Source organism: Zootoca vivipara, chromosome 8 (assembly GCF_963506605.1).
Source record: "Zootoca vivipara chromosome 8, rZooViv1.1, whole genome shotgun sequence".
Lineage (NCBI taxonomy): Eukaryota > Metazoa > Chordata > Lepidosauria > Squamata > Lacertidae > Zootoca > Zootoca vivipara.
In genome coordinates this window covers 66,232,538-66,304,626 of record NC_083283.1, presented here as the reverse complement: position 1 = coordinate 66,304,626, position 72,089 = coordinate 66,232,538, and the positions used below count along the sequence as shown (strand labels likewise).

General features: G+C 43.5%; 3 protein-coding genes across 3 annotated transcripts in view; all 3 read left to right on the top strand.

Annotated features, from left to right (window-relative positions):
* Positions 1-8,596, top strand: part of LOC118090368 (leukocyte elastase inhibitor) — a 12,350-nt gene extending 3,754 nt beyond the window's left edge. Inside the window, exons 4-8 of the mRNA XM_035126023.2 lie at positions 847-966; positions 2,596-2,713; positions 4,488-4,630; positions 5,269-5,424; positions 8,022-8,596. Of these exons, the coding sequence (XP_034981914.2) occupies positions 847-966; positions 2,596-2,713; positions 4,488-4,630; positions 5,269-5,424; positions 8,022-8,426 (942 nt within the window). The 3' untranslated portion in view covers positions 8,427-8,596. The remainder of the gene's footprint in view (positions 1-846; positions 967-2,595; positions 2,714-4,487; positions 4,631-5,268; positions 5,425-8,021) is intronic.
* Positions 8,597-42,920: 34,324 nt separating this feature from the next.
* Positions 42,921-60,012, top strand: LOC118090130 (leukocyte elastase inhibitor-like). Its single transcript, XM_060278242.1, has 7 exons — positions 42,921-42,993; positions 49,193-49,377; positions 54,714-54,857; positions 55,052-55,169; positions 56,375-56,493; positions 58,439-58,633; positions 59,620-60,012. Exons 1-7 carry the CDS (start codon positions 42,921-42,923, stop codon positions 60,010-60,012), a joined length of 1,227 nt encoding a protein of 408 aa, XP_060134225.1.
* A 5,258-nt stretch (positions 60,013-65,270) lies between these two features.
* On the top strand, positions 65,271-70,122 carry LOC118090132 (uncharacterized). The gene is made up of 3 exons (XM_035125494.1): positions 65,271-65,438; positions 68,824-68,839; positions 69,599-70,122. The coding sequence occupies exons 1-3, from the start codon at positions 65,271-65,273 to the stop codon at positions 70,120-70,122; spliced, it is 708 nt and encodes a 235-aa protein (XP_034981385.1).
* The last annotated feature ends 1,967 nt before the right edge of the window (positions 70,123-72,089 follow it).

Sequence of the window (72,089 nt, the reverse complement as noted above, 5' to 3'; positions counted from 1 at the left end):
AGCAATCACACCCATAAGCTCCATGTCACTCACTTTAGGAGGGAGTCAATTACAGTCGTACCTTTGACTTCCAAAATGTTTGGACACCAAAGCATGGCTTCCGATTGGCAGGAAGCCGTGGAAGCTGTGCCGGACGTTTGGCTTCCAAAAATCTTTTGAAAATTGGAACACTCACTTCCAGGTTTCGATTGTTCAGGAGCCGATTTGTTTGGGAGCCAAGGCGTTCGGGATTCAAGGTACGACTGTAATTCACAATGACAATGACACCCTCCCCAACACAAATCCCTTGAACCACACATGCGATGTTGCTACAGCTTCCCCACTCCATCAGCCCCAGTGGCACTTTCAGCAGTGTCCCCTGAACTGGAAGCCCTCAAGCATCCTTCTGAACAGATTCTCTTATGTTCCTTTCAAGCACTGTTTTGGAGCACAACACACAACAGAATTGGGGGGGGGGCATATACAGCAAAGCATGCACATAGCTCTCTAGGCAGGAAGTCTTTAGAGTTTATGTATATACAGCAATCCTGTGACAAGTGTTGAAGACCCACTGGGGGAGGGAGAGGCCCTTTGGCCAAGCATCCAAATGGAGGGGCTGATACATGCAACAAGGGAAGCCATACACTGACTGCAGCAACCTCCAGAGGCTCACTGAAGGTGGGCAATCTCAATTTTAGAAGCTTTGGGATACCTGATTGGTAAGTTGTTGCTGATGATTTTTCATTGCAAGCCCTTAAAAATAATAGATAGCAATGAGCTCTTGCTGCCAAACATTTCTACATCCATTCATCTACTTGGGTTCCCCCCCCCCCCATTTGAAATCTTTTTTTTTAATACTGTGGCTAGGAAGAAGGAATCTTTCCAGAGATCAAGAAACTTCTGTTTCAGCTGAATAATCTCAGTAACGACTATGAGCTGAACGTGGCCAACAATCTGTTCATGCAGAAGGGATATGAATTTTTCAAGGTAAGTGATCTCTCACTGTGGAAGGAAAGCCGTAGCTCAGTTGCAGAGGTGCCCATATGCATGCAAAAGGTCTCTTATACCCGTCAACAGTCCCGATATGAGCAGGACATCCGAGAATTATAATAATGATAATATTTAAAAAATATTATTTATACTCTGCCTATCCGGCTGGGTTTCCCCAGCCACTCTGGGTGGCTCCCAACAGAATATTAAAAAACACGATAAAACATTGAACATTAAAAACTTCCCTAAACAGGACTGCCTTCAGATGTCTTCTGAAAGTCAGGTAGTTGTTTATTTCCTTGACATCTGATGGGAGGGTGTTCCACATGGCGGGCGCCACTACTGAGAATGCCCTGTGCCTGGTTCCCTGTACCTTCTCTTCTCACAGTGAGGGAACCACCAGAAGGCCCTCGGAGCTGGACCTCAATGGCTGGGCTGAACAGCGGGGGTGGAGATATACCTCCACTGGGCCAAGGCCATCCTGGCTTCTGGTTGGATCCCAGAATGTACATAAATGGGAAATTGTGGCTTAGTAAAAAAGAAAATGAAAGTGGACATTTTCACAGTCCTCTTGTGCATGAAGGAGGAGGAGGAGAGGGGAAGTGGAATGCCACAAAGCCTTGTTGCCAATAATTTTAAATGGTTTAAATGATAGTCTTCTGAACCCAGGCTACATTCATCATTGCCTTAAATCAAGGGTAGGAAACCTGTAGCCTTCCAAACGTTGTTGGACTCCAGCTTCCTTCATTAGTAACAAATGTCCATACCAGTTGACAGTGATGGGAGTTGAGAGGCAAGCATCATATGGAAGGCCAAAGGTGCCCCCTTAGATCCAAAAAAAGCTGTTGTGACCACAAAGGAGGGGTGTTGTCAGGGACTGGGCAGAGGAGGAATGGTGGAGGCCTCCCCATCCTGACCCTCCCAGGGAGGAGGAAGAGGAAGACAGTACAGAATAATAACAGGAGTTTGAGGGAGGTCACAGCTCAGAGGCAGATGAGGGGGAAAGTTGGGAAATCATGGAGGAGCTAGAACAGCTGACTGACACGTTGTCATTAGAAAGCATTTCAGACCCACCATCTCCCAGAACCCGGTGAGCCTTAAAAGTAGGAGAGCAAAGAGCTTGAAGGCAGAGGGTACTCAGTGGCACCCGTAAAGGAGGTGATGATGATGATGATGACAAATGAGGAAGTGGGAGAGAAGGGGGTGGAGATTTACTCGGGACAATGCCATTATCCAAGCGGATGGGTTCTATAGCCTCTCTCTGTAAAGTTTGAAATAAAAAAGGCCTGTAAGAAACTTTTCCTTGTCTTTATACTTTCCTGGGCAACCAGCCGGGAGCTGCTGACAGCATCCTGACAGGTGTATAACTAGAAATACCTTTGACTATTTTTAATGGTTGGCTAAATTTTCTGTGCACTTTAAAAGGCCGACTTTGCATGAGTGCTGAGTGTTTAGCTGTCTCTCACTTTTGTGGCCAAATGCACACTGCATATCAAGTGGGAAGGTCTCATGGATAACCCAGCAAGGCACTAGATAAGAGGTGATCAGTACCTGTATACCATCATCTATAAATGGCTCGCCTAGGGAATTCACAATATTTCTCATTCATTTTTAAAAACTCCACAGCAATATCTCACACGCACGAAGGAAATCTTTGGAGCTACGCTGCAAACGGTCGACTTTCAAAATGCTACCGAAAAAGCAAGGCAGGAGATTAACCTTGAAGTTTCCAGGCAGACAAAGGGTAAGGCAGCTGAAGGTCACTTCCCGATGACGTGTTTATTGAGCATCCGTTCTACTTTGATTGTGGGGATGTTGCATCATCAAGTATTATTCCACACTTCCCAGTGAATTTACCCATCATCCCACTCAGGAATAGCAACAGCCTGGAAGCACTCAGTGTTGCAGGAATCATTGATTTGTAGCACAAAACCAAGATCACCACCTTATTTTTCTTGCAGTACCCCAGGCCTGCCTGCCTGCCTGCCTGCCTGCCTCCTCCTCCTCCTCCTCCTCCTCCTCCTCCTCCTCCTCCTCCTCCTCCTCCTCCTCCTCCTCCTCCTTTTGACAAAGTAATAATCATAAATAAAAAAGAATATAAATGTACACCCCACCACTGAGACCATTCCATTGTAACTATCCAACCTCCCAAAATTTCAACACCTCTTGTGATGGTTTAACCCCTTTTCATTTTAACAGAACAAATTCTACAAATACCTTCCAAGGAGATAAACACCTTTATCTCATTGAAATAATTTATCCTGCATATTCCCTGTCTATCTTTAATGGCACATGTTAATTTTTCATTAATAGCTATATCCCACATTTCTTTATACCACTCTTCCGTTTTATATTCTGCTTGCCCCTTCCACTTCCTAGCTATCATAATTCATGCAGCTGTCAATACATTTGTGAGCAAGTCCTTCCATGGGCCTTTAACAGCATTTTGCACAGCAAGCTAAATTTTATCCAGTGAAGTTTCTCCTCTTGTGGCTCCCTAGCGCTGGGACCCTCTTCCTCTGGAGGTGCAAATGGGAGAAAACCCTACTGGAATTTCTCCATCAAGTTCTTTCAGGTGCTAGAGGTTCCTTGGGTGTCTTTTTTTAAATAATGCGTTCATGATTATGTGTACTCATGACGCTATCAAGGTGGTTTTACACAATCCCAATTTTCAATACTGTTTGCACCTGCAAAGGTTTTGGGGTAGCCATACTGGGTGGTGTTCAGCGCTAGTCCTTCCCCTAAGGGAAGGCCCACTGAATTTGTTAAACATTACTAAACATAGGGTGGAATTCAAGCTCATGCTATTACAAATGCACCAATATGTCTGTTTGCCAGGCCGAATAATCCTCGTTCCCTTGCATGATGTTCTGGGGATTCTACAGGAATCCCACCTTTCAGTTCATTCATCTCAATGGTTCTACTATGAGTTAGACTTGGTTGAATGCAACACACGGCTTCATTCCCAATCATATATATATATATCCAGTTTTTTGCGCAATAGTGTAAGACATCCCAATGGACAGCAATAATGGGGTAACATTGAGGAACCATTGCAGAGCTACTAAAAAAGTGAAATGATGCGCAGACCGTCCAGTATAAATCCACCACTAATGCATTATTACTGCATCAATGACATGTTGCAGAATACACTTGTAATGTCCTGCTGCCCCAACCTAAAGGAGCTCAAAATGAGAGTTGCCACTGTTATTGGAGCTTTATGCTGCTGTGCTAATCATTCAGTTCTTATTGTCAGTTGTATTTATTTTTATATGCTGGTAACTGACCTGGGATAACCTCAATGGGATGGAGAGTAGTCTATAAATAAATAAAAACAAAACAGTAATTGAGGGGTTGGGGGAAGTGTGATAAGCACAGTTCCTTGGTTCTGTGAATAGAAAACAATTCAGTTGCTTTTACTATGTATGAAAGGCAGTGAGGATATATATATATATATATATATATATATATATATATATATATATATCCCACATTAATTCAAATTTCTTTTCTCTAAGGAAACATCAAGGACCTTTTCCCTCTGGGAATTATTCAGCCAGACACTGTGTTGGTGCTGGCAAATGCTGTCTACTTTAAAGCAACTTGGGAACACCAGTTTGATTCAAAGCTTACGACAGAAAGAGAATTTAGGCTGAATGAGGTATCGTGGCACAAATGAATCTATCGTTTTAGAATCGTGTGAATGTTCAATGCTGATTCAAGTATGTTACAAAATGGTGGCCCAATGGCACTCTACCAGCCTTTTCAGCTGAGTAGTAGAACAGGTCAAGGACTTGGCTGGCTGGCTGGCTCAAGCCATGGATCTTGCACTTCCTTTGGCAAGAGGCCATAACTCATGCAAAAGGTCTAAGCTTCAGTCCTCAACATCTCCACATGTGTCTAGGAAAGACTTCTACCTGAAGCTCTAGAGAACGCCTGCCAGTCTGTGTAAATGCTGCTGAGCTAGATATATCTGTCAGTTTGCATTTCTTAGTGCAGAAAGTATTGATCCGATGTGCAGAGAACTTTCCTATTCTAATTAATTCAAGAGGGTTCTGGAAGCTTCTCTGTGTGAAAGAAACAAGCAAAAGCTCCCATTCTTAGCCAGTCCTGTCCCCTGCGAACTACAACCATCTGAAGAATTGGCTTGGGCAATGCTGTCAAACAGTTGTTCAGCATTTGTGCATTTGGCTGACCAAAGAAGTGAACAGCATGCCATCTTCTTGCCATATTTATTGACAACCAGTGTGTGTGTGTTTCTGCTAAACCTATGTCTTTCTCTGTTACCTTTCCAAACAGAATGAAAGTAAACGTGTACAGATGATGCACCAGAAAGGTCGATTTAAGCTGGGATACACGATGGAGAGGAATGCACAGATCCTTTGCCTCCCATACCATGGCAAAGTGTTGTCCATGATCATTATATTGCCAGACGACATCAGCAATTTGAAACAGGTAAGTCACAAACAAGTCACCATGTCTGAAACATAAATCACAGATTTGCAGAATAATGTTCTGATTTTGACATACGTATCTCAGTTTATCTGAACCTTGTTCATGCCACCCCTTTCCCCTTTCTGATCCTTGCACACCATGATTGGAGACTTCCTGGTTTAATTAACCATTGTTTTCCATTAAGGCCAAACCCAGGAGATTATGCTTACTGGGACTGGGGCAAGGAAGGATCACTGTGAGGATCAACCCAAGCCAGCGGCGGAGCTAGCCGCTCGGGCACCCAGAACGGCACACATACCGTGCACCCAAGGGCAGGGCTATCCGTCCACAGGGGCGGAGTGATCCACTCACTCGCTCCGTCGCTCAGGTCCTTCCCCACCCAGCCCTCTTTTGTCACGGGGAGCTTCTTGCTGTTTCCCCGCCGCTGCCACCCCGCCCCGCAGCATAGAAGGGCCAGGAAGGCTAAGCAACGGACGCAGCGCCCATCCTGGCTCTGCAATGCTTTCCGCCCTAGCAACTCATGGCCGGCTCCCGCACGTGCACACACGCCGCTCCCCCCCTTGGTAGATACACTGAAGCTTCCTGCTGGGCGGAGCCGTGGAGGCCCTGGCCCGCCCCTCGCCTCCGCGGCTCCTCCCAGCAGCCGGAAGGAAGAAGAAGCAAAGCAAGCCAGCTGCCGCCATGCCGAGGCTGAACAAGGCTTTCTATTGGGCGCTGCTGCGGCGGGGCTGGCTTGGGAGTCGTGGGGGTCATGGGGGTGTGCCGAATGTGACCTCCATCCAGAGTGGCACCCGGGGCAGCCCGCCCCCTTGCTACACCCTCTGACCCAAGTAAGAATCTGGATCACCTTAAAATCTGGATTAGTGATGGCTCCGACCTGGTGGAATGCTCTGTCCCATGAGACTAGGGTGCTACAGGATTTAAGCTCCTTCCGCCAGGCCTGTAAGACAGCTATTCTGCCTGGCCTTTAATTTGAACTCAGCCTGATCTTTTATTTCCCTTCTCTTCCCGCTCTGGGACCCCACAGCTAATTCTCCCTGGCCTCCTCTCTGGCCCAAGTAGGACTAATTTAGCCAGCTAGCCCTGGTGACTATCTAATGCTTATTGGATGGATTTCCCCCAAATTGATTTTTGAATTTTATTGTTATTCATGCTTTTATACTGTATTTTATGCTGCTTTTATGTTGTATTACAATTAAGTGTTTTAAATTTGTGGTTAGCCGCCCTGAACCTGGGTTTCTGAACCGGGAAGGGTGGGGTATAAATAAAAAATTATTATTATATTATTATAATAAAATGAGTCTCAATGTGATCCGCAAGTGTAGGGCACCTCTCATTTTCAAGCCCTGGTCTTTCAAAAAATCCCTACATTTTAAAACAAACTCAACTGTTTTGAGCTTCCTTGGTATAATTCCCCCCGCCATAACTTACAGTGAATCATGGTTTTTTTTTGTAAATAATATTTATTAATTTTCAATTACTTAAATCCAATATAAACCACATTTTATCAATCTCAAAATACAATTCAAATCCAAATAGATATCAATTATAAAGCCAATTATACATTTTGTGTGGCCTCCCACGTGCTAGATTTCAAGGTGGGATAATTTTATTTCGTCCTGCTTCTGAAGTCTTAATTAGTCCTATTACATTCAGTCTTGATCTTGATCCCTTATCAGCAGCTACAGAGTTGTTTTTTTTTTTTACTTTCAGTAGTATTGACACATTTAATAAATTTTATTTCTGCAAGAGGAGTTCTGTATCCCATATATTTCCTGTGTGTGGTGTTCAGTGCTCGATTTATGTATAAGCTAAACAAGCTATAGCTTAGGGCCCCGCTCTCTTGGGGGGCCCAAAAAAATGTAAAGGAAAAAATAACTGGATGTACATTTCCAAAATATAAGATAAAATTAAATTTTAAAAAACCTACATACAGCAACAGTGTTTTATGTTGTGTAGGCTCCTAGGATGTAAGTAATGGGCCCCGCCTGCTAGCCTGCTCCCTAAAATATCACTGGTTTGCTCATTTCTATATATAGAATGCCTACATTCTGCATCGACTGGTTGCATGGCAACATGTACAAATGGCTTTAGATACATATTAGGTCCATAAACTACCATATAGCACAGGGGTCAGCAATTTTTTTCAGACAGTCCACTGTCCCTCAGACCTTGTGGGGGACCGGTTTTTTTGGGGGGGGGGAAATGAATGATTTCCTGTGTCCCACAAATAACCCAGAGATGCATTTTAAATAAACACACATTCTACTCATGTAAAAACACGTATGGAGTGTGCATGTGCAGCATTCTGTATGGAGTGCGCCCGTGCGGCAGCCCGTACAGTCACCGTGCAAGAGGCAGCCTGTACGGACTCCCGTGTGGAGGGTGCGGGAGAGCGGCAGCCTGTATGGACGCCGTGAGATCGGTGCCCATACTGATTGTGTGTGCCCTCGGCCGCTCTACAGCTGGGGGGGAGGCAGGGGCCATCTTGTAACCCCCCCTTGGCACCCGGGGCGGCCCTGCCCCTCCACCCCCCACTTCGTATGCCCCTGGCTATGTTGTTTCTTCATTCATTCTTTCTTTCTTTTGCCATACAGGTTGAAAACGCCATGACCAGTGACAATTTAGCACTCTGGACTGCCTCAGAAAACTTGACAGAGGAGGATGTTGAGGTGTACCTCCCCCGGTTCAAGCTTGAAGAGTCGTTCGACCTCAACTCGCCTTTGCAAGCCCTGGGGATGATTGACGTGTTTGACGGATCCAGAGCTGACCTTTCTGGGATGGCTGCCTCGGATCGACTATACTTATCCAAAGTGTTTCACAAAGCCTTTGTGGACGTTGACGAAGTGGGGACAAAAGCAGCCGCTGCCACAGGCGCTGTAGTTACCACCAGATCCCTGCCGTCCTATAAACTGTTTGAGGCTAATCACCCGTTCCTCTTCTGCATCCAGCACAATCCTAGCAATGCCATCCTTTTCCTTGGCAAACTCTGCTCCCCTTAAAGCACAAGTCAGATTCCTTCAGCTTATTAAAAAGGGCTGAAAACAAAGTCCCTTGTCTGTTTTTTTATTTCTTTTGCAATAGGTGACCACTTATACCAGGGATGGGAATCTTTCGGCCTGGGAGTTGCATGTGACCCTTGATGCCTCTCTATTTTATTTTATTTTGATAATATTTTTTATTAGTTTTGAATTACAATCCAATAATAGCCTCATTATAACAATACCAATTTATAATGCAATTATTAATACCAATGGTTCAAATGCCAAATTGCATAATTTAGATAAAGTGGGCCCCTCGTGTGTTAGATTTGATGGTTTGATTATTTGCTTTATTTCTGCGTTCCAAAATCTTACTAATTTCAGAATATCACTTGTACTTTAATGGTGAATTTCAGATACAACGGAGAGATAAAAGATTTGGATTATTATAAAAGATACAGGAGGAAATGATTAACAGTAGGACCCACAATGGGGAGAAGGGAAGTCCAATAGATTCACTGGAATCTTGTTTTTATGTTGTTTGTTGGATATGTGACTGTAGATTTTAAAGCTGAAAAACCAAATAAAATAATTTCAATAAAATAAAATAAAATAAAATAAAATCTTACTAATTTCCATTACATTCTGGTCTTAATAATAATCCCTTATACAACAACTGCAATATTAATAACTTCTATTCGTGTTGACACATTAAATGATTTACAAAACTACAAGTGAGGAACTCAAACTATATCATTGTGTGTGGCAATTATTCTGTCCGTGGTGTTTCTTCCTGTCCTTGTAAGGTATGCATTTCTTTCGCCTAGTTGTTGCTGTTGTCCATCATGACTTGGGCAGATGGATGCCTCTCTAAATAAACATTTGTTGCTCCATGTGCCTTTGTGCCTGGCTCCAACCACCACCATCAAGTGGGCCCCTGAAAGTTTCCTAGCAAGGGACACAGCCCTGAAAAATGCTCCCCACACCTGCCTTCTACCAAGGTTGATGTTGGCTGCCATGTTTTCAGCTAGTGCAGAGCCCCCAACAGATGAAACATGTACAAATGGTTTTGCCATTTTTTCTTCTCTTCTTTCTTCCACCACCCCTTATTTTTATTCATTGCCCCCCATTGCACCTGAAGCGACTACAGCTCCCCTGGACTGTTCCAATGTCCCCGAAGGGGCGGTATCGCACACTTTTGGGAAACACTGAGCTACTATTTTACCAGCACTAAACATGTCAAGAGATTTCTCTGCTATAATGGAAAGCAGCAGCAGAGCAAGTTAGGAAGCAGACTTGCTGCAGGGTTGGGAGAGACGGAAGATGCTACATTAAAACTGAAAGACCACCCGGTACAGTCAGTAGTAAAAAGCTGCTAGGGGAGGATTGTAGCTCATCTGTCTCACATCTAACAGGTCCTAGGTCGGTTCAGTCCAGGTAGGGCTGGGAAGGTCTTCTGTCTGAAACCCTGGGGAGGCGCTTCCACTCAGAGTAGACAATACTGAGATAGATACACCAACAAGAAGGCAGCTTCTTACGCTCTTAATACTGGAAAAATAAAGGGAAGGTAGGAGTGCTCCCAAACATGAAAGAGTGCAAGTTAGCAATGATCACCAGGGGGAGCACTTTACACACAGAACATAAAGATCCGAGCCCTACCTTTGGCCTCGGCAAACAGGCAGCTAGAAATTTTAATGCACAATTTGTCTTTCAGCCCCTCAAATGAGGCTTGGCAGGCATGGATTGTGGCTCGCTAGTCTGAGGCATGTTGGGCTTCCTGTTGATCTGTCATTTAGGGGTAGTGGCAGGATCCCACCCCACCCCCCAGCCAGAACTTACCAGAACCCAGTCCCGGCACCTCTCAGGTGGGTGCCATTGCCATTCTAAGAGAACAAGGGAGGCATTCGTAGTGAGTTCCTGCGCCTCTTTTTCTCGAAAAATAGCACTGCTTAAGGCCAGTCTTCTACTGACATTTAAACTAGCATTTTATAAGAGCCAGTGTGGTGTAGTGGTTAAGAGCGGTAGACTCGTAATGTGGGGAACCGGGTTCTTGTCTCCGCTCCTCCACATGCAGCTGCTGGGTGACCTTGGGCTAGTCACACTTCTCTGAAGTCTCTCAGCCCCACTCACCTCACAGAGTGTCTGTTGTGGGGGAGGAGGGGAAAGGAGATTGTTAGCCGCTTTGAGACTCCTTCGGGTAGTGATAAAGCGGGATATAAAATCCAAACTCTTCTTCTTCTTCTTCTTCTTCTTCTTCTTCTTCTTCTTCTTCTTCTTCTTCTTCTTCTTCTTCTTCTTCTTCTTCATTTGGTGTATCACAAGTAACTGAGTAGGGGTGCTTGCAAATAAACATCTTATGCTGTCCTACCCTGCCACCCTGAATAAGCTCCCCCTATATCGGAGAAAGGAGGACAACTGAGTCCCCATGAGTAGACTGATTGAATCTGGAATCTGCCCCCCTTGCCACTTTGAGAGGTTCTGATGTTTGACTGAGTCAACCAAGGGCCCCAATTAATTTTCCACCCGAGCAGCTTTTTGCTTGCTCACGCCTCGCCCCCATGCAAAACAGAGCATCATTGCAGTGAGATAAGGGCTGGAAACCGAAGTTAGCACAAATGGTAATTGGAATAAGATGCATATTTTAAAGGTATTTTGAAACTGGCTGGATTAGCATCTCGTTTTAGCTGAAGGTGGAAATAAAAGCATGCTGAAGTGACAAGGTCATAAGATGATCTGTGATTCTTCTTTTTACAGCATGTATTGGAGAACACAGGTGAAACTTGGAAAATTAGAATATCGCCGAAAAGTACATTTATTTCAGTAACACAACTTAAAAGGTGAAAGCAATATATGAGATAGATGCGTGACATGCAAAGCATGATATGTCAAGCCTTTATTTGTTGTAATTGTAATTATTTGTCATTAGGCGGGTCAATTATAAATGGAATGTAATTAATGAAATGTAATAGCAATGTTTATTTTTGTATCATTGTAACTATTTGTTTTATAGTATTACTGTGGAATTTCCAAAGGAAAGCATTTGTAAAAATTAAAATAAAAATAAAAAAATAAAAAGTTGCATTACTGAAATAAATGCACTTTTCGACGATATTCTAATTTTCTGAGTTTCACCTGTAATTGTTCCCTTTACAATTAAGGACAATTTTTAATATCAGGAGACACAGGGGTCTCGTTTTGCTGCCTGAGGTGAAATGGGAATGTGTTACCATGTTGCTGTGCCACTACCTCCCTTACCTGGGATGTGTGGTGGTGTCTGTGAAGCAGCAATGGCAGCTTGTGACAACGTTTTGCATTGATTCAAGTACAAGCTGATGCACCTCATTCGCCATTATTCCCTTTATCACTGGTGCTAAAAGTCTGCTACTCCACATCCTACAAGGGAGGAAAAGGAGAATAGCTCTTTTGTATCGCATGAGAACATTAGACCTGAAAATCAAGCACGGTGAGAGACAGGCCCATAAGGAGGTATGGTTCAAGGGTTCTTGCTTTTCTATAGGAGAGAGAGAGCAGATTGATTGCATGAAAAGAATTGACAGCGAGTAAATGATGCTTTCGAATTATGGTGCTGGAGGAGACTCTTGAGAGTCCCATGGACTGCAAGAAGATCAAACCTATCCATTCTGAAGGAAATCAGCCCTGAGTGCTCACTGGAAGGACAGATCGTGAAGCTGAGGCTCCAATACTTTGGCCACCTCATGAGAAGAGAAGAATCCTTGGAAAAGACCCTGATGTTGGGAAAGATTGAGGGCACTAGGAGAAGGGGACGGCAGAGGACAAGATGGTTGGACAGTGTTCTCGAAGCTACGAACATGAGTTTGACCAAACTGCGGGAGGCAGTGCAAGACAGGAGTGCCTGGCGTGCTATGGTCCATGGGGTCACGAAGAGTCGGACACGACTAAATGACTAAACAACAACAACAAATGAGCTAAAATGTATAAATCTGAACCAGATATTTGCTGGAAATGCAAAGACAAAGAAGGTACATTCTGTCACATGTGGTGGACATGCAAAAGGGTTAAGACTTACCGGGGGATGATATATGATGAATTGAAGAAAAATGTTCTAAAAATCTTTTGTTAAAAGCACACAAGCTTTTCTTTCAGGTATAATAGATGAAAGTGTAATGAAAGATCAGAAATCTCTTTTTATGTATGCATGTACAGCAGCTCAAATAGTATATACCCAGAGGTGGAAGGAGGGTTAGTACCAACAAAGGAAGAATGAAATCGATAGAATATGTAGAAATAGCAAGATTGACAATTAGAATAATAGACCAAAAAGAAAAAATATTTAAAGAAGATTGGAAATGTTTTGTGGGATATTTGGAAAATTATTGTAAGCGTATTAAAAAGTTAATAGTACCGTAATATCCAGCAGTAACAATTATTGAGATACAAAAATGAGAAAACGAAACGATAAGGATCAATTAGAATATGTAGTGGAAAAGGAAATAATGAAGTGAACCATTGAAAGGGTGAGGGGAAGTCAAAATTAAATGTGTTTTTGATATTTGGATGATTATTTACTGTTGTAATTGTAAAATGAAAATGAAAAATAAAATTATACATAAAAAGAATTGAGTCTTCTGTGTGAACCCCTCCCCCCCACTTCTGGCTCACAAGCCAGATGTGACCCTTAACACTATCTCTAGGGCCTAGATTCTGGGCCATGCCCCTTCCCTTCAACCTTGACCTCTAACTGCCCTTGCCCTGCTCTTCCTGTGCTCTGCTGCTTATTTAAAAGGTTGTAGAGCATTTTTGGTTTTTTAAATTGCTTTTTTAAAGGACTGCTCAGAATGTCCTGTGGTTATCTGACCAGCCTCCCAGCTATCCACACTGGAGAATCATAGAATCATAGAACTGTAGAGTTGGAAGAAAATAATAATAATCATTGGCTAGGCTCCCTAATGCAGCCTCCTAGTCACTACATTTCCTGGAATTCCTGGAAAGAAAAAAATAAACCCGTCAAACCATCAATGGATTCTTAAATTTGCAAACACTCCTCAAAAGTATGCTAACTTGGCAATAAATCCTAATGAACTCAGTGGTACTTCTGAGTATATGCAAGATACAAATGTATGATAAAAGGCTCGGATTCTAGCATTTAAACTAGACTTTGGTATGTTTATGAAGTGTGCCTGTAATCCAAAATTGACCATTCCCCCAATAGTTATTCTCTAGTTTGGATTGCAACCCAAGAAAGAAAATAACTCTGTAATCCAAGCCAAAGAATAACAGGGAACGTATCTCCTTTTTTGTGGAGGCAACAATGATGGCAGCAGGGAGAGAGAAAGGGAAAGTGGTATCCCTCCCTTTCTCCCTGCAGGGGCTTTGTAGGCAGGCACCTGAAAGAGGAAGGTGCAGAAAAAATAAATAAAAGGACAATGGGGAGGAAGTATCTGTTTGCGTGGCAAGGTCACAAACCCTCCCGGGATGTTGGACTAAAGACACATGAAACAGTATTTTGGGTTAATGGGTGAAAAAGGCCACAACTTTATTGGTTGCAGAATGTGAGTAGTATTGGCTTAGGCACTGGAAACCACATGACTATATCTGACTCCTGCTTGTCCGCAGGAAGTCTTGGAAGGTTTAACCACCAGTAGGAGGAGTGAGCAGGAAGAAAAGGGGGCGCGTCCTCGGCCGTGGGCAGTTTAAATAGCCCACGCCACACCCCGGACCGCCCGGATTGGTCGGCCAGGGATGACACGGCCGAGGACCCCCCAGTGGCACAGAGGCTATCCTGCCCCGTGTGTGTGGGTAGGGCTTGCTCCCAGCCCGCGACGTCATTTCCCCAGGATCGTGAAATGGCTTTCTGTCACACGTGCTACAGCGACAGCCAGATAAGAGAGTTTGAGCCCTCATGATTGAGAAGAGTGGAGTTATCTGGACCTTTAGTACATCTATGATGCCATTGGATCTGTAAGGGAATCAGAACTGGATACAGAATTACTAAGCTATTTTTTTTATTTGTTTTGAATTCTGAATCAATCCAAGGATATGCGTGAGAGGGATATTTGCCCTTCACTTTTTTTTTTTAAAAATAGAAGTTATTGCATCCTCCTGCATTAGGTACAGCTGGAAAATGTGCTGTGTTACCTGAGCTCCTTTGAAATTTGTGTAATCAAAGGATGAATTGCAGCATCACCAGCAGTTGCATGTGGCCATGGGTTACTTAAAATACATTCATAAGCATCATTATCATGGACTGATTTGATCCTGTCTGCAGCTGCATGAACATTAAGTATGTCTAAACTGACTCTTAGATGCAATCTTTATTACCTATTATAATGATCTTGTTTTCAAGGAGAGGTGACTTATCTGGTTATCTTACCAGCTGAAAATGTCTGAAGTATGCATTTATTTTTTAAATAATAATAATAATAATTTATTATTTATACCCCGCCCATCTGGCTGGGTTTCCCCAGCCACTTTGGGTGGCTTCCAACCGAATATTAAAACCAATACAGCATCAAACATTAAAAACTTCCCTAAACAGGGCCGCCTTCAGTTGTCTTTTAATTTTCTTGCTGCTTTTTTGGGGTTGGGGAGGGAAATAAAGCAACGTTTCAAGGTAAGATTCTTGCAGACATGACTCAGGAGTTGCGAAGAATCAGATGAGGGTGGTGACTGGATTTAAACCTCCCCAAAGCACAGACTGGTTTAATCCCCACAGGGAAGACATTTCTATAAACACACTTCTTGCTGCCATTTCTAGTGATACGTGCCAACAAGGCAGGCACTGAAGAGACGGGTGCTGTGCTAATCTCCATTAATGATAGCTTAGGGATCATGAAGCAATTAGCTTTCATTAATTTTCAGGGTTACTCTGAGTCATCCGAAGTGTCAATCTCATATGAGGAATATACAGTACTGGCAATTGATAACTTTTCCAGACATAGAACACCCAGTGCTACAGAATCATGGCTCTGTCCCTTCTAAGCTACAAGCAGAATTGCAGTGAGCTTTCTGCATAGCCAGAGATGTTGCATTTTTCCAGAGTGCACATCTGGCTTATTTCTTCTTCTTCTTCTTCTTCTTCTTCTTCTTCTTCTTCTTCTTCTTCTTCTTCTTCTTCTTCTTCTTCTTCTTCTTCTTCCTCCTCCTCCTCCTCCTCCTCCTCCTCCTCCTCCTCCTCCTCCTCTTCTTCTTCTTCTTCTTCTTCTTCTTCTTCTTCTTCTTCTTCTTCTTCTTCTTCTTCTTCTTCTTCTTCTTCCTCCTCCTCCTCCTCCTCCTCCTCCTCCTCCTCTTCTTCTTCTTCTTCTTCTTCTTCTTCTTCTTCTTCTTCTTCTTCTTCTTCTTCTCCTCCTCCTCCTCCTCCTCCTCCTCCTCCTCCTCACACAATTACATGCCACTTATTCAAACTTAAGACCTCCAAGTGCTTTACAAAAGGCACTTTAAACTTTCATTAAAATACTAATAAAAGTAAGCATTATGTACACAAATGTGTACATAAAAACCTAATGTAAAACTAGCAAATTTTAAGACACGTATATTAACTAAAATCACATGTTAAAACTGTATGCTAAAATCACATGCCTGGGTAACGCGATTTTCGCTTTGATTTTTAGCTTAGCAGGAGCTGAAAACAATACTGTGCATATTATGTGCCTGCATAATATTAATGGGAACTTTGGAGCATGACGGCGTCATGACGCACCAGTGTAGGCAAATGGACAATTTGCCCTTATCCTCCCCCTCCCCTTCAAGGGACTAATAAAAAAAAAGTGTGATGCTTGGGAGACAACTGCCACCTTTTCATCTGTTTGTGTCAAGCAAACACATACATGCTCTTGGAAAAACACTGTGGTGGAGAAGCTATGACAAGAGCGTTGGCGGCTGATCTTTCTTCCAACAACCCTAATGAAATGAAGCGAGTCAGCAGCTGCATACATGGGCAGTCATGTTATGTAACCATTAGGTCAAGCCTTCTCATTCATTTTATTGTCTTTCATCTTGTCTACATTGTGAATTACGGTAGGTGGCAATTCTGTCTGGGTAAACCACCTACAAAGCTGGGAAGAAGGTTGCTGTTGCTTGTGTTCCTTGGAGACAGGATGGATTTTCTTTGGTCCTTTAATTTTCCTCCTGGTCATCAGAGGTTCAGGGGGAAGCAGCTAAGAGGGAAAGAATGTTGATGTTGTGCAAAGTGTGGTGTTGCAACCTCTTACTCTGCAAAAAAGAAATATGTTGCAGGAAGATCAAAGCAGACAGACTTGTGCTCCTTGAGAATCTGCAACATTGTCATCCAGTTGCACACATGTAATTTTCTGGATGCGACTGCATTTTGAAGTTTGAGATTCAAATAGTTATAAGGCAGGGCTCAAAGTCTAGCTGTGCATTGACTGCATTTATTTGTATTCTCTTGCTAGTATTACAAAGTTGTGGGGTTTTTTTGCCTTTTGTACAGTCACATTGGATAACTTTTTGAAACAAGCTTTGTAAAAAAAAATAAGTTCATGGACCAAATGGAAGGTGAAACTTGAGTGCAGTTGCTAAGAAATGAATTAGGAACATAAGAAGAGCTTGCTGGATCAGGCCACTGGCCCATCTAGTCCAGCATCCTGTTCTCACAGTGGGCTACCAGATACTTGTGGGAAACCCGCAAGCAGGATCCGATCCCAAGAGCACTCTCTCCTCTTGTGGATTCCAGCAGGTGGCGTGCAGAAACAGGATTGCCTGCAACTGTGAAGGCAGAGAGTAGCCATCAATAGTCCGCTCCTCCATGTCTAATCCTCTTTTAAGGCCACCCTGGTTGGTGGGCATCACTGCCTCTCGTGGGAGAGAGTTCCACAGCTAAACTATGTGCTGTGTGAGGACGTGTCTTCTTTTATCTGTCCTGAATCTTCCAACATTCCCATACGAAATTTTGCATGTCTTGAAAATCCCCTGCTGTCAGGGACTGGAATGAAGAGGCAGAGGAATGGTGGGGATCTCTCCCCTCCTTCTCCTGGAGCTGACAGGGGAGAGAGAGAGACAGCACTGAATTGCAGCCAAGCTCTGAGACAGATAAGGAGACAGAGACTGGCGAGCAGCCAAGCCATGCAGAGTTAGGGCAGAACACTTCATTAGACAGCGCAAGAAGACCCTCTGGCCCCTAGAATGCAACTATTGTCAAGGGTATGAGAGCAAAGTACGCAGCGGCGATTGTCAACGGGGGGCTTCCGTAGGGGCCGATGCTGTTGAGGGGAGGAGCAGAAGGATGAGCCAGAGTGAGCAACTCCATCATGGAGGCAAGACTGGAATTCTTGGTCTGTTACCGCAGTGACTGAATAAATAATAATAATGAAAAGCCTTCTTGTTTCTCCTGTCTCCTTGAAACCATCAGGAGGGGAGGGAGAGATTCCTCAGGGCCGACACCTGCACTTATACAAAAGGTATCCGCTCATGGCATGTTCTGTTTCTTTGAGTGTCATTTATCAGCTCTATTTATCCAGAAGCCAGCACTCTACTGGGTGACCTTGCTACACTGCCCCCCCAACCTGTTCCAAGCTGCCCAATGGAGTAGCAGTGAGAGTCAGTCCCCATGGCAATAATCCAGCTCCAGGCATTTACAAATGGGATTGGGGGGGGGGATCATTGCTAGTGGAAGAAACTATTCAGCTTGGGTCTAAAAGCTTTGTTCAAAGCAACCTTTGACCCACTGCTGCTCTGCAGCGCCACATCAGATGAGGAAATCGGCTTCTCGCCTTGCATATTCTAGACTGCCGACTGAGTGAGACACAGGAAGTGAGAGGAGTCAATGGCACACATAAGAACTACGGTTTAAGAATTTTATGCCTATTGCACATACATGAATATGCAAAATGCATACACCGAGGTCTATGAATACATAGCATGCATTGTTTCCATGTATGTATGCACATACATAAAAATGAAGCAGGGAAAAATGGTTTCAGCTCCACCCTCTCTCAGACTTTCTGCTCCCATTTCTAACTGATGGGAACCCAGGGCAGATGCAGGGATCCTGGCACAAAGCATGACCTACCAGCATTGACATCTGCACCATGCAGATGCTTGGATCCAGCCTGCCCTGTCACTGCCATTCTTGAGTTTGGGATTACCTAGTGCCAGAGGTGATCATTTTAAGTTAGGGTAGCCATATAGGTTGTCAAAGGGTTGGTTGCCAGAGGACAGACCTCTGTTGGAGACCTGCCCAGTCCAAATCTAGTTGAAAGACAAGGAAGGATAAAAATTAGGACTGTGCAACAGATTTGGCCAACTCCTGAAAGGGTTTGGGTCAGTTCGTGGGAGATTCAAGCTTGGGATGAATTCAGGGAAGGTACCCCACCACAGATCTGCCCAGATCCAGGGAATTCAGGGATCAGAGTGTTAGGTGCAAAGGGTGCAAGGATCCGTTTTGCCAACAAGATCCCTAAAGGCAAGGTGAAGCAGACCCCAGCAAGACTGAATCCTCCTGCTCTCAGTTGGGATGTGTGTGAGGAAGACCCAGTGCCTCCTTCCTCTGTCCCCTGCTGACTATATCTATAATTAAGATTTAAAAAACAAATTTGAACTCAACAAACCCATTCAACAAACCTGGACAGCAGATTGGTCAAGCACAGATGTCACCTGATGTCTTCCCCACCATGGTGCGATGCAGTGTATTTCAATTTAAATTATAGCAATGGTCTCCTAATTTCATACCTATACACTGGTACCTCGGTTTATGAACACAATTGGTTCCGGACGTCTGTTCATAAACTGAAGCATTCATAAACTGAAGTGAACTTTCCCATTGAAAGTAATGGAAAGTGGATTAATCTGTTCCAGACGGTCTGCGGGGTACTTAAACTGAAGCGTTCATAAACTGAAGCGAACTTGGAAGGAATATATATATATATATATATATATATATATATATATATATATACACACAAAGGGAAATCCTAAGTAAGATAAGGACAGGCAAGAAAAAGTATGGCACCGAAAATGGTGGAATCGGAAATAAAACCAAGAAAGAAAACACGAGGAAGTCCAGTTCGAAAGAACAAGTGGAGAAGATGAACGTTATAAGAAAAGTAAAGATAAATACGACACAACTAAAGTTTGATTGTATAAATGTAAGTTTATTTGAGAGGTGCACAGACTTGTATGTTTGCTTTTATTTCTGTATATGTATTAATTTTCATTGCTGTATGTACCTAACTCAGAAATGTCTAAATAAAAAACGATATTAAAAATGAATAAATAAATAAATAAATAAACTGAAGCGAACTTTCCCATTGAAAGTAATGGAAAGTGGATTAATCCGTTCCAGACAGGTCCGCGGAGTACTCACCCTGAAGCGTACTTAACCCGAAGCATGGGTGTAATTGGTTCCGGAAGTCTGTTCATAAACTGAAGCGTTCATAAACTGAAGCGAACTTTCCCATTGAAAGTAATGGAAAGTGAATTAATCCGTTCCAGATTGGTCCGCGGCGTTCGTAAACCGAAAATTCGTAAACCGAGGTGTTCATAAACTGAGGTTCCACTGTACATATATATTACTACATGCAAACATTATGCAGATTGGTGTACTTTTTTGACCTCTTTTCGTGGCGATACAAACCCTCTCCCCATCCCTCCACTGCCTTGGAGCAAAGTTATGTTGGGACATTGTGGGCAATTAAAATGGTGGTGTTGTGGTCATAGCTACCCGAGACAAAGCAGAGCACTGATGCTATCTTTTCCTGCTGGTAACCCCCTGAGGAGCATTGTTGTTGGAAGCAACACACTAGAAGGCAGTTTGCCAGGGACAGCTCTCAGACATGGATCTGTCCCTGATTCTTCCTTCTCCATCTTCTTCTTATGATCGTTTTGAGTTTGAAGGAGGTAAGGAACTGAGAGAATTCACAGTAGTACGCTTTGGTCATCCCTTTTCTGCTTTGCATTCCAGAACACTGATTCTGAAGTGCGGACTTCGGAATCGCCATCTCCATGCTAAAATTGCTAAGTAGCTGGCGCCCAGTGATTGTGCCACAAAAAGGATTAGGCTCTTTGGGTTGAGGTGAAATGCAAATTGAAGATATGAAGAGCCTTTGATGGGTGTTTGCGAGCGCTCCTTAGACTTTGATCCCATGGCTATGCAGCGCTGCAGTGCTTTCAGCCAATGCAGCGACAGAGGCTTGTTTCCCAAACTTGACACCAGGCCAGCTGTTTGTTAGAATGAGGCAGCATGCCTCAGGTGATTTATGGTTTTGGGCTACCGTCAAGGAACAGCAAATTGGCAACGATTTAGTTTATTATTTTGTTTTTATGAGCCGGTGTTGCCGTTTGGATTTTCTGCCTCAGGCAACTTGTGCCATTTGTGACTGAACAAGGTGGGACAGGTTCAACTGGTTAAGCTACTGGTGAGTTGTAATTCTGTTATAAAATGCTGCTACTTACCACAGTTGCTATGTTCCAGCTCCTCTGTTGGTGGCAGTATGCCTCTGGATGTCAGCTGCTGGAAACTGGAGCTGTTGCACTCATGCCCTGTTTGTGGACATCCCATAGGCATCTTGGTTGGCCACTGCAATGACAGGTTGCTGGACTTAGTGTTGAGATATTCCATTCCACCTTAAGAGCAGTCGTGGGACTGTTGCCATGTCTGCGTAACACTCCAGCATTGCATGCTGGAACTTCCGTTATGTGTATAACATTCTGTTTTTTGCTTTGGACACAAAGGAGATCAGACATGTTTCCCTTTTGTCCTGACTTGCGCTTAATAAACTGCTTGTAAATATGCTACCGCAGTCTCTCTCTGGCTATTTCTGTTGCACAGTGGACTCTGCTGATAAGGTGTGCATAGGCTTCTGAAGCCTGCGTCGCTGATTTTGCTGCACCAAGGAGCGGAGATCACCCGGCATGTTCGGCAGGGAGGGATGGAGCCAGCTGGGGGCCTGCCAGTTGCCCCCGTTTCCTTGGTCACATGCCAACACTTAGATGGGCCTTTGGCCTGATCTAGCCTGCTCTTCTTAAGTTGTGTACATATATACCGTAGTTGTCTTTGAGATGCCTTAAATATGATAACCCAGACCTTCCCTTTGTAACATCCTGCCTTTCTCCATCCAGTGATGTGTCATGCTGTAGCCAGTGGCAGAGCTTCATGCTCCGCCATCGGGGGCGGAGAGCAGGTGCGCTGCCCCCACGGACGTGGCGCGTGTTCTGGGGGTGGGATGGGGCGCGTGCAGGGGCGTGATGCGTGTTTTGGGGGTGTGACGTGCCCCGTGCAGGGGCGGGGCGTGCATTTGGGGGGCGTTTGCCCGGGGCGGTGCGCCCTCACCGCCCCCATCTTTCTACGCTACTGGCTGTAGCTTTTTATGACACCATTATTTCACCTGTGATGATTCCTATTTCACATCTGCTATGGCTCAAGTTACTAACGCCCATCCTAAATGGCCACATACCTACTTATTTTAAACTATTATTGTTGTTTATTAAATTTCTAGACCACCTTTCATCTGAAGATCACAGGGTGGCTTACAATATAAAAACACAAAAATTCAGACCAAGTTTCCATGTTATACAATTCTGCTGCTGCTCTTTCAGGAGGAAATGCCATGAAGCTCAATAAGAAACATTCAGCACTGGAACTGAAGTCTTAGAAAACGATACCTGCAAACTTATAAGCTTATAGCTTTCACAGTGGACATTGCCTACATGTGACTTTAAAATGCTGGTTTTGCATTGGAAATTTCACACAACAGCGAAGACTTCCCAGCTTTAAGGAATCCTACTACCTCTTTGACATCTGATGGGAGGGCTTTCCACAGGGCGGGTGCCACTACCAAAAAGGCCCTCAGCCTGGTTCCCTGTAACCTCACTTCTTGTACCGGTAGTGATGGAACTGCCAGAAGGCCCTCAGAGCTGGATTTCAGTGTCTGAGCTGAACGATGGGAGTGCAGACACTGAATACAGTGAATATACACAAAAACAAAAACACTAGGGGATTAGAGTTCAAAGTATGTATAGGGAGATGTTATTATCTTGGCAAACAAGTAGCTGCAGTCTCACATTTGCTGTGATGACAAGGAATTCATGTGGGGAAGACATCTAGGGGGAGGAGGTGCTTAATCTCACTTGCACCTAGAGATAGAGGATAAATCCAGTTCAAATGTGACATACAGTTCACATTTAAAGGTAGAGCAACCTAAACTGCACTTTCTGAAACATTATGTGCACCAAAACAGAGCCATCCTTCTGAAACTGCACTTCTTCTAATTCTATAGCGCCAAGTGTGCATAAAAATGCATTATGTTAGAGAATGGTTTTTGCAAAAATGTATATATTGGGCAAAATGCATATGTGTATACAGTAGTAGGAGAAATTTGCACTAAAATGCCAATGAATTTCTATGAGGACTATGCAGAAAAGGCAGTTAACAGCCCAAATAAGAGACTCTAATGGTGGCTGCTTTGTGGAAGAATGGGAACCCTTTTCAGACTATCTAAGGAAATATTATCGTTTGATGAACTCGCAAGCAGGATTTGAAATATGAGCAACATCAGGAATTAGAGAATACATTGCTGTGTTGGTATAAGAAATAGAAGGTATTGTGCAGCAGATGGGGGAAAATTAAAACGCCATGGAAAATGGGGCAGGAAGCTGAGAAAATTTAAATTTATTATGTATTGAAGTATATATGTTAAACTTCTGAAAATTAAATTAAATTTCTCTTACAGAGAAAGAGAAACAAAAAATGGACAGATACGCCCATCTCTTCTTGTACCTACCAGTTCTCTTCTGCTAGGCTCCTTTCTGTTTTGGGGACATTGCTAAGGGAGGGGATCTTCTTAAATACCATCTGGTGAAAATTTGCAGGAGAGAACTGACCTGCCACCAGAGTGCAAGTGCTCTGGATAACTCACAAATTAATGCCACAAGGGAAAGGTGGGTTTGCGAATCCCATGTTTTCCTTGTAACGTTTCCTTGTGATATAATGGTTAACCTTAATAATAGCCTATTAATTACACAGGTAGAACACCCATGCCTGAAGGCTTCTAAGGTTGACTGCTGTGATGCTTCACTTTGAACCATGACTCTTACAAATGAGTCAGTCACCTAGTCTTTGTAGGTGGGCAAGCGGGGTGGGGGGTGATAATGTGTAATTTCTGTCTCTGATGGAACCAGCTGACCCTGAAAGGGGTATTTAGAATTTACATTTAATCTCATCCTTGGCTCCCTCCTTTTTTTGCAAGGAATAAGCAAATTTGGGGATGTGGTTGGTGTAGGAGGGTTGCTCAATTTATTGTCACATTTTTGGATCGAAACCTATGCCTTTAAGGACACAATATTAAAACTTATGTTTCCTCTTTCATATGTGGTGGACTTTTAAGTTAACTACCGGTATGCACTGAGTGCAAAGAATTTCCCCTTCTCCATTGCCAATCTGCCACCCGGAGATTTCCATGGCGACCCCAAACTCGAGTGTCCTTTGGGAAGGGGGCAAAATCTGCCCCTCTCACAACAGCCTTTCCCATCTTGGTATCCACAAGATGTTGCTATTTGATTCCGTATCTACTGTTTACCATAAGGTCCCAGATTTTAACTTGTCTGAATTAATTTTAAGATGTATTTTAGTTAAATGATGTCTTTTTAATGCATATTGTGTTGTGTTTATGATGTTAGCTCCGGGGAGGGCAGGATACAAATAAAAAAATTATTAATTAATTAATTAATTAATGATGTGGGGTGGCACTTACCTGCCCCCCCCAATATTTTATTCAAGTTGGCCACCCCTACATCTTTGTTCCTTTATTTTCACTGTGTGCCTGCCTTTCTAAATGTTTTTGCTAGGGTTTACCTTTTTGCAACCTCACCCACACCTTTGGGAGGAAGGGCAGGATATACTTGTCATAAATATTCATAATAATAAAATAATAAAATGCTTGCTTCTTGTAAACCACTGGCCTCTAACCCTTTGACAATAAGGACATGGAATCAGGTCACATCAAAGATCCACTATACATGCAGGCTCTGGAGCAACATGGATTTGGTAAGCCTCAAAGGGCAAGGAAAAAATAACAATAATTTTGGAGGGTGAGGCCAACGTAAACCCACAGAGACAGACAATATGTTTTGGCAAGCCACACATCACTACCATTTGTCTCTTCAAACCAGGGACAGGGAGCCTGCGGCTCTCCAAGTATTGTTGGCCAATAACTCCCATCATCCCTCACCAACTACCATGTTGGTTGGGGCTGATGATAATTCAAGTCTAACAACTTCTTGAAGGCCATAGGATCCCCATTCCTGCACAAGACTCATAGGTAGGCCAGCATGTCTGCCAACCTGTCTGGAAATATCTGCCAACTTCCCATGGCACATCTATTTTCCTTTGCCTGACATAACATGGTGGCACCAAAGAGACACAAAAACTGAAGTGCAATATTCACTTGAGGGTGCGTTGCTGAAGCAGGCGCGTAGCAAGGGAGGGGCGTAGGGGGCTGGCCGCCCCTAGCTCCATACCAGTTCCACTCGCGCGGGAGCGTCTCCAGTCCCCGGTCCCCAAAGCGCCTCCCTCTCGCCCTACGGGGTGCCGTGCGCCTCAATTCGGGCATCGGTGGGAAGGGCCGCCCTTCTGACTGCTCTCCATTGGCCATCCGATCCGCTTCTTGACTTGCTACTCTGCAAAGAGCTCAACCTGCTGAGGGGGGGGGCGGCTGTTCTATATAAGCTGTCCCCCTTACACTAGGTTTCCCCACTCCTAGGCCAAAACTGCACCACGCTATCTCTCTGCTTAATATATAGCATACTCTTACAGTTTGTCAAGTCCTGCTCATCTCTATTGCCTGCCATATTCTGGGTGGGCATTAAATGAAGTAGGCTAGGCCCAGACAGAGGTTATGACTCACATGCCGTGTCCTGTGAAGGTTACACCTTAGGATGGAGAGGCTGCTTATTTAGCTGTCTCCGAAATGTGAAGGATGTTTTTCAGAAACACCTCTATTGATTATACAACCTAATATATGAAACAGGGTCAGAGGTAGCCATAGTTATTAGTATTATTATTATTTCCTCTTTATTTTTTTTATAACCCACATTTTTCCCTGACAGGACTCAGCGGCTATGTTGAAGACACACAGGAAGCAGTATTAGAATATTATTTTTTATTATTATTATTATTATTATTATTATTATTATTATTATTATTATGTTTAAGGAACTGTAAGCATATCCCCCCCAAAAAAAGATTTATGAAAAATAATAGGCATCCTAATAGCAAATTAATTATTGATTGAGTGTCAATCCTTCTATATTCAAAAGCATCAACACTCAAGAGGGAGGTATCAGCAAGCTTGGGGGAACCTGGACTGGGAACCCCCAGGTTTGTCAAAGTACAATAAATTTAATGTGGGGAGAACTAAAACAGCCCAATGGGGACTGCATGCTCTGTTGAGGGAAAAACAGAATGGGAGAGGGGGAATGAAATGGAGTAGTTTGTAAGAGGTCATGGCTGGCTTACTGCTTGAACAGGAGAAATCTGCACAAAGCATCTTGCTACAGGTCCCGCTTGTGAGTTGAGGTCCCGCCTCCGCTTGGAGATAAAATAATACACACGGACACAAGTATTTAGGTTAATTGGCTAAAAAACGGCCACAACTTTATTGGTTACAGAATGCGAGTGGTATTGGCTTAGGCATTGGATCAGACAGACTATACTTGACTCCTGTCTGCTCTGCCGGGAGTCACACAAGGGTTAACAACCTGTAGGGGGAGCTTGTTGATGCAAATCAACTGGAAGCTTTCCCCTAGAGTCACCGGGGGTCGTGCCATGGCCCTAGCCACCACCAGGGCATCGGACAGGAACCACGACCGCCGGATTCCTTTAACAGAATACCCTTCAAGGGGAGGAGCAGGTGATGGCCACAACCTCCCCTCCATAGCTGCCAAGTTATCCCTTTTTAAAAGGGAAATTCCATTATGCTGAATAGGCTTCCTCGCGAGAAAAGGGAAAACTTGGCAGCTATGCTCCCCTCCGACACACAATGTGTTTTCCAATGCCTAACCACCACCCAAGCCAAAAGGCTGGACAAAAAGGGAGAGTCTGTGTGCCCACGGTCGTTCAAATGCAGCTAAGCCATGCCCCCACCAAGCTGTATAGGCTGGCTGGTGGGCGTGATGCAGGCACACCAAGCTGTATAGGCTGGCTGGTGGGCGTGATGCAGGCACAGGACTCAGTGACGCTGGGGGCTGAGTTACGCCCCCTGTGAGCGTGGGAAGCGGTTCCCGCTCACAACACCTCCCCGCCTAGCCAGAATTCTCATTGCCCTCGTAAAATCCCAGTGTCAAGCTAAGGGGAGTTACTAGTGGTCTGACACCTTATGTGCCTGACACTTTATGTACATGGAAAATGAACTGAGCTATGATTCCTAGACCTACATTTCTACCTGGTAGTACAAATCCATGTCTAGTTAGGACGGCTGGACTGAGCAAGAACGCGTGCGGCTACCCATCTAGTTGCTAATTTTCAAATGTTGAAGTAGGAGCACGCGATCCATACCCTCCAACATTTCGGGGGAGCAAAGGGGGACACACATACCCTGCACCGTTCTGGCCACCTGCTTTCCGCTCTCCTTCACCCACTCAGCCATCCAATCTCTGCAGACTTTCTCCCACCCAGCTGCTCAATCTCCACTCTCCTTCGCCTGCCCAATCTCCGCTTTCTTTCACCCAACCGCCATGCAAAACTGGGGCTCCCCGTACAAAGGCAGAGCCCAGGGCACCTACAAGGGAACTGGGCCATCCCGCTTAAAACAGGGCGCTTGGCAGGTATTTGAAAAGTTAAAGAAGTCCGCGAGAAGCATGCCATGCAACTGCTTCTCAAGCAGTGATAACTCACAAAGGAGGCAGACGCAGCGATGTTCTGGTGGCAGGACAGTGCTCATTGGCACAGGGTGTGGCAATGGTGAGTTCCACCCTGTGTTTTCCTCCGACCTCACCACTGCCACCTACTCCAAGACTCATCTCAATGAGTGCTGTGGTGCCAACATTGCAGGGGCAGCATTGCCTCTGTCCCCCTCCCTCATGAGCTGAGCACAAGAGGAAATAATGTGCACCTGAACTTCCTACATACTTTAGCTCCACCCTTTATTAAGAACACCCTTAATAAATGTTCAATATGTAACAAAACACCTTCGGGGTTGTTGCCTTCACCACAGAAGGTGGAAACTATCACCTCAGACCAACAAAGCAGCAACATTCCAGCGAGAGAATTATCATCATTATTATTTGTTCTGCCCTTCATTTCCTTTATGGAAATGATACTTAATAAAGCCATCAATGAGCACGACATTTCAAAGCACGTTGAAGCTAGGAAAGGCTCTCTATATAGGCTAGGGTGTCAGAAGCAAGCAGACCTGGCGGATTAGTTCTGAACTTCATTGTAGAAGGAAAGGTAACTATTCCCAGTCATTCATCTGGAAAGGGAATTTGGAGAACATTTATTGGCAGTTCTGTAAATGGGGTGCCAGGCTTAGAGAGGAATAGATCCCTATCTTGTGGTTGCTGCATGTAATCTGAATGACTAGGCTGCTCTTTGCTGGTGATCCATATTGAGTGGGTGTCAGTAGGTTGAGTGAGTGTTTTGCTAGCTCTGAGATGCGCACATTCAGTGTGACCCTTAAGAAAGTTGCAATGGCTCTAATTTGCCCTGAGTACACATTTTAAATGTGTTGAAATTTTCTGGGTTGTGAGCCAAACGTTCCGGCAGATGCATATGATAAAAGCAATAATTTTGGAATGGGCTCCAGATTACTAAAATGTGGTTTCGAGTGGAATAATAAGTTTCGCATAGTGAAACATGATTTCTGTTTCTTTTCCACTAGTTTGCACGCCTGAGTTTGCTATACCACAAATGGATACAATGGTGTATGACATTGTTCAGTGGATTTGAAGGTCAATTTGAAGAGTCAAAAATTATTTCTGATCCATGAATGTATTTCCTTTACAATTTAATTTCTTTAAGAAATCTGCCTATGAAATTTTCAGGGTTTTTTATTTTTAATGCCCTGGGCAGGTGTGTGTGTCGGTATGTGTGTGTGCATATATATTTATGCACTATCCTTCACAATCAGTTGAATTTGACATACAAAATCTCCTGCAAAACGCTCGATTCTGCTTCTGCTTCTGTTAATGCAAAACATGCTAAGCCAGGTTGTAACTTACATAACAGAATCAACAACTTTAAGTGCAACTTCCTTCATATTCTTTGGTAGCTCTAGATTGAATTGTATATCTTTACATCTGCTTCTAATTGCATTAATTGGGACAGAACATTTACCAGCCCTCCTTTCCAGCTATGCACATTTTGAGCTAAATGTACATATTTTAGTAATATTTCAGATGCTACTAGAAGCACTCATTAACATCATTGCGTTGAGTGACTGCATTTTTTGTTTCCTCATGTCTGAAACAGGAGTGGCAGGTGCCCATATGCATGTATATGCCCATGCATTGACAAATCATTTCTCTCTCCCATTCAAATTTCCTTATGAAATTTACAGTGGAACAGCAAAATAAATAAATAAATAAATAAATAAATAAATAAATAAATATGGAGCATCCAAAATCCAACCCAAAACTCTCATCATCACTAGAGCTGTAATTCTAAGGTGGTGATGGTGGAAACCGAAAGTGGTTGATTGCCCCATCCAATGCCCTACCAGACTTATGATATTGTGCTCCTGGTCTTTTTCTGTTATTGTTTTTTTTATTTAAAAAATATAGTTTTCTTCCCATTGATGCCAGTCATATCCAAGCCATTGCATTCTACCCAAAGAGACACATCCCCTTCCTGCACTTTTAACCCTACTGATGTTGAAGGTCTGACACTGGTAACATATGAGTTGTTGCCGAAAGGAGCAGGAATCCACAGAGTGGATATCCCTCTGTAAGGCTGGAGCTCTTTGTCTGCTGTGGATGGAACTGATATTTCCCAGGGCCCGTAGGATGCTCTCCCAGGTCCATGGGATTTCGAGGTAAAGGCCTTAGTGAATGAATGGTACTTCCATTGAAACGTGTTGCATTAGAGCAGAAGATATAAAAACTCTCTGTATAGTGCTTGATCTGCAATGCTCATTCACACATGCAAGAAATCTCTTGATGTCATAGCAATAAATCTGCTTGTCTCAACAACGCATCCTCAGAGATGATTCTGTACTTGACATTTGTTTGAAAACATGACAGCTCGCTAGATTGCTTTTGCCCTGCTCATAGGAGCACCCTATCACAGAACATAGATTCAATGGCATACCGTGGGTTGCCAGTGCCCGGGGCGCGGGGCGGGTAAGCTGCTGATGCCGCCAGAGCGCCACCCCACCCCACTGGAGCCAAGTTCGTCCACGCTGCACCACCTGCCTACCCATGCAGGGGGGGAGCCCAGCCACCTGATATGGTCCTCAATGGGCAAATCCCTCCGACACCTGCAGAGAGGAACTCTGGTTACCCCTTGCCTGCCTACCTCCGCCCATGCCCACTCATCATGGGCCTGAGCTGCTCTGCCACCTTTGCCAAGGCAGGGATCCCTGTGGAAGCTGGTGCCTGCCTAGGGGTACCTGGCCATCTCCCCCTCATAATTCTGCACCTGTGACAATGGCCCCCCCTTACTCCCCTATGCTCCGCCCCTGCATAGATTTCAATATTATTTAGATTGTATGGATTTGGTAAGCTGCTTGGGTATCCCAGAGTCATTGGCACAGGGACATAAGAATATAATTCATATAATTATAACTTGGGAACAACCCAAGTAATTCTGATTGGGTTTCTGCTTGTTTCTAGGTTGCGTAGATTGCATGATGGCATTTTCCAGCGAAGCTAATGCCAAATTGTATCTTGACCTCTTCCGCCTACTGAGAAATTATCACCGCAATGAAAACATCCTGCTTTCACCTTTGAATTTCTCAGCTGCTTTACACCTGCTCTATGGTGCCAGAGGGAACTCTGCAGGTCGCATTGAAATGGTGGGTATTTATGCCAACAAATATTCCTTCCTTCCTTGATTAAAGGTGCAGCAACTCTTTTGCATGTGGTCACCCTAGGTACACACCCTGTGTACTTTGAAGTGAAAAGGGTTTACCATTTGGGGGGGGGAAAGCTTACATAATAGTTCAGGTATAGGAGATTATGCAAGTGTGAGGCTCATAATCAGGGGTGTTGCAATGATATTTATTTAGATATAAGTCCCACTGTTTTCAATGCAGTTTACTCCCAAGGAAATATGCTAGAATTGCATCTTGGTAGACATAATGGAGCAGCTATCAATGCATGGAGTGGGAAGGGAAATAAGAGCTTCTTAGCAATTCAAAATAATGGTTTGAGTGCTGGAAAAGTTGTAGTTGTCTTATAAAATGGATTTTATTATAGGGGGACCATTTAAATCCTTTGCAACAACTGAGCATCGCACCAAACCAAACCCTCGACCAAAAATGTGAATTGTCACATAGGCAGCAATGAGCATCTAAAACTCCTCAGGACGTAGAAAGGACTCAACCACAACTCCCCCAATTTTCTGATTAATTTGCTGGTTTTGACCTTGATCCAAAGAAGCCATTTCTTATAAAACTCTTTATTTTAAAAGCTGAACGGCCGCTTGCCTCATTTCTGTGGGAGCTGCATTAAGGAGGGGAACATTAAGGAGAGCCCTGATTGCGTACACAGTTCCATTATACGCATGCAAACCTTTCTCCTGGATAGCAACCTGTGATAAGAATTCCAAAGGCCCCCCCAGATGTTTTGGACTACAGCTCCCATCAGCCTCAGCCAACATGGTTACATTGCTGGCGTTGATGGGAGTTGCAGTGCAAAATATCTGGAGGACACCAGGATGGAGAAGGCTTTTCTACTGCTTGAATTAAAGCATGTCTGTATTAGTTACAATGCAGCAATGCTGTTCTGTTTCAGGTGTCCAGTTTCAATCAAGATAAAAAAGAGCACATGAACTCAGAATCCAAACAGGATCCAGAAGAGACAACAAACCACACTGCCTCAGAAGCCAGCCAGAGAACGAGCATCATGCCCGACTTATGTGGTGTGTAAGAGACATTGATTTCACCTCATAGAGGCCTTGCTATATTTTAGATTAATCCAGTTGCAATTAAGAGCAGCAATGATGAGTGTGGATACACAGAAGCTGGCATGTTCATGCACATATCTGGCTAGATTGGGAACTGCACACCCGATATTATTGGCTTTCATCAGAATCAGCAACATGGCCATTGGTCAGGGGTGGTGATGGTGATAGCTGTATCCCAAGAACATCTGGAGGGCCCAAAGGTTCTCCACATCTGGTACAGGATATGGTGTGTAGGGGGGGCTGCAATAGGAAGGGGAAAATTGGTAGAAATTGAGTTGTCCCACTTTGAACAAGCAGGAACCCATTTTGCTACTGCAAAGCCAACATTGGTCACCATGTAAAAGCAATATTTAGAATGGAAATAAATTGCATTTATTTATTTATTTCCAGTTGGAGTGAGTTACAAGTTAAGCTGGACACAAATCCCGATAGTAAGCCCTTTTTTTGGTATTTTATACTATACTATAAAAGCAAGGAGGCAATGGAAGACAGGAGTGCCTGGCATGCACTGGTCCATGGGGTCACGAAGAGTCAAGCATGACTAAACGACTAAACAACAACAAACATAAAAGCAAAGCATGATCATTAAAAAACAACATACTGCATTCCATCTTGTAACATCATTCAACTTTTCTTCCTCCGTTTCTGTGTTTCTGTAGGTGAGCATTGCAGGAGCTCCAAGATGCCTGAAAAAGCTATTAATGAAGTGGAAGACAAAGGAGATGGAGGAGGTATGAGAGTAGAATTCGATGCATTGCCTGTTTTCAGTTTCTTCTTTTTGCCCATGTTTGAGACAATTGATGAATCTGTTCAATTTCTCATTTTTCCAGCCTTAAGTTCAGTTCACCACATTTCCACATTGTTTATTATTTTTTAATAAATAAATAAATAAAAAGTCCTTCATAATACCCACCACCTTTTAGTGTGCATGTCTCCTAATACGTCATGCCACCTAATATGCACATAGATGTTTGCAGGAAACTTACCGTACTGTCACACATTTTTGTATGTTATTTTCACCAACATATCTGTGCATCTTCCCCCACAAATATACACATCTTTGACAGAGAACTGCAAAATTTGGAGAACTGTGGTTTTTGAAGGGGATCTGCATTTTGGTTCACATACGGTACATGGCTTAGCGCTTTGATATTTTATGATATGGCAAAATAGAAGTACTTTTATAAATTAATAAAATAGTTTCAGGAACTGTGAACTGGGTAGATTCACATGAAAGTCTGAAGCAAAATAATTCTCCCGCACATCCCTTGGTGCAATATGTATTAATAACTAAAGATGCACATTTAGTTGGATTCTTATTTCAAAATTGTAACTTCATATTTTCCCTACTCCTATATTTGCAGCTCAGGAACCTCTGCATAAGCCTTTGGTAGAGGAATGTGAGGCATGTGAAGCAAAGGAAGAACCCTCCTTTCCAGATTCCCTTCCAGGTTCTGGGACAGATGCCAGAGAGATGGACAGCAACTTGACCCACATTCTCACACCAACTATTTCTCAGTCTAACAATGATGAAAGTGTTTCTTGTAACATTCTTCCCGGGAACCAGTATATCCCAAAACTTGAAGCAGTGGAAGTTTTCAGCCAAAAACATGCTTCTCCTGAAGGGGAAGCACTTCACAATCTGGCCAGCACTTCAGAAAACCAGGGGGGATTCTTCACAAATGCTGAAAATGCAAGGCTCCCTTCTTTCTACTGTATAAACATAACTGCAGAAAATTCTCTCAATACATCATTAATGCAACCACTCAGGTGCACTGCAAATGTAGAGTGTGAGGATTCTGAAGCAAAGAAGCTAAGCTCTTCTCTAGTGTCCCTTCCAGATTCTGAGGCAGGTGACAGACAACCAAGAACCGAAGCTCACTATGTTCAAACTATGGCAGGTACAATTCCACAGTCTAATGCTGAAGATCTAATGAGAAAAGATGTTGATATGGTTCTAAGTCAAGAAGAGCCTTCTCTGGGAGGGAAAATGAACCAAAATCAGAGGAACCAAGAAGATGATGACGTTCTAGGCCAAGAACTATCTTCCTTGGAAGAGACAGTGCACCAAAAGCAGGGGAACCAAGAAAATGATGAGGATCTTAGTCAAGAACAGTCTCCTCTGGAAGAGACAGTCAACCAAAATCAAGGGAAGCAGGAAAATTATAAGGATCTAAGTCAAGAAGATCCTTCTCTGGGAGGGAAAATGAACCAAAATCAGAGGAACCAAGAAGATGATGAGGTTCTAGGCCAAGAACGGTCTTCCTTGGAAGGGACAGTGCACCAAAAGCAGGGGAACCAAGAAAATGATGAGGATCTAAGTCAAGAAAATCCTTCTCTGGAGGGGAAAATGAAGCAAAATCAGAGGAACCAAGAAGATGATGAGGTTCTAGGCCAAGAACGGTCTTCTCTGGAAGGGACAGTGCACCAAAAGCAGGGGAACAAAGAACAGTCTTCTCTGGAAGGGACAGTAAACCAAAATCAAGGGAAGCAAGAAAATAATATGGTTCTAAGTCAAGAAGAGCCTTCTCTGGAAGGGAAAATGAAGCAAAATCAGAGGAACCAAGAAGATGATGAGGTTCTAGGCCAAGAATGGTCTTCCTTGGAAGAGACAGTGCACCAAAAGCAGGGGAACCAAGAAAATGATGAGGTTCTTAGTCAAGAACAGTCTCCTCTGGAAGGGACAGTCAACCAAAATCAAGGGAAGCAAGAAAATGATGAGGATCTAAGTCAAGAAGATCCTTCTCTGGGAGGGAAAAAGAAGCAAAATCAGAGGAACCAAGAAGATGATGAGGTTCTAGGCCAAGAACGGTCTTCCTTGGAAGAGACAGTGCACCAAAAGCAGGGGAACCAAGAAAAGGATGAGGATCTAAGTCAAGAAGATCCTTCTCTGGAAGGGAAAATGAAGCAAAATCAGAGGAACCAAGAAGATGATGAGGTTCTAGGCCAAGAACGGTCTTCTCTGGAAGGGACAGTGCACCAAAAGCAGGGGAACCAAGAAAATGATGAGGTTCTTAGTCAAGAACAGTCTCCTCTGGAAGGGACAGTCAACCAAAATCAAGGGAAGCAAGAAAATGATGAGGATCTAAGTCAAGAAGATCCTTCTCTGGGAGGGAAAAAGAAGCAAAATCAGAATAACCAAGAAGATGATGAGGTTCTAGGCCAAGAACGGTCTTCCCTGGAAGAGACAGTGCACAAAAAGCAGGGGAACCAAGAAAAGGATGAGGTTCTACACCAAGAACAGTCTTCTCTGGAAGGGACAGTGCACCAAAATCAGGGGAGCCAAGAAAAGGATGAGGTTCTTAGTCAAGAAGAATCTTCCCTGGAAGGGAAAATGAATCAAAATCTGTGGAAGCAAGAAGATGATGAGGTTCTAAGCCAAGAACAGTCTTCTCTAGAAGGGACAGTGCACCAAAATCAAGGTAACCAAGAAAAGGATGAGGTTCTTAGTCAACAACAGTCTTGCCTGGAAGAGAAAATGAACCAAAATCAGAGGAACCATGAAGAAGGCGAGGTTCTAAGCCAAGAATTATCTTCTTTGGAAGAAACAGTGCACCAAAATCAGGGGAACAAAAAAAACGATGAGGTTCTAGGTCAAGAAAACTCTTTACAGGAAGGAAAAGTGAACCAAAATTCACAGAAGCAAGAGGACGAAGATATTCTAAGTAAAGAACAGTCTTCTCTGGAAGGGACAGTGCACCAAAATCAAGAGAACGAAGAAAATGATGAAGCTCTAGGTCAAGAAAACTCTTTTCTGGAAGGAAAAGTGAACCAAAATTCAAGGAAGCAAGAGGATGAAGATATTCTAAGTAAAGAACAGTCTTCTCTGGAAGGGACAGTGCACAGAAATGAAGGAAACCAAGAAACGGATGCAGTTCTAAGTCAAGAAAGGTCTTCCCTGGAAGGAAAACTGAACCAAAATAAGAGAAAATCATCTCAAAGCCTGGAGGAATTACCTCAAAGTGAAAGCACTGATATTTCACGTACAAATTCACCTTCGCCCATCCCCCTTATAGAAGAAGTTGAAGAAAATACGCCACAGAGTCCGAAAGAATTCAGATGTAGTGTGGAAGGTCAAGATTCTGAGGCAGAGGATACAAGTTCATTTTCCTTTCCTTCTTCTATTAGACCAACATACAAGAATATGATCCAGAGTCTGGCAGATACCAGTTCCCAGCTTGATTCAGAAGAAGACATTTCTTCAGACTTTCTTCCTTGGAGTGAAGACTTTCCAAGAAGTGAGGAAAGAGAATTTGCAAGCCAAGAATGGCTATCTCCAGCATACAAAGCATTTCATGACCAGATTAGATCACCAAGCCCCCAAGAGGAATTGTTCTTAAATAATACAAATATAACGAGCACAGTTTCTTCCTCTAGTTTAGAAGAAACCACAAGAACTAGTGAAACACTTGTGAAGGAATTCAAATGCACCACAAATCAAAAGACATGTGAAGAGTTCCGGGTTGAAGAGGGGACCTCCAGTTTGATTTCTCTATCAAATGCTGGGCAGTTTGAAAGACAGCAGCATAGCAGTTTGGTATATAGTTTAACTACTGATCACTGTGTCCCTGAATCAGCTTCCTCTTCATACTACCTTCCTTGGAATAAGTACCTTACAGGAAGGGAACAGAGGCAGGCTCTAATACATTCATGTTATTCTTCGAGACAAAATGCGTTCGAAAATCTAACTGTGTCATCTGAAAGCAGGAGATATAACAGGCATACCTGGATACCAAATCTCCCCCTTGTTTCTGCGCAATCTTATGCAAGTCTTCTCAGAAGCAATTCTCTCTGATTCCAGTATGGCTTGCTGTCGCAGGAACGTATATAGGATTTGAAATATACCAGGATTGTAGCCTAAATTAGTGGCTTTAGCTTCTGGGAACAGCCTGCTGTATACAATCAAATGTGTGAACTTGAACTGTGTTCCTGAACTCTACATATAGTTTGCAAGACTCATTTATCTTGATTTTCAAAGGATGCTGTGGTTAAAAAAAAAAGATGTCTTAAACTGCCAGATTGGCAAGATGACTAAAGGTTGAGCTAGATATGATATGGTGAGAGTGAGACCCATATGCAGAATCAAGTCTGCCATGAAATTACTGCACAGTAGTGAGATGTTTTTCATTTCAGGAGCAACATGGGTGGGTGCAGGAGGGAGGGAGCTCAATCGTACCCCCTAAAACCACTTTCCAAAAGCCATTTTTCTTCTGGTGGGCTCTAAGACCAGAAGGAACCCCTGCTTTTAAAAAAAGAGCTTCCAAGTGGAAGAAACAGTGAGATTCACGACTCATTCACTCTGCACTTTAAGCAGCCCCCAACACACAGAGAGACTCTGCTTTATTAGGAATCGGTAGAATCTGGCTTGTTTTCACTTACAGTCATGTCTGGCTGTGACCTACAAGAGTCTTATGTCCAAGCAAGAATTCAGTAGTTTGCATTTTAATGTCAATTTACCTAACAGGCACTTCATGAAACAGGATGTGAACTGAAACGCAGCTACCCTTCAAAATTTGCAGTGCAGCTTTCCGACCAAGAAATGCATACAGGAAGGTATATATTGTTGGAAAGTGTATGTAAAATGCATATAATGGATGTAAATGTGTTATATTAGGAGTGGTGGCTTGCAGTGGTAGATGAAGTTGCATGCAAATATTTTACGAGGGCTTTTAAAAAGTCAAATCTGATGCATAACTGTGGTGAGCTGAACTTAAGACTGGGAGGATAAGGAATTGAGGGAAATAGAAACTGGCAAATTCATTGACTGACTGGAATTGCTGTGGTCATGTTTCTTGCTTGCCTGGTTGAAAGATCAAGAGATGCACCCACCAGCATGGGGACATCTGAGAGATTTCTCATGAGGGAATGTGACCAAGGTTTTTCAGATCCCTGTATAAAATATCTACTTGTATCCCTCTTTGAGGTTCCATTCATCGGCTTGCTGTTACTCTCTGTGATCTTTGATTCCTATGTTTTCATTGAATGCAAGCCTCTTCTGTATAATCCTGGCCCTGACACAGTCTTTTAATCAGATTTCATATCATGAGTTTAAATAAAGAAGGGAAATACACAATCTGAGTGCTTTTGTGCAAGGTTTCTGTTTTGTTTTGCTAATGTCCACTTTTAATAAAGTTACTTAACAAATACATAGGATCATCAGCCTCGGATTTGGGTGAGCAGGGTTTACAATTCTGGCTGGGGAGGTACAACACAGAACGATCCATTTGCAAAGACAAATGGAGGTCACAGCCATGCATGCTAGGATCAAAAACTGGTGGTATCTCATTGGTCTGAGAGAAGAGTTAAGGTGCATATGAATTTATGTGCACCTAAGAACAAAAAGTGACATATATTAAGGCATCTGCTTTCTGTGCCACATTATATGTTCTCACAAATATTGCTATGTTGCAAATATTGCACCTTGCTGTATGGGAACTTTCTCCTAGGAAAGACTGTTGACCCATTGGAAAAGTCCACTGGGGAAGCCAACAGTCAATGATGGCTGGAGCCAAAACCTGGGATAGGAGGACTTGGAGCCAAAGATGGGCAGGGGCTGCAGCAGCATGGCATAACTGCATCGATCTTCCTCTTTCAGTTCTGTCCTATTGACCACCCACTCTTATGCACACCCACAAAGCAGTAAAGGAAGCTATTCCCAGGGTGGCCGTCCAGAGAGCAAAAGAAGGGCCACAGTGTCTAGAAAGTTAGATGATGGCGAGGGCCCCATGAAATCAGGCATCTATCTGTATTGCTATCTATCTATACATCTATGCTGCTACCATTACTTCTGTTCAGCAAATGAAGTGCTTCTGGACATTCCACCCTCAAAGCGCTATAACTGCCACCTTGGCAACAGAGGAGCTGGTGAAGGAAGAAATTAAAACATTTTGTCACGTTAATAAAATACCTGTTTTGCTAATAGCACTAGCACATATAGTGATTTTTAGCTGAACTCTAAAAGAGAACCAGAGCAAACTTGTGTGAAGTGCTGTTTGATGCTTTTATAACTCTATCTTTCTATTAATCTATCTATCCTGTTGATCCTAAAATATCACAAATAACTCCCTGTTTAATAATAATAATAATAATAATAATAATAATAATAATAATAATAGATTATTTATACCCCGCCCATCTGGCTGGGTTTCCCCAGCCACTCTGGGCAGCTTACAACAGAAAAATGAAATAAAATAATTAAACATTAAAAGCCTCCCTAAACAGGGCTGCCTTCAGATGTCGTCTAAAAATCTGGTAGCTGTTTTTCTCTTTGACATCTGATGGGAGGGCGTTCCACAGGGCAGCCGCCGCCACCGAGAAAGCCCTCTGCCTGGTTCCCTGCAACTTGGCTTCTTGCAACGAGGGAACTGTCAGAAGGCGCTCGGTACTGGACCTCAGTGTCCGGGCAGAATGATGGGGGTAGAGACGCTCCTTCAGGTATTGATTAGCACTTCCCATTTGCCGTACCTTGCAATGTTTCTTGCATTTAGGACAACCTGAGCTCCGCCATGTTTTCTCCATTTAATTCATCAGAGCATAATGCTGATCTGCTTTGAAGTCAGTTGCAAAACTCTTTTTGGCAGAAGTGGCGCAGGCAATATCTCAGCATGTTTATGGAAAAGATTGTGATAACGATGCTAATGCAAAGTCGCACCCCTGAAGAGTAGGTTTTTGTTACCGACGGGAGTGGCTGAGCAATAAGTAAGCAGGACACAGATACAAGTGAATCAGTAGATTAATTCCAACTCATATGTCATAGGTTTATTAATACATGCTACATACCCAGTCAATGATACTTGAGTTACAATACTGGTGGCATTCCAAGTCATGCCACTTTTATATATGAGCTCATTGCATGATGGGCATCTGTCCCTCTATGTCAGGGAAATGGCCCTCCCAGGATCTCCATCTGGCCTTCACAACCCTTACCAAGCCACTCCAGGCTAAACCACTCACCCGACCTGCTCTATGTCCTTCTTGAGTGATTCTTCCTGGTTGGACTCTTGAGCTCTGATCCCGCCTCTTCCTTGCCTTCAGAGAGGGGTGTGTCTCTCTGTGTTGAAACTAACCTATCGTCCACACAGAAACACACCATTTGTTTCAACTCGCCTGTGGGAACAACTCAGAGGCTGCGAAAGAATGAAGGATCATAACAGAAAAAAATAGAGGAATCCCTGAAAATGACTATGAAATGCAGTAGAATTATGATATGATTAGAGCCTTCTGAGCTTGAAGCATGGGAAGCCCCGAAAAATTTATAATTTGGCAGAATAGTTGGATTATTTGATATGTATAATTTGGAATATTTAATGTGATTTGATTGGATCAAGTGGAAAATTTAATAAAAATGATTTACAAAGAAACTAACCTATCGTACGAAGGTAAAATTGGCATTCATTGCTCTGCCCCCATTTGGTTTCTGGTGCTGCCCACCACTTGCACATAAAGGTAAAGGTAAAGGGCCCCTGGATGGTTAAGTCCAGTCAAAGGCGACTATGGGGTTGCGGCCCTCATCTCGCTTTTCAGGCCGAGGGAGCCGGCGTTTGTCCACAGACAGCTTTCCGGGTCATGTGGCCAGCATAATGTAACAGCTTCTGGTGCAACAGAACACCGTGACGGAAACCAGAGCGCACGGAAATGCTGTTTACCTTCATGCCACAGCTGTACCTATTTATCTACTTGCACTGGCATGCTTTCGAACTGCTAGGTTGGCAGGAGCTGAGACAGAGCAATGGGAGCTCACACTGTCATGGGGATTTGAACTGCTGACCTTCCGATCAGCAAGCCCAAGAGGCTCAGTGGTTTAGACCACAGCGCCACCTGCTTGTGCGTACCACCCCCCCTTCTTATGCTACCAAGGAGCAGACAGCTGGCTACAGCACAGCTGGTATCCAGACTAGGTTCTTTTTCTGTGAGGATTAGGCCATGTCCTGATATCCCCAATTTTGGAGGACCTGCACAGTGTACAGTCCCACACCCTCCAACATTGCTCCAACGAAAACATGGATGCCCTATTCCATCATCATCATCATCATCATCATCATCATCATCACCAACACCGCCATCATTACTATTATTATTATTACCCTGCCCATCTAGCTGGGTTGGACCAGCCACTCTGGGAGGCTTCCAACATATTTAAAAACCTAGTAAAACATTTTTAAAAAAACTTTCCTACATAGGGCTGCCTTCAGATATCTTCTAAAGGTTGTATAGTTGCTTATCTCATTGGCTCAAGGGTTGCATAACTCTATACTCTCCAACATTTCTCTGATGAAAATAGGGGCTTTCAAAAATATAGACTTATATTTAGCTTAAGTTAACTTATTTCTCAGTCAGAGACTGAGAGGGCTGCTTAAGGGTTAAGGGTTGCAACCCTTAATAAACCACAATGCCAAGAATTATTTGAGGGGGGAAATGTGCTTCAAATGTCCTTAAGGTATAGTGTATACAGTACTCAGCAATTCCCTTCGCCTATATCTAAATGTGTCATGTTACAAATTTGATATCTGTTGCAAAATTCCTTTGATGTAGGATGAGTTTCAAAACACCATAAGCTCTAAATCCTCATATTATTTTAGTAGCTATAGGTGTGCACGTCTCCTGCAATAATTACCTGTCCTTCAGGGCCTGTTTTTGTTTTGTTTTTTTGTCGCGGCCGCTCCTTGGATTTGGTGCCTACAGATATAATCCTTCAAAAAGACAACAGAACCAGGCACTAAATGACAAAGGAGGCTTTGATACATCCTTAGAGAATGGGATGAATAATTCCCTGCCCAAGTTGAAAATGTCTGAACTGGTGCATTCTGGAAATCCATTTATATAAAATTATAAACCATATCCACAGCAATCATGCCTTCTCAGAAGTAAGCCTTTCTGAGTTCAAAGGGACTTTCTCTCTGGTAATTGTGTATAGGATTGCTGCCTTAGCTTTCCTTGCCTCTGGTTCAAGTAGTTTTGCCTTTTTCTGGTACAAAATATTTCACTTTACATCTATTTCCTTACTGAAATCTACAGGACTATGCATGAATATTTTTGCATGGTTGATTCTTTGTGGCAAAAAACCCCTATGTTGGGATCTTCAAACATGGCAGACACCAGGGGGAAATTAATTGTGTGTGGGGTATCACATGCAATTTGGGCTTCCCTCCTCCTTCCTCTCTCCACAGGCGAGACCTGAGCAGATAGAATCACAGATTCGTAGAGTTGGAAGTGACCACAGGGGTCATCTAGTCCAACCCCCTGCAATGTAGGAATATTTCACTCAATGTGGAACTTGAACCCTGAAATTAAGAGTCTCGTGCTCTTCCAACTGAGCTATCCCTCTCAGATAGAAATGATTCTGATAGGCTGCATATTACTTTAATTTTTTTTAAAAAAACAACCAGGGTACATTTCAACAAAGTTTATATGACAGCACAGACTCCAGTCTTGCACCTTTCCAAAGCTTTGAAGAATATTACGCCACATGCCAGTGGGTTGCCACTATCCATACTCATAATTGCCATTGTTGGTGGTGGTGGTAGCAGATGGAATGCCCCAAGTGTGAGCCATGCATTGCAGATACCACACACAGTGTCTGAGCAATATAAACCAGAATGGGTGTGAGCTGATGATCTCCATGGTGGTTGCTGTTGGGCAATGTCTAGGCCCAGGTGGCTCTAAGGGACCCAGGTGGCTCTGTGGGTTAAACCACAGAGTCTAGGGCTTGCTGATCAGAAGGTCGGGGGTTCGAATCCCTGCAACGGGGTGAGCTCCCGTTGCTCGGTCCCAGCTCCTGCCCACCTAGCAGTTCGAAAGCACATCAAAGTGCAAGTAGATAAATAGGGACCGCTCTGGCGGGAAGGTAAACGGCGTTTCCGTGCGCTGCTCTGGTTCGCCAGAAGCAGCTTTGTCATGCTGGCCACATGACCCGGAAGCTGTCTGCGGACAAACGCCGGCTCCCTCGGCCTATAGAGCGAGATGAGCGCCGCAACCCCAGAGTCGGACACGACTGGACCTGATGATCAGGGGCCCCTTTACCTTTACCTTTTAATGTCTAGGCATGGCATTGTAGTGCATGTTCTAGGAGAGATGTGCCTACTCCCTCCCCCCTTCACCTCCTCCTCCAACAATGCAGTTGGTACAGTACACCCTGTGACCTGGTGGACCTAATGATGGAGGCACTCTTGTGCTCAGTGCCTGGTCCATTATACAGCCCCGTGTTTTAACTAGTGCTCAGTAGCAACCATAGCTAGTGCTGGGCATAGGCTAACCAGACTAGCATGTGCACATATAATGCATTAAAGTGCTTTAACTGTTAGGTTTCGGGAATCCTTGCTTTGTTCCTCCAGAGCAACACCTTTGAGTTTTTGTGGCTTTAATATGCTGCGACTTTTGCATGGTCGCGCGCAGCCCCCTGATCCCAGAAGGCTGGCAGTTCGGATCCCTGGTAGTTCGGGGCTGGCATCGCCTTCCTAGGTAGGATGCCAGGGGTCTCCGCCTACCCGAGCCTAGCGTCCTATCCTGCCTGGGGAGATGTTGCCAGGGGGTGGCCAGGTAAGGGGAGGGACTGTCCGGCTCACACAATAGAATTTGAATCTTACCTCCAAGCACCAGTTGGTTCCAGAGCTTCTCCCACCCTCCACACCCTCATTCAAGTTCTTTTGCAGGTTAACCTTTTCTCGGAAAGGAATTTTCCTGTATTGGCAGGTTTCACCTTTCCCGTTGCAATATGTCACACCTTTGGCAGTGTCAGGCCTTGGGCGGAATTCTTTGGCGATTTTCCTAGAGGGAAGGGCGTGATGCGGAGACCTCACCCCCCTTGTGGCAACAAGATTGGGGTATTGGGGGAAGCCTTGACCATGCCAATAGGCATCATCGCTTCTCCCTTCCAGCGGCGGCAAACAGGGGGCGGGCTCTCTCTGCTTGAACATATGTTCTCCAGAGCCAGCCCCAAGCCCCATACATGTAGATAACCCCGAAGCCTCACAGATCCCTGGCTGGGAACTGGAAAGGATAACGCCCAATGCCTGAGCCAAGGTCTCCCTACATCTGAATCTTAATAAAGTTGTGGCCAATTTGAATCCCATAGCACGTTGTCTTGCGTCTTTATTCCGCTCAGGGGGTCGCCTGGGGGTTTGGGGGGACTCTGCCTGTCCACGCAAATGTTCTGTTGATACAACCACTTTCGGCAAGCAGTGTCATAACAGCACATCCTCAGCATATCAAAGATTCTGTAGCTTTGAAGTCTCCGAAACATTAGCTTTGCTAATGAACTTGGCTTGTGTGTAAGCTGCTTCAGTTTGTTGCACCTTCGCTTTCTGATTTTGTTTTCTGCCTGATGAGACTTGCCTTTGGCTCTAGGTAGAGGTGTCAATCTTTTTGGGGGGGGGAGGAGGGAGGGCAGGTAAGCCCTGCTTCACATAATTGATTGCAAGACTCACCGCACGCACACCCTTTGAATGGCAATGCCCATCAACTTTGGAGGTGGGGCAGACCCCCTCAAATATTTTATGGTGGGGGGAGCAAAGGGACATCGGTCCCTAGGAGTTGGCTCCTATGGCACTTGGATTCTAAAGAAGATGGGTCAAATGAACATTGCTAGCTGCATGCATGCATCAGGGGGACTTGCGTGAGAAAGACACTATTTATATCTTCTTTTTGAAGTCACTTCAGCCTCAGATGTACCCCTACATTGTAAAAACTCCTCTAAGATAGTGAGGTTCCTGCTGAGATAACTACTTCAAAAAACCCTCCAATGATGCTACCAAGGCAGCGCAGTGCCTGTTTTGTTATTTAGCTGTGCTATTTTCTGCTGATGGCATCTGCTCCTGCGTTTTGAAATGTGCTTACCTATACGTCTCCAGATTGTCGGGAGAGAAGATACATCTTTAACTCATTAGCTATAATGCATACATTGTGAAATAGGGGCAGAATCGTATCTCTTATCGCAATCGCTGGACTCACAAAGGAGCACATGTGTCTGTTCAGAGGAGCTTGACTTTAATTATTATAAACTGCTCAGACATTGACTAATACTCTAAGTGTACTGTAGGTCAATTTGTAAGAGATTCGCAATGAATTGCATCTCCTTAAACCTCTAGTTATGAACTTAATTCGTTCCAGAGGTCCGTTCTTAACCGGAAACTGTTCTTAACTAGAGGCATGCTTTTGCTAATGGGGCCTCTTGCTGCCGCTGCACCGCCGACACACAATTTCCGTTCTCATCCTGGGGCAAAGTTCTCAACTCGAGGTAACTCTTCCAGGTTAGCAGAGTTTGTAACCTGAAGCGTTTGTAACCTGAGGCGTTTGTAACTTGAGGTACCACTGTAGTGTCTTTAAGAAACATGGTTTATTCAACAAATGTACACCTGAGAATTGTGGAGGAGGCAGAGTTCACAGGATCTACATCCCAAGAGGGGCTTGGCCTTTCCAGCAGCATAGCATTGGATTTGGAGGGATCCTAAGTACCAGCTCTGTGTCTCTCTGTGAAAAGCCTCCTTTAGCCAGCCAGCATGTCTGCTGCCCTTCAGTCCCTGCATGGAATTCCGCCCACTTCCTGCTCCTTCTTCCCAGAAAAACCCCTGCTCCTAAAACTTCTGTTGCAAAGGGACACCCTCATTTCTTGCGGTGACGTCACTCCCTCCTTTTAATCCTGGCAACCTCCCTCTGTCCCTGGCAGGGCCTTCTGCCTGGTTGATGCCTTCCATTGAGGGGCTAATGGCTGCCTGCCAGCACCACTGTTTCTCCAATGACCCACCAGCACCAAGTTGGCCTCATGAGGAAGTTAAAAGGGTAAAGGACCCCTGACAGTTTACAGTCACAGACGACTCTGGGGTTGCGGCGCTCATCTCGCTTTACAGGCTGAGGGAGCCGGCGTTTGTCCGCAGACAGTTTTCCCGGGTCATGTGGTCAGCATGACTAAGCCCGCTTCTGGTGCAACGGAACACCGAAACCAGAGCAGCACACGGAAACACCGTTTACCTTCGCACCAGAGTGGTACCTATTTATCTACTTGCACTTTTTGGGCGTGCTTTCAAACTGCTAGGTTGGCAGGAGCTGGGACCAAGCAACGGGAGCTCACCACGTTGTGGGGATTCGAACCGCTGACCTTCTGATCAGCAAGCCCAAGAGGCTCAGTGGTTTAGACCACAGCGCCACCCGCGTCCCTTCATGAGGAAGTTAGCTGGTGCTAAATCCCAGCCTTTGCTAAATTCAGAAATATATGAGTTTTCTCCAATTTGGACACTTCACTGAATGCAGAGATTACAGGGAGTCTGCCCCCCCTCCCCCATTTCATAATAATAGAAAAGCTGGCAGAAGGACAGAGCTCTCCATTTCTCATCTGCCAGCAGAGGTATTTCTATCTCTCCATGCCTAGTTATCTTTGAGTGCTTAGTTACATGGCCCTACAGTACAATGCCATGTGCACCACTTTTGTCTTCATAGCTTGTGTTACATCAGCCAACCAGCAGGCTAAATGCTAAACTTCCTTTAATTATCTGTGCAAGGCAAACATTTTACCACTTGGCACTTATGCCACCCGTCAACTTTTATACTCTTATTAGTACATGTTGCCACTGTAGCACTGCACCCATAATGGGGAGACAGAACTACTCTGAGGATGATAATATCTAGCATCTGTATATGGCAAATTTCAGGCTGTGAAAGTACTTTGCATACATTGACTTACCAGTCATTACAATAGCCTTGCAGGCAACAGGCAATTATTGCTATAACATCCACAGCAGAGATGTGTGAGTGTGGGGAGGGGTGCGGATGAGATAATAGTGGTTTGCCAAATGCAAAGGGTTCTTGACTCCAGTGGGATCTGAACCAGGGACTACCCGGTTCATGGCTTGCATACACGTTCTCACTCAGCAGGCAATTTTGGTTATGGAAAAACCTTTGAGGGAGCATCTGACTTCTACTGTTAATGTATCAGAGTAGGACACATTAGGAGAGATCAAGACTAGGCTGCCAAAATTCTAACGAATTTTCAGAGAAGGTGAGTTTTTTTTTTTTTACTTTGTTTGTTTGTTTTGAGGGTTGGCAATGCGCCGCCCTTATTCCAAATCCTCAGATGTGAGGCAAGAATATCTAGGGAAGGTGATGGATGTGCTTGAGTCTCAATCTTCACCTACACCTTTTTTCACGTAAGGGTGATGCTGCGTGCAGCATCAAGCCGTTAGCGTTGCGTAACAATGTAAAACAACAGCAGTCACAAGACAGCCTGTAGCAGTTCCTAGAAAGCTCCAGAAACTGCTTTTTACACAATGCTATGCACTTACAGTGAAACACTGGTGATGTTCTGTACAGCTATTTTGGCCAAGCCATGTGCACCTGTCTTGCACCTAACATCACATACGATGCTATATGAGGTCAGGTGTGGAGCACACAGAAAGGGGTTTTGCAGGCATCTCTGATCATCAGCTCCTGCAAAGGCCTGTGCACAGCATTTTGCAAGCACAATGATTAGTGTGTGTTTTTTTTAGCAATGTCTCTTGTAACATCTTTACAAATCAGTTTCATTTGTTGAGACATTGGGAAGAAAAGGGGGAAAGAGGTAGAGGAGTAAGCATGGACCAATGGTAACAAATAGTATGGGAAACAGCCTTACTAGAAAAATTAACCAATAAGCTAAAACTGACACGGGGACAAATAGAAGAAGGTGGCTTCATCCCGGTATGGTTCCCCTTTATCACATACATAGCCCAACAAGACAACGACAAAAATCCACCAACAGCATACAAATCAATATGGCTAAGCCCATGACCCAAAACACCCACCCACCCCACTCACACACAAAACAAAGAACACTACAGCCAACCACAAATGAACAACCATATCCTAGGCCAACCCCAACATCTCTCACCACCAAAGGAACGCAAGCGAACAGCAGAGAAGCTACACAAACAAAAAGCCCACATACACTAAGCAAAATAGAAACATCATCACCCGACCCCAGCACAATGATTAGTTGCTTGGCCTTCCATAGTGTAGTATACAGTTCTTTGAAAGCACTGACAACCAGCTGATTTTCAGGGCTTGCAAAACAAAGGTAGGCTCGTTCCTTATATTCCCTGCCCACACATGTCAAATTTGAATGAAGTCAGGTGAACTTTTTTGCACAGCACGGTGCAAAAAAGCCCCATTGATCAACTGGTCACTGAGCTTTGCAAAACCCAGTGCACAGCACTATTAAAAGCAGGTTACCTGATATCATTGTGACATCAGGGGATTGAAAAGTGAGAAGCCCCACCTACACCTCGAACTTGGCCCAAGTGGAGGCAGGAAATGAGGATCCAGCTAACCAGCTTGATCAATTTCCCTACCCCCCCCCCTAGAAAAGGCATGAGGAAGAGGTTGTTGAACTCTCAGCTTCCACCAGCCCCGGTCAGCTTGGACTATGATCAAGAACGATGGGAGATGTAATCCAACAACATCAGGAGGACTACAATTTCCCCATCCATTCTCTATAATATGCATAGGAGTTCCATGGAATAAAGGCAATGAGGAAAGAATGACCAGAAGATCAAAAATGTGACAATCACTACGTCAGCCACATTAATTGTGAATGCCACCACTGAATCACTTGCAGACATTAAAGAATAGTTTCATGAAATTGATTTGTGGTTGTTTTTAATGCTTTCAAATTGTTGGAGTGTAAGGCTTCTGTGCGTGAGTTATAGATGCACCATGCATGATTGTTAACTTTATACCTGTCTGTTCCGTGCTCTAAATAAGATTCAGTGATGGTGATTATTACCAAGTATTACCATCAATGAACAAAATTTATTTTATGCCTCTTACACCAGCATAATTAGTCAGATTAAATTTCTATACTTCCTTAAAGATTTGTAGATGCAAGCTAGATCTGTGCCAGTGGAGGTGGAAGAGGATCATTATAAATGACCCCGGTCCATAGGAACACACATCACTCTCCATTAGACTCCTTGAAGGCAAGGTAAATGTCTATCCTTTTCGGGGGTGATTGAAATTTTGGATTAAGTTAAGGGGCTTTGCAAAAATAGAAGTTGCTAAAGAAATGGGTGGGGGAAATGATCATTGCTAACATGCCTCGTGTCTGGCATTTTGGAGAAGGAGATTATGCTAACCCTAGTACTGCTTTTACTGCACCCCCCGTGACCTCCAGGTCTGGCTGGCTGGCTTTCCCAGGCCACAACCTTTCCTAGGCCAAATGGCTTCATAGATCTGCTCTTGCCTGGTTGAAATGCCTGGCCCTGGCCGCTGCTGGTATGTGGCCCCTGGAAGGTTGCCCATGGGAGAAAGTGACTCTTGGGCTGAAAAAAAAGTTATTTATCCATGTTCCATGCTCCATCAACTCTCAAATGGTAGAGCTATTCCTTAACGGTACTACTACTTCCTGTTAAAGTCCCCCCCCCCCCGGACAGAAAGCAAACAAATATGTTAGAATTTTCTCCCCATCCTGCTGATTTCCTACATGCTGGGAGAGTGTTTCTTGGATGTCTGCATCCAGCCATTCAATTCCCACATCTGCATTCTGAGTTCAGGAAATGCTGTACCTCTTGATTCTGGTTGTTTGCATAACCTGGTGCTTGGCTGCAATTGGTAATCTGTAATTTTTCAGTGGGTATATGTAACATGTAAGAAATTTAGTGGGGCTTCTTTTTTCAAATCTTCATGCAGTGGAACCTTACAAAGAGATGCAATTCAGAAGCCACAGATGCTCTTTCTGTGGTTCCTATTCTTCTTATTTCTCTTCTTTTTTCAGAGCTTTCAGATTTCACAATGACCACCCTCAGTGAAGCAAATGCTAAATTTGCCATAGACTTTTACCACAGGCTGGTCCATGAGCACCCATGTGAAAATGTCCTATTTTCTCCCGTGAATCTCACAGCGGCAGTTGGCCTGCTCTTCTATGCATCTGGTTGTGATACTGCAGCTCATTTGGAAAAGGTATGTATCCACTACCACAACCTTAGGAAGTCTATAGGAAGTCTTACATGTGCCACTTTAGTGTATTGATTGCCTTGTAAGTTGTACTGTACATCTTTTTCTTCCCAATATATATTATTACATTAAAAACAACCCACAACCTAACAATGTTTGAAAAAGTGAATGAGTAGGTGCCCCAGATTTATAGTAGTAGCTATTTAGCAGTAGTAGCTATTTATTTCTTAATTGCCTTCCACAAATATTGCTCCAGGTGATGTACACAATTTTAAAAACATACATTTAAAAAGAGGATAGCTCAGTTGGTAGAGCACGTGACTCTTGATCTCAGAGTCATGGGTTCGAGCCCCATGTTGGGTGAAGGATTGCTGCATTGCAAGGGGTGGACTGCATGGCCCTGGTGGTCACTTCCAACTCTACAATCCTATGATTCTATATATGCACAAGCAATTTCACTTTAGATTATGCACTAGAGATACGTTTTCCAACACTCTAAGCTAGCTGCCCCCAACCTTGCACCCTCCAGATATTTTGGACTTCAACTTCCATCAGACTCCAGCCATGTTTTGTCATCCAAAACATCTGGAGAACACCAGGTGAGGGGAGATTTCACAACAACAATAACATCCTGTTTGTAATATTGTAATATTCACCCATTATATCCAGTCTTTGGAGAGTAGCCATAGCTATAGCTATTGCACGCAGAAAGTCTCCATCTTAAAAGGATAAGGTGGAAGGTAAAAGTAAGAGGTCTGCTTGAGATCCTGGAGAACAACTGTCAGGCAGGGTAGACAACACTGGGATACCGGTAGATGGACAATCTTGACTCAGAACAAGGCATCTTCCTACATTTCTAGTCTTGCTACATTCAAGTGTATTGTTGACGTGAATGAGCAATTGCATAATTCCAAGTAGAGCAAGTCAGCAACTGGTCTGAATACACATGACACAGCCCCACTAGTAAGCTAAGCTAGTTTAGGAAAACCATATATGTTAGTCACTCTGAGTTCTTATGAAACAGTATACTTTACAGCTTCTACTGTTAGAAGATTAATTGAAATCCAAGGAAGAGGAGATCAAAATATTCAGTATAATGGGACAGACCTCCTGGATTGTGCTGCTTCAGGCTGCAAGGTGGTGGGGATAGGGATATCAGTTAGAAAATGAAGATATTAGAAGAAAGACCTAATAAAAACACATATTGTTTTGTTCAATGGCTTGATTGTCTATACAAAGAATCTTATTATGAATGGTCTAAACCAGACTTGAAAAATGCGCAAGCCACTAAATCAAGGATAGCCAATATTGTTGGACTCCAACTTGCATCAGACCTAGTCAACATGGACAATGGTCAGGGATGATGCAAGCTATAATACAGGCACCCCCAAACTGCAGCCCTCCATATGTTTTGGCCTACAACTCCCGTGATCCCTAGCTAACAGGACCAGTGGTCGGGGAAGATGGGAATTGTAGTCCAAAACATCTGGAGGGCCGAAGTTTGGGGATGCCTGCTATAATATAACAACAGCTGTAGGTATCACAGTCCGGTTTACAGGTGGTCAGCTGAGGACGTCGGGACTGGGGGCAAGATGTCGGGGTGGGAGCAGGAACAGGAGTCCAGAAGCCAGGAATCAGGAAGCCAAGGGTCAGAGGGTCAGAGAGCCAGGAGTCAAGAAGCCAAACACAGCAAGGCAGGAAGCATGTTGCTGTGGCAAAGAGCCAAAGGGAAATGCTGACCTCCTGACAGATGGACATTATATTGACCGTTCCCACACTGAGGGCTTATCCACGCTTACTTTTCTCCATGCTTTCCATACATGGTCTGTACCTTAAAGCTCCGTACCCGAGTGCCCCTACTCCCCCCCCCTCCAGAGCATTTCCCGTGAATTCCTGCTCTTTACTGCTGAATTGGAGCAAGTGGCAATGCACAGAAAACCCAAATAGTTGTTTGCTCTGATTCAGCAGTAAGGAGTGGGTTTTCACGGGGAAAGCTCTGGAGCAAAAAAGAGAGGGGGGAGCTAGGACAGAATTTTTAAGTGCAGAACTGTGCCTGGAAAGAGTGAGGCTAAATATATTTGTGGATAAGCTTGAGCCACATACAAAACACCAGAGATATATAGGGTGTCACTCAGTATGGGGTGCAGGGGGGCTCAATAAAGTTTCTAAGGAGCAAAAGCAGGGAGGTTGACCTGTATCTCCCTGTAGCATGAGCCAATTCTTCCATAGTCTCAGAGAAAAGCACCCATGTATATGCTTGTTTGGAAGAATCCTTATTTAGGGGAAAGAATAATATCTCCTCTGTATGGATTTGGGTTCACATTTTATCTTTCCCACAAATAATAAACTATCTAGTATTGTCTCACTGTTTACTTTCATGACTGAAGATCTCTTACAATTCCATTCCAGATCCTTCACTGGGATGAACTTAAAGAGTGTGGAGCTCCAGTACGGAGAAGATATTTCGGGACAAGAGGAAGCTATGGTCGCTTGGAAGACAGACTAAGAACTCCTTTATATTTTCGTACCTCTCCAACAGTGGTATTTCTTTATTTAACTTTCCTTTATTTTGCTTGTGGCTGTGAAGCCTCACACTGGCTGAATTACCAGTAGCTCAAAGTATTCAGTAGTTTGGGAAACAAGCAACGCAGAGTCAATTGATAACTATTATATAATTGTTTCGATGAACTTTTTGCTGCCGTTTGCTTTATTTTTATGCTATTGTGCTAGATACAGTGATTGCAATGTTAATTTTTTTAATGCTATTGTGATTACAGTGGTCCCTCGACTTGCAAAGTACTCAACTTATGAAATTTCGAGTTATGAATGAAAAAAATGGCCGCACACTTACTTTTTTTTTACATCCGAAAGGAAAACAGTTTAGCGGTTTAGATGGGGTTTTCTCGACTTACGAATTTTAGATGCGGTTTACTCGACTTACAAATTTTTCCGTTTCCAATGCTTTCCTATGGGAAACCGCTTTTTCTACTTACAAATTTTTCGACCTACGAATGTGCTTTCGGAACAGATTAAATTCGTAAGTCGAGGGACCACTGTATTGCGAGTCGCTTTGAGCTAAACTGGTTGCTGGAAAAGCAGTATACAAATGTTATATCAAATATAGGAGGGAAGGGAATGTTGCCAGTTTAGTTGGGGGGGAAATCACATGCAGCAGATGTTTAGGACTGGGGATACATTTGAGGAGCTGGCAGGCTACAGTCAGAAAAACCGAAGGCAATAGATGTAGAAAGAGATATTTAAAAGAAAAGTGGATACAGAAAAAGCAAAGGACGCAGGAGAAAGGGAACTGTGGCAAGAAGAGGTTGACCAGAGAAGGGAGTTCTCTACAACTTTGCAACAAGATAAGGATGGGGATGTTCTGCTATGTGGGAAAGGGAAATGGAAAGATAAGCAGACAGTGGCAGGAAAAGCTATGGTGCTGTTGAAATCTATAAGTAGAGGGTTCACACATTTCAGAAGTTATTCATCTGATTTATGGAGGGCAGTGACAGGGGTTGGGCTACCACACTCTTCTCCACTCTCTCTCAAACAATTCCAATTGGTGTGGAGCATGCATTAATTAGAATGTGTCAAGGGATCTATTGAGAAGAGATGATTCCTATGAAGGGGAGAATGCATCAACTGCCAATGCATCAACTGGCTCTGTGTTTTCTTGGGAAGGGCCTCTGCACACTGCTTAATAGTTTGTTTTGCCATACAACATTAAATGGACGCCATTTGACATTCCACTGAACACAGCAGTGCATCGGTTTCATTTTAGGGCCTTCGCTCTCACGATATTAAAGAGGGGTTGCGTCTAGGAGCAGCTCCACGTGGCAGTCCTACAGACAGCAGGCAGAGACCCGAATCTCCATGTTGTCCTCATCAGGAGGTAATGGACCTGAATTGGGAAATGTAAGAGAATTAGTTAAGCTGTAAGAGCTAGTAACATAGCTGCCAAGTTTTCCCTTTTCTCGCGAGGAAGCCTATTCAGCATAAGGGAAAATCCCTTTAAAAAAGGGATAACTTGGCAGCTATGTAGTAAGACTTGATATTGTGTGTAGCTTCTAACAGCGCAATCCTAGCATGTTTACTCAGAAGTACGGGTGGAAGGGTGAGTCAATTTCAGTTCTCCCAGCTTCTCATTTTTCCAATCTTCAATTCAGTTCCCCACATTTCTGCGAAAAAATGCATTTTATAGATTAAAAAATCCTCATAAAATTCTTCAACATTTTAAAATAAAAAAATTCCTTCAGTAGCACCTTAAAGACCAACTAAGTTTATATTTTGGTATGAGCTTTCGTGTGCATGCACACGAAAGCTCATACCAAAATATAAACTTAGTTGGTCTTTAAGGTGCTACTGAAGGAATTTTTTTATTTTGCTTCGACTCAGACCAACACGGCTACCTGCCTGTAACTTCAACATTTTAGTGCAAATTTCTCCTAATAAACACATCTTTGCATGCAGTTTTTTTAGTTTTTTATTTATATTTTTCAAATTTATACATTTCATTAGTTTTACAATCAATTTAACATTTCCAAATTTTGACTTCCTTCCCCCTCTTTCTGCGGTTGGTTAAATTAATTTTTTAATATCTTCTGTATATCCAGGTTCATTTAACTTGCTCATTTATTTATCTACTGTAAATATATATTCTTGTAAATTTGCAGGTTATTACATTAATCCTGCTAATGTTTTTATCTGTTTACAATTTATCTGTAAATATTCATTTCCATTCTTTTATAAAAAGTTTGTTATCTTTGCATGCAGTTTCGACTGATACTCTATATGCATCTTTGCAAGCAATTTCTCCTATTACAATGCATTTATATGCTATATTCACCTATATGTTCATTTTTATGCACAATTTCCCCTAATATATGCATTTTTTGTATACAATCTTTAATTGGAGAAATGCATCACAAAATTCAAATAAGTGCAAATTTCAAAGGATGGCTATGAACCCACCAGATAGCCTTAAGCAAATCACTCTTCCCCATCAGCAATACAGAGTAAACCCTTGCAAGGTTATTTTTACTTTATTTTTTTATATAACTACTTATAGCTTTCTGGTTTTTATAGTTTTGTGGTTTAATTTTATGATTTCGATCATTTGTACTTCTTATAATTACAATATAATTACAATATTTTTGTAACCTGCCCTGCTTTCATAAAATGGTCCCAGGGCAGGTTACAAAAATAGCACAATTATAAAAAGCACAACTAACTACATAACTACATTTAGGGCTCAGTCACATGTCCAATTAATCAAGTGATGAACACACAGAGCTCAGATGTTTAGATGTATGATATAATGATATTAGTTTTGTTCCTTGAAGGTGCCTGATTATGAGTGTGAGAAACTCACAGCAGTCCATACTGCTTTCCACAGAATCCTTGCAGAACTCAATAAGCCCAGCACCAACTATGAGCTGAGCTTCGCCAACCGGCTCTATGGAGACCAGTCCATTGCTTTCCTTCAGGTAATTTCTGAACTGCTCATTATACGGTCCAGCGTTCAAAGAGTAGCGTCATATCTCCAAAACAGTTTGGTACAAATGCTTTAGCTGGTTTGCTAAACCTGGATAAATTGATGCTTGTTGTTAGCTGCTTAATTCTAGACACAGAGACAGAACTTTCAGTAATGTGCTAAATAATTATTCCTGTTTTCATACAGAAATTCCTGTACTGTGCTCTGAAACTGTACTTGACCGAGGTGGATGGAGCTGACATTTACAATGCCCCAGAAGAAGTACGGAGGCTGATAAACCTTTGGGTTGAAGTCCAGACACATGGTATTATTATGAAGTTTTTTTTTTCGGGGGGTGGGGGAGTAAGCTGTATGCCCGCAAGACCCCTCTCATTCCTGGATCCAGCAAGTGTTAACATCTAGGATTCAAACTCTTGGAATAGCTAGGCTAGCTTCCTGGTGAAGTAATAGCCAAAGTATGGACTGCTAAAATAACAAAGGAAGTGATTCTGTGCCAGACAGCAAATGGGTGTTAGAAAGACAAAGGCCAGAGTTGAGAGGGGAGGAGTTATGTTAGCTAGAAGTTAGAAGCAGGTGGCTGGGAAGCCACAGAGACAGACATGCCTGATTTCTGTTTTAATCCAATACTGCTACTATGGGGGAAGTAAGGCTCCCTTGGGGTGTCAATGCTATGAACCCCTCCATCGCAGGCTCAGGTTGTATATGTATGTAAATAAACCATAGACCATAAAGGCACTACAGTCTCCGCTGTCCCTCATTCTGAGAAAACTCGAACCCTGGATAAGTGCCTGGAACCCCTGGAATCTTGCACCACTCGGAGACTGGGGTGGCGTGCAATAGTATGAATTACTTGTGATCTGACGCCATCCCTTTGAGGCTAAGTGTATTAGCACACACTACAGTTAATGTAGCAGCAACCATTTGCCTAGTTAGTATACTTTGTATATTAGCAATAAAAAGAAATTCAAGTTTGCAGGTTTTGTTTCCCTTAAATGATTGTCTCTTCCTGAAGACATTAATGTTTCCCACAATCCCATTGGTTTATGGCTGGGCATGATGTCTTTTCCAGACTGAAACCTTCTTTTAATTATTAATGGGTAAATATCCAGAGGCCTTCTCGTATTTATTATTTACGGTATGTAGCACCATCAATGTACAGGACACTTTACAGGGTGACGTAAGCAAATAGATAGGTCCTTGCCTCAAAGAGGTCGCAGTGCAAGGTCACATCCATATTCGACTAAATAGTTGTGCTGGCAGAAGCAGGCACAATGCTTTCTGTGATGCAATAGGACTTTCCCCCTCTCCTCCTCACCATGTGCCCTTTCCAAATCTCTTTTAAATCTGCATGCTTTAATGTATGGTATGGACATGATCCCATTGTAAACATCTGGCAAGGAGACAACAGACATGGCTGACTCATCCTTGGTAACAATGGATGAATGTGAGTCTTCCTTCCTGTACTACAAATAAACTACAGAAGGCCTTACTCCTAATGTTGTTTTAAAGGTAAAATCCAGGATCTTCTCCCGAAGGACAGCTTTGATTGTCTCGCTCAACTTCTGCACGTGAACGCTCTCTACTTTAAAGGGCAATGGGATGTGAAATTTGACAAAGAACTCACCAGAGTAGATAGATTCTACTTGACTGAGGTAAGTTCCAGAAATATACCCGTTCCAGAAATATACCTAGAGCTTTGTATTTCCTTATGCTCTAAACGTTTTCAGAGCAAGAAGAGGACTCTAAGAAATTGTGTTTATGTGCATCATTGCTGGTTTCAGGTACTTTTCAAAGGTTACTCAAGCTTTGTTGGAATAACGGGATCTTTATGAGCTACATAGGAATAATGCAACATAAACTGCTCGACCTGGTTTCAAAGAAGATTCAAGCACCACTTTCTTTGTTGATCATATGAGTTGGGAAGGAGAATATAAAGCTGGTTCTATATTGTTTTCTGGGATTTTCTAGCTCTGCAGAATTCTTTTGTTTTTAAACAAGAGAACAAGTGAACAAAGGAGGGTGCAAGAACTTTAAAATGTCCTTGTTTCTAGACCAAGTCATAAGCAGATCTTGGTGGTGAAGGCCACAATGTATTAACCATCCTAGCCCACCATTTTACAAAGTGCCTGTGTCAGCTCCTAAGCTGCGCTCGCAGTTTCAGTTTCTATTGCCAGCAACTCCCTTCTGTATGTCCCTTTTCTCTGTAAGGCTCTTGTAAAATTCTTGTTGGTTGCACAACATCTGTGTGGCCTTTTCTTCATAACAGTCGGCCTCTGTTGTTTATCTCTAGTACAGGGGTAGCCAACATGGCGCTTTCCAGATTCTGTTTGATTCTCAACTCCCAGTGACCTCAGACAGTCAGGGATGATAGGAGTTGTAGTTCACAACATCTGGAGGGAAACACTGGTTCCGTTCCACGTTACTCAAATCTCCATTGCTTCTGAACATGAAGTTTACATGTTTAGTTATGATGGCTAAAAGCCACAGGTAGACCTATCTTCCTTGATCTTGGTCCACTTCTTTTAAAACACCATATAAAATAGTGACTGTCCTATCATTGCGAGACAATGATGTCTGTCAATTTAGTAATGTGGTATATGAATAAATATTTAAGAAATTTCTCTCGATACTACCGCCAATCAACTTAATTGGATGGGTCTATGTTCTAGAAGAGTAGTTCCTGTACTTTTTCTCCCACAGACCACTTGAAAATCACAGAGGGTCTTGGTGGGCCACTTATTGATTTTTCTGCCTCTTGTATCTATTGCATTCATTGGTCTGTGCTCAATGTTGTACAGTTTTTACAGATATTCTGCAGACCACTGAACCACAATTTGGGAACCCCCTGTTCTAAAGTTTTATATTAGAGAGGGATTGTATTCAGGGCCGTCTTAAGCATGCCTGGCACCCTGGCGCGACGGATCCCTCCGGCGTCCCCCCGCCCCGTTTCCCAGCGCGGCGGGCGGGCAGGCGCAGCGTGCAGCATGCAGCGCGGCTGCCGCCTGGAGGGCCAGCGCCCTGCACCATCCAGCCTGGCCGCCCCCTGTTGTGACGCCCATGCGCGCGGCAGAGGCGGCCCCAGGCCCGCACGCCTCGGGAGAGCGGCCTGAACAGCTGAGAGGCGCGCCTAGGGCTGCATCTGCCGCGCCTCTCAGCAGGCGCAGCGGGAGCAGCGGCGCCTCTGGTGGCCTGGCGCCTGGTGCCCCGCGCCATCGGACCCGGGCCTAGAGACAGCCCTGATTGTATTCATTTATGACCATACAAGTCATCATTTAAAAACATTTCAGTTGTTGTTTCCCCCCACCCCACCCCACCCCACTAAACTAAGAACAAGAACATGCATTGGGAGACCGGGCAATTGTTGCTTGTGATTATAACTTATTATGTGACTGGTGTTTTGAAATTTTAATGGGTGCCCATGATTCGAATTTGTCAGCATCTTGAGCCAAACAGGTGTTTTGAAACTCTAAAAGGATTTTAGATGTGTCTGAATTGGTTAACCTGTCATTTCAGAGTTTTCTGCAGATCCGTTACTGACAAGAACAAAACTAATCCACAGAGCATAGAGATGAGTTGACTTTCTGTTTTCCTTCATATTTCTCACAGGACATTTGCACAAATGTGCAGCTGATGTACCGGAAGGGCCAGTATAATATCGGCACAATTGAGGAATGTGGTGTGCAGGTGCTTGAGATTCCCTACAGAAACAATGAGCTGAGTTTGTTCATATTGCTGCCCAGAGACTGTGACCCTGAATCTCTTCAACAGGTAACATTCTGGTGATTCCTCCCCCTTCCCATAGGGCTAACATCTCCTTTGCAAATAGGTTCTGAAACTGAAGTTGCTTGTAGTGCTGACAAAAGCAAAAAAGCAAAGCCCCTCATTTTTCTGCTAGGCTTGGCAATCCAGAGGATCACTATTGCTTGCCAGCAGTTTATGGTTCAAGTTTGGGCGTTGGGAACATAGGTTGGCATCAGTGAAGTGCTTCCACTAGTGCAAGGACTTTGGATTGCACAAAGGAGGAGAGGGAAGAGAGGTTCAGTTGCAGAAACAGAGGTCCTTGCACTAGCGGAAGCACTTCATTGGACCTCACCTATGTAAAACTGCCTTCAACCAGGCCAGGTGATTTATCCAGCATTGCCTACTCTAGCGTGGCAGTGTTTCAAATGCATCATATACTATACTGGAGATGCCAAGGATTGAAATTGAGAGCTTTTACACCCAAAGGGCAAGCACTATCACTGAGCTGTGGTCACTGAGTTCCTGTTACACATTTCCTACACTTCCAACTGCAGTCAGTGTGAACCCTCCCAAGTTGGCTGCTGTTTGGTTATCAAATTCTTTTACTTTTGCCACCCTCTGACTGTGGTACCCCTGCTGTGCCACCCCTGCTCCCAACTCCAATACACAGTCTCTCTTCTGGACAATTTAGCTGTGGTCTGAGGTAAATGGACCCAGCACAACCAGGGAATCACAAACTGGTCCCACCAACTTTGAGACTCTAGAAATGTCACATTTGACTGTTCGTAAATTTTACCCTTGTATGAGCAGCCCCTCAGTATGAAACAATTAAAATAAACATTTAGAGGTACAATGTGCTAGGACAATATTCTTGTGTCGATGTTCGTTGCCAAATTTATGTCATGCGGTTATTTCCTATCAAAAAGCTCATTTTACAATGATATCTGAATCTGGTTTCTTTTATTGATCAGTGTATCATCAATCACATCACTGTCATTTGTTTGTACCTCCAGCTGGAAGACGGACTTAGCTACGACCAACTGCTCAACTGGTCCTGCATTCTGAAGCCAGAAGAAGTTGAGGTGGTGATCCCTAAGTTCAGCTTAGAAAAGAGCGTGGAAGTTAATGCATACTTAGACCTGTCACCTCTGACTGATCCCGAGAAAGCGGATTTATCTGGCGCAACCACAACAGAAGGTGTGGCTCTGACTCACCTTGTCCATGATACTTTTATCGAGATTGACGAGGAGGGCAGTGAAGAAGCAGAGGCCCCCGCTTGCCCAAGGGATAGGCGTCCACGTCAGGAACCAAAAGCATTTCTGGCTAACCATCCTTTCTTGTATTTTGTCCTGCACAAATGCACCCAAAGCTTTATTGCCTTTGGCAAATTTGCTAGACCAGAATAAGTAGCACTCTAGTGGCTGGGAATAAAACTGATATAAGCATAACACAGCTACAGAACAGTGAGAGGTAGACAACATGAGGCATTGGGTGTCAGGAATTCCTTTTATAACAGTGCTTGAAACCTAGCAGAGCATAATCCAGAATAAAACATCTAAATCCTAAATCCCCCCCTTAACCCTTTTTATATGCTAATATTTATATGGCTGCTGGCAAAAAGCTTTTGAAAACTGCTGGAAGTTTTGCTAATCTTTTAGGGTGACCTTTGTCAGCTAGATTAGAATTGTTGCATGTGCAAGACTTTTCTCATAAATCCCCCCCACCCAAAAGAACGTGAGTAACATTTTTCTGTACCACTGATTCTTAATAAAAGCAAGCATTCAAATAAAACATTGTTGTCATTTTGTCTCCAAAGATGTATGTTTCACTCAGTCAAACATGTTGATGCATATCAAGTAAGACCAGCCATGCTTTTATTTTTTCTTTTGGTACTGAGGCAAATCTTTGGTTTCCCCCAAACCTGCTGAGTCCTGGTCTTTTCTACCTGGTCTTTTCTACCAGGTCTTTTCTACCTGGCTTGGGAGGGTGGGGTCCTGGTTGACTCCAGCTACAAAAACTGAGTCTGCTGAACTCACTCTTGGGCTGGGGTGTTGTTTAGGGGTTTTTGTTGGGGGAGGTTATTGCTGATCTTAATTTGTTGTATTTTAGATTTTATAATTTATGTGCAACGTGTTCGACCTGGTTGTGTATTCTTTGATGTTTTACTGATTGTTTATGACTACTTTTGTTACGCTGTAATTATGTATTTTCTCATGTTGTAAGCAGCCTTGAGCATGATTTGAAGTATGGAAAGACGGCATACAAATAAAAATGATGTATTATGTATGTATGATTCCTCCCTATTGTGTGGGTACAGTGCCATTTTGGCTACATATGAATCCACATTCAGAGAATGAGGTTCCCTTTAGAATAAAAAAAAAACCCCTAAAGAACAGTATGTAAGAGGTCTGATTCATACATGGCCCTTAAAAATGGGAGTGGATGCAACTCAAATCTAAGCCTGCAAGGCAGAAACATGTTCTTCTTAACACGCACATCAGAAGGTCTCTACTTTCTCACATATGGTTGCCTTTCTGCATTATGGGAACAGGTAAAGAACTGCAGTTGAAGACCAGTTGAAGGCAAGACCAAGTATATTTTCAAGTAAACATTCATTAAGTGAAAGGACAATAACAGGACGAAGATCTGATCGTGCTGTCATGGGAACTGGCCAATAAATGGCTCAAGGCAACAGTGGGCAGACCTCAAGCTTCTCAGGTCTACTTTGTTTAAGAACTCCAAAATTTACCCAGAGCCAGGCACAAAAAGCACACAGGTAGAACTACAGAACTGGATGCCTCTGAGCAAATTCTGAGGAATTTAAACTCAACTCACAGTCCTATCTCATAATAGTTAATCTCTCATTACCCCATGCTTGGCAATCTAATCTGAAGTGGTGGAGAGGAAAGGGTACCATATTTAAACAGTTGGGAGCCAGTGGTTGGATTCAACTAAGTCCCACTCAGAGCAGACCCACTGAAACTAATGAACCTACCTTAATCATGTCCACTAAATTCAATAGATCTACTCTGAGTAGGACAAGCATTGGGCACACACTCAGGATCACTTGCAAATCTACTACATACAATCCAGAGATCAATGGGTAAATCCTGATCTGCCATCTGCCCATCGTTGCCCCATGGTTTTATTTGCAGAACCATAGGAAACACATGTGCTGCTCTGGTTTGCCAGAAGTGGCTTTGTCATGGTGGCCACATGACCTGGAAGCTATACGCCGGCTCCCTCGGCCAATAATGTGAGATGAGCGCGCAACCCCAGAGTCGGTCACGACTGGACCTAATGGTCAGGGGTCCCTTTACCTTTACCTTAGGAAACACACAATTCCATATACAATACAGTGTATGTGTGTGAACATTTTCAGCCTCATGAAACTTTCCAGCTGGGAAAATGTGACTTTCCTGCAAGACACATGCTAGCTGTCTAAAACAGGCATCCCCAAACTTCGGCCCTTCGGATGTTTTGGACTACAATCCCCATCATCCCTGACCACTGGTCCTGTTAGCTAGGGATCATGGGAGTTGTAGGCCAAAACATCTGGAGGGCCGAAGTTTGGGGGTGCCTGGTCTAAAAGATTCTTGGATTCCCTGTTACAACTGGGGGGGGGGGCGTTCATCTGGAAATGCCACCTGATGTGTCATATGCCTCCTAAATACTTTAAACATTGCTGAAAAGAGGGTTAGGTGTACTAGAGCCCATATGTTTTTTCAGGAAATCCCCATACAGCCTCGAAGGGATGCTTACTGAGACACATGACTTGATGATAATTTATGTGTGAAAAATAATAATGGATGGTACACAGGAGGAAGTGTATCCTACCTAGACAGCAAACAAAATCATGCACACATTCAATTTACATATTTAGTAGCTACTTTTAAATATGCTTCTTTGGCTTATCCCCTGTCACTTATTCACCACCAAATCTATTGCACAGCATTCCCCCCCCCACGTTTGTGGATGCAGAACGACTTTTTCTTAGCTTTTGCATGCATATAGTTTGATAAGTTTATATCTACATTTGAAAATTGCATTTATGAAAAGGGCTTGTTCAGCCAAAGGTGATGCAGTATTTGGCTACCTTGCTTTTAAAAAGCCAAACTTCATTACAGATCCTAAACAAGGATATGTTGACCAAGACATCAATTGCTACTTTATTTCTCAAAACAGGCCAGGGCAGTATATATTTCCCTCCCTGCTCTCCTCTCAATACCTTAGTGAGATAGTTTAAGCACTCTTCAGGCTCTCAGAAGAACATGGGGGGTGGGCTTAGAACTTGCTAGGGGGAGAAGGTGCAATTGCCCAGCCTCCAGTGTGTGCCAGGGACACCCAGTAATCCTTCAACATTGAACGTGAAGATCTGATGGGAAACTGAAGCTACATTCAATAACATGCAGTTAGATTCAGAGCTGGCCCACCTATGAGGTAGGATGAAGCACCCGCCTTAGGCGATGGAAGTGCAAGAGGTTGTGCTCCACCCACTCCACTGCTTCTGCCACCCAACAGGACCAGGCAGAGTCAAAGGAGGTCAGAACCTTTTCTTTTTCAAACGCTGACAAACACTGACATACACATTCTTACAACCCCTTTCCATTTGAGCCCTCACATGTTCTTCTGAACACCTGAAGAGCATTATAGAGACTTCCTGTAGACTCCACAGCAAGATAATCGTGCTTGCATTTCTTAATCACTTTATACAACAAAAAATGTCTCAAAATGAATTAAAAGCACAAAGAGGAAGAACCATTTAAAAACCAAAGAAATAAAGAAAACAACACACAATGCATTAGAAATTTTTTTTCTTGTCTGAGTGTAAGCAAATAATGAAGTGAGCCTTTTCCAAACCAACCTTTCAGCTTACTAGATCATAAGGATCTGGGATGGAAGATATCCTTGAGCAGTGATAACAACATAAGAAAAGTGTGCTGGATCAGATGGCTGAGGATTCCAGGATTCCAGCACAAGAGCCCTCTCCCCTCCTGTGGTTTCCAGCAACTTGTATCCATAAGCATTAATGCCTCCATCTGTGGAGCAGAGCACAGCCATCATGGCTAGTAGCCATGGATAGTCCTCTCCTCCATCAATTTGTCTAATCCTCTTTTAAAGTCATCTAGGTTGGTGGCCAGCACTGGTAATAATCACCCAGTGTTACTTTCTGTTCAGATCAGCTGAGAGATCCAGGAGATCCATGTCTCTTTCATGGAGCCAAAAAAGGTCATCAATTGGTGTGACCAAGACTGATTTGGTTCTGAAAATGGGTCTGAACCCAAATTGTAGTAGATTTCGATGACCAGTCTCATCTAGGAACACCTGCTTGATGGTATTTTCGTAGTAGTAATTTGGGCCACCAGTGGTTCCATGGGCAATATCCAGTTGGATGGGCCATATCCAGTGGGCCATATCCAATATTACCATGGGCAATATCCAATTGGAGCTCTTTCCAAACTCCCCTCCCCTCCTGTTCTGTGAGTGGATGCCTTCATTAATTGGATATCAACCCATCTATATTTTATGCAAGACAACAGATGCTTACATGTGATTACTGAGCACATCCTCAATGCATAATACTCTTTGTAGTTTTCATTATGCAAATTACAAATCAAATCACTAGCTACTTGGTATAAATGCAAACTTGAATAATGACAGTGGGGGTGTACAGAGCTTTCTATATAGCCTGGTACATTCTAAAACAAAAGCACCAGATGCAACAAGCTACCTCTTGGGAGAGAAGGTAAATGCTTCTGTTCTTATGAATTACTGTAAGATTTGCTGGTGCCATTGGAAAGGAAGAAATGGGCTTTGGAGAAACAGGGAATAATGTGCCAATATGCAACAGGTGGCGCCAGTCAAGCTGGTCCTTGCTTTAAGATTGAGTGAGATCGGGAGTCAACATTAAGTTTGGGCTCGGAGACTTCATTTGCAACTGGGGAGCTGCTTATTCCAGAGTTGTCCTATTGATCTTAGCTGGAGAGCTCTGGAGCAAGCAAATTGTTTATGTATTGGTTGCTAAGCCACAATCTGTGGACAGTGATGTTCCATGTTTGGCCTCCCTGGGCTTGCTCCCTTGCGGATCATGTTGGGACACAGCAACTGATATTAAGGATGTTGGAATTTTGTTTGGTACCAGCAAAGTTGCTACTTATTTTATGCAGGGCTCTTCTGAACACTCTTGCTTACCATTACTATTGTCCCTCCAAATTAGCCAACAGTGGCTTTTCCTTCCAGTATGCAAAAATGTACCGAAATGAGTTTAAATAAGATTTTCAAAGTTACTATTAAAAACAGTTTACTCATGGAAAGTAAAAACCAGCCATATTGTTCCATTAATGGGGGTTGGGAATACAAAATCTACAACAGAGTAACGAAGCAAGTTCTCCAGAACTTCCCATGAGGGATGTTGAACAAAATGAGGGGTGGGATGGGGGAGAGCAAAGTAGTGTAGTTGCAGCCAGAAATTTGCAGTATATCAAAATATTGAGCAGGAACGCAGCTTTGCGGGCATCATTGAATTAACAGCTCAAGGTACAAGGCAGGTTGCAAGCTATATGTTGGGCATTTGGGTACAGTCTGATGGCAAATGAAGCTGGAAGAATTCTTTTTTTAAAAAAATTGTTCTACTGCTGTTTTTCCAGGGCTGAAGGATTTCACAATGACTTCCCTCAGTGAAGCAAATGCTAAGCTTGCCATTGACTTCTTCCATCTGCTGCGGAAAGAACACCCATGTGGAAATGTCCTCTTTTCTCCAGTTAATCTCTCCACTGCCCTGCACCTGTTGCTTTACGGATCACGGCATGAAACAAAAGCTGAAATTGAAAAGGTAGGGTGCATATTTATTTCCCGGTCTTTCTCTAGCACTTTATCATCATGAGAAGCCAGTAAGAGAAACTGAGAGGACATGAGTTGCCAAAAGTCACCTTATGAATTTCATACCCATGCAGAGATTTGGACCCTGGTTTCCTCACATGAGTAGATGAAATTGCCTATTATTTTGGTCCATCTAGTCTAAAGAGAACAACAACAACAACAACAACAACAACAACAACAACAACAACAACAACAACAACTTATTTATACCCCGCCCATCTGGCTGGGTTTCCCCAGCCACTCTGGGCGGCTACCAACAGAACACTAAAAACAAAATAAAACTTCAAACGTTAAAAACTTCCCTAAACAGGGTTGCCTTCAGATGTCTTCTAAAAGTCAGATAGTTGTTTATTTTCTTGACATCTGATGGGAGGGCGTTCCACAGGGTAGGCACCACTACCGAGAAGGCACTCTGCTTGTTCTCTGTAACCTCACTTCTCACAGGGAGGGAACAGTCAGAAGGCCCTCGGAGCTGGACCTCAGTGTCCGGACTGAACGATGGGGGTGGAGACACTCCTTCAGGTATACAGGGCCGAGGCTGCTTAGGGCTTTAAAGGTCAGCACCAACACTTTGAATTGTGCTCGGAAACGTTCTGTGAGCCAATGTAGGTCTTTCAGGACCAGTGTAATATGATCTTGGTGGCCACTCCCAGTCACCAGTCTAGCTGCCGCATCCAATTTACAGTGGCTCTCCAATAACTCGTTTCCAGATTTTCTACTAGAAATCCTTTTAGGGTGGAACTTGCTGCCAAGCTTTGGCCCACTTTTACCTAGTATCTAGTCCTACTTGTTCTCTCATTCATTTAATTACATTAAGATTTAGACTTATATACCACTTAATCAAAAGAAATCTCCAAGTGCTTTACATAAAATGATATAAGAAAGCACTAAAGAGACACTTTCAAAATGGTAAAACATAGTAAGGTAAAGGTAAAAGGGGACCCCTGACCATTAGGTCCAGTCGTGACCGACTCTGGGGTTGCGGCGCTCATCTCCCTTTACTGGCCGAGGGAGCCGGCGTACAGCTTCCAGGTCATGTGGTCAGCATGACTAAGCCGCTTCTGGCGAACCAGAGCAGCGCACAGAAATGCCATTTATCTTCCTGCTGGAGTGGTACTTATTTATCTACAGTGGTACCTTGGTCTGCGAACGCAATCCGTTCCGCGGAGGCGTTCGCTTGCCGAGGCATTCGCTTGCCGAAGGCACACTTCTGTGCGTGCTCGAAGCAGTGATAGAGTGCTTCTGCGCACGCACACACTGCACAGATTGCTTCTGCGCATGCCCGAGCTGCGCAGATCGCTTCTGCTCATCCGAGCGCCACGGAACCCGGATGTAAACACTTCCGGGTCCACGGCGTTCGTAATCGGAGGTAGGCATAAACTGAGGTTCCACTGTACTTGCACTTTGAGGTGCTTTCGAACTGCTAGCATTGGTCTTTAATTATATGAAAATAGTCATGCCTGCCATCTGTGTTCCAAAAAAAACCATGCAGTAACCTCTGCAAAACAGAAGATGCCAACAGGTGAATGGGATTGGCCCACTGTAGGAAGAGGTCTATCAGCCTATATAGCCTGGAACCAACCCTGCAGTTCACAAATGCAGTTGCTCATTATCAAGTGCACAATAGTTAAGGGATACAGTATACATGTATGTGTGAACGTGTTCCTAGTTTAATATAAAAAGACAAGAAACCGTAGGAAAATTTTTATATAGGATTAATTAATGCATTATCATTTTTTAATCTTTTAGGTGCTTCATCATCTCAGCAAAGCTAAACAACATGCAAGTTCAGGAACTGGAAGTGACTCTGAAACAGCAACAAAAATTGACCGTTTGGGAAGCAAACTAAGGATAGATCTTTCAAACTTGCCAAATGGTGTGTAGGGTTGTTTTTTTTTAATGAACTGGGTGTCTCTTCGTAATTCCTTTAGAGAAACATATCTTATTTCATATCAATTATTTCATAAAATTTATATACCACTTGATTGTAGAAAAAAACCTCAAAGCAGTTTAATATATACTAGTATTGCATTTCTAAAGTCACTAGAGATAAGCAAATGCTACCGGTAGCAGTTTACTTGTATGCTAATACTGCAATTCTGAAGTCAGAAATCTTATCCCAAACACTGTTAGGCTGTTGCCTTTGATGGGCTTCGCTTTTAAAGCTTAAAACACAGGCAGTGGAAAGGTAGAACACAAAAATCAAGACAATTCAGCCTTTGCTATATTGTGTGGAAGTGTGTAGGACAAATAGAGAAAACAACCCAAGGAGAAGTTTGCTATCTATTGAAAGGGTTTGGGCAAGTGGCAGAGAATTGGCTGGCCTGGCTATTGCTGCGACACTCCTTTTGCTGCTGTAACATTTGCCACTGCAAAAAAGCAGGTGGCAAGGATGCTCCAAGGCTCTCTGGAGTGCCTGCAGTTCGCCTCACTTTGAGGCATGGTGGATAAGGTGGCCCCCAGAGAATACCTGTTCTGCTGAGATTCTACTACAATGGTGACAAATAGCATTCACAGTTGCTTTAACCGAGAGGTACATTGAGGGCAACTGACTCCTACAAGTACACTGAGGCCCAGAAGTACACTGAGGGTCAAAATGGCCCCAGAAAGCCTGTGATTGTCACAACTGTGAGAACAGATTGATTCCAAAAGGCAGGCAGGGAGAAGAAAAGGAGATGGCAGCATTGGCTATAGGCCTTTTGCCCCCCTCAAACACAACAATGTATTGTGCCGGCCCTAGCCTTGTTTCTGTAGATGAGTATTGTGCATACCCCGAAGTAAATAAAAACCCAGGAGGTAATAATGAAATAACGAAGACCTAGAAAGGAAGATAGGGTAGAACAAGATGTTCTTCAGAGGGAATTTATTCTTTTTTGTAGTAGTAACAGCATTTACATTGGGGAAGATCAAGTTAAGTTAAAAGTAATGATATGTAGGAGACATCTGGTGTGGTGCCAGTGTAATGTGGTGGTTAAAGTGTTGAGGTTAGAAGAGAGTGAACAGGGTTTGAAACTCCACTCAGCCATGTAGCTCACTGGGTGACCTTGGGCCAGTCACCAACTCTCAGCCTGGGGGGGGATGAAATGGAGATGGCAGGAGTGGATTTGGGTAATATGGAGTCCTGAGGACAAAATTTGGCATGCCCCCTCTTATTTATTTATCATCACCATCATGGATAATTGCAGTTGTATAAGGGAAGAAAAAGGCTATACAGTGGAACCTCGGGTTGCGTACATATTCTGCGACGGAGGCAAGTCCGCAACCCGCAGCGTTCGTAACCCGCAGCACCGCATCTGTGCACGTGCATGACGCGATTTGGTGCTTCTGTGCATGCGCAGGCGGTGAAAGCCGGAAGTAACCCTTTCCGGTACTTCCGGGTTTCTCGCGGTACGCAACCTGAAAACGCATAACCCGAAGCGTCTGTAACCCGAAGTACCACTGTACTTGCTGATCCTGACTCTACCATCACATCCTTGCCAGTCCTGCTCTACACCAACCATGTGTTGGGGGAAAGTTGGAAAAGAGTAGCCTGCCCAATAAGTGTAGACTGTATATCTGATTTAGAACCTTTATCATGCAGGATTTGAAATCACATGGTTCCCCCTTTTAGACCTTCCTCTGAACAACTGGAAAGCATGGGGGGCAAGTACAATGACCATAAATATGTGATGGGTGTACACCCAAACAGGGCAGTGTTGTAAAGGTAAAGGTAAAGGGACCCCTGACCATTAGGTCCAGTCGTGACCGACTCCGGGGTTGCGGTGCTCATCTCACTCTATTGGCCGAGAGAGCCGGCATACAGCTTCCAGGTCATGTGGCCAGCATGTGGCCAGTCATGTGGCGAACCAGAGCAGTGCACGGAAACACCGTTTACCTTCCTGCTGGAGCGGTACCTATTTATCTACTTGCACTTTGACGTGCTTTCAAACTGCTAGGTGAGCAGGAGCTGGGACCAAGCAACGGGAGTTCACCCCGTCACGGGGATTCGAACCGCTGACCTTCTGATCGGCAAGCCCTAGGCTCTGTGGTTTAACCCACAGCGCCACCCGCGTCCTTAAATCAGTGTTGTATATCCTTCGATTTAACTGCACATTAAACTTTTATTGTTTGCAGCTCAGACCACTGCAAGGGAAGCTGGTTGTGAAGCTGAGGAAGGAGCCTCCTCACCTGTAACACCTGGAGAAGATGAGAGACGAGCAGATGGCAACCTGGAGTTCTCAGTGGCGGAAACCACTGGCGAGCTTGATTCTGAGGAAGTTTCTCCCTCTTACTTTATTCCTTGGAGGAAACATCTCCAGGGAATGGAAGAGGCTGAATATCTAGTTCAAGAGCAGTCATCTCCAAAAGAAAAAGTATCCCGGAATCCATCTACTTCACGTGAAAACCTGGAAGAACAACCTATCAATGAAAACATGGCAGCTGCAGAAGCAGGTCTCCACACATCTTCCCATGCAGCCAGCGATAATATTAGTGCCCTGTTGTCTGAGTTCAGACACACAGTGAAACATGCAGACGACAGTGTGCAGGCGTTCAAGGAAACTTTTGGTATTTTTAAAGAATGTTGTGACAAAGTGTGTACAAGCATGTCAAACCTGCAAGTTGTTCTAGAAGCTCTAGTTACCATCCTAAGAGAGTAGAGGAGAAGCAGCCTTTATGGGAAGGAAATACATTAAATACGTTTATTGAACTGGAAGTCTGTTTTAAATTAACCAACATTTTATGTGTTTTTCCCTGCACAATGGGACAACAGAGGCTGGATCCAGATAACCTCTTTTCCCACATCTTAAACTGGCGTGAGGTAAAAGAATCCTTACCACTCAGCAGGATGATAGAGAGGGTTCATATGGAATTACACAGGGCAGCTTCCTTCAGGGTGCATGCAATCACCTCACAAGATGGCTGCCTGAGACCCAGATAGGTGATCAAATTACCACAGATGGAGTTACTAAACCTGGTTATCTGTATCATTCTTCAAGTGGTAAGGTAACTGTCGTCCCCATACACAGGTACAGCTGTCTGGCAAAATTCTCATCTGTATTCACTCAATGGCCATTTGTACTGGACGTTCATGGGTTTTTAGTAGGGTTGCCGTGTTTCAAAAAGTGACAATTCGGACACAAAAGTTGTTGAGATTTTTTGGCACACTTGTTGAGCTTTTCTTTCTTTCTTTCTTTCTTTCTTTCTTTCTTTCTTTCTTTCTTTCTTTTTGGCCAAAGTTGTTTTCTCGGATACTTTTGCAATTTTCAATTCTGCCTGGATGAGCAAATATGTCAGTCCTGTTTTTAGGATGTTTAGTGGATTCCCCTTAGAAAAGAAGAAGCTATTTTCTTGATGTTTTCTTCTGTTCCATTGTATTAATGTTTATCCATTCTGCATCTGTATTGTCTCCCCCCCCCTTTTTTGTAAACTGCTTTGGGAGGTTGTTCATCTAAAAAAGCAGGTTGTGAATGTTTAACATAAATAAAATAAATAAATACCTCAGTCTGCAATTTGCACTTAATTGGGGGGCGGGGAGGGTGAATACCTTGCTCTGGGAAACAACCAATTCTGCATTCCATTCTCAATTGTCATTGCCACCCAACAGCTGAATATGTGTACTAGGGCTATAACTTTTTTACAACCTCATGTTCCTATAGATTAGTTAGGTGAACCTTTGCCTAAAAACAAAGGAATGAACTGTCATTTCCAAATCTTCTGAAGAAAGTTCACCCCAAAATCAATAAATAGATTTTTGTATATGTAAATCTATAATGCATTATGCAATTATACATAATAATTATAATTATGTATTATAATACAGAAAAAATACAGCTTGCAAATTGTCTAATACTTGTACAATGTTTGGTACATTGTACATCACTGTGGCGAGTTACACCGGTAAAGGGTCCCCAGACGTTTGACGGTCTATTGACCCAATACCTGCCTCGCCTATTTCTTCCCTTTGCTGCCACCAACCAGTATATCTGTGTACTGGTACACAATTGATTTGAACTCAGTCAGTTGAACAGTGAACAAAACAATTAAGTTTATTTATTGTGCAGATCTTACAAGCATATCAATTCTTACTGGTTTCTCAGTTATGTTTACTTTAAGCTTAACCGTTAGTCTTAGTTCTCCCCCTGTTCTCCCTGACTGAAATTCTCTTCTTAACTCTTATAGATTCTGCCCCCACCGCTCACCTCACTAGCTTCTCTAACCCTCTATTTCAAAATCCTCTCTACCTCTCTCATCAACTCCTTTATCTTCCCCTCCTGTCTGCCTGCTTCCCCTTATATACCCCTGCTTCTGCCTGGAGAGCTCCTATTGGCTGTTTCCCTCCCTAGCAACTTAACTCTTGCTAGACCCTCTAGAGGTGAAACGCCACAATCACTTATTATTGTTTAGAATAAATCGAGGTTGCCATTCATCTTTGTTTCTGTTGCAAGCACCATAAAGTTCCCGCATCACTCTGATTGCGCATTCTGCACATTGACTACTTCTTGGTATCTGGAGTATGAATGGCTCCTGTTTCCAGTGATTCTCCATTACCTGCAATGCTTTTTTGCAAGGTTTAAATGTTTCTGAAAAGTTCTTGAAATCGTTTACATTGAGTAGGAATGTTACC

Excerpts from the sequence above, each read along its gene's own strand:
- LOC118090132 (XM_035125494.1), top strand. The coding sequence starts at position 65,271 with ATGACTTCCCTCAGTGAAGCAAATGCTAAGCTTGCCATTGACTTCTTC.
- LOC118090130 (XM_060278242.1), top strand. The coding sequence starts at position 42,921 with ATGCCAGGGGTCTCCGCCTACCCGAGCCTAGCGTCCTATCCTGCCTGG. Across the intron at positions 49,378-54,713 it reads CTGCAGCTCATTTGGAAAAG|GTGCCTGATTATGAGTGTGA; the intron begins GTATGTATCCAC and ends TGTTCCTTGAAG. Across the intron at positions 54,858-55,051 it reads AGTCCATTGCTTTCCTTCAG|AAATTCCTGTACTGTGCTCT; the intron begins GTAATTTCTGAA and ends GTTTTCATACAG.